The following is a 72,089-nucleotide window of genomic DNA, read 5'->3' as shown; positions in this document are numbered from 1 at the left end:
GGATTCATTAGAAGAGAGTGTGCAAGATTATTGTATTTCACTCTGAAGCCATTAAGCCATTGTATAAGAGATTACTAACATGTTAGTTAAAGTTTGAGCCTTGTGTGCTCAAATATATATATTTGCTCAATTATATATATTTTTATATACATGTAAAATTTCCCCCATGGATTTGGTGGTCTTCCACTTTAAACCCCGTCAAATGTGGTGTGCTACTCTTGGTATATCAATGGTGTAGAGTAAGAGATGTCAAGTGGCTACAGATTCATTCATGGGTGAGACTTGTCCAAGCCAATGGAGAGTGGCCGTGAGCATGGTGGCAAGTGAGTTCTGGAGTTTTTCAGCTCCTGGGGCTCTGTTGGGGTAGGGAGGGGAACTCATCCACCTCCTTTTGAGTTGTTCTGGATGAGACAGCCTGGCGTGCATCTATGTGGCATGTCATTCTATGTTGCTCTTCCGAGAGCTTTATTTCTGAGTCTCTGGATCATGACTGCTCATGAGATTACATGTCAAACTTTCTTAACCCTGGCCCCCACCTGGTCTCTCTCTCTGGTGTTCAAAGCTTCTGTGCCCATCCTGCAGGCTGGAAGCACTGACGCAGATTAGCAAGAAACCAAGTGGATGCTCAGAGTTGGGAGAACTCAGACTTATTACCCCAGTGGGCCCAGCATAACTTGTGCTCAAAGTGATGGACTCCCAAGGAGAGTATAGATCCCATTGTACAAAGTCCCAGGAAGGGGAAGTGTCAGGCAAGGGTTGTACACAGGGTTGTGAGTTCTAAGTACGGTGGTGGGTGAGCACTATGATGGAAGTTTCCAGGTTGTTCTCAACACCTCAGCACATTGGCCTGCAAGTTCCTTCTGAGGTTCCTTTTCTTGGAATTATGTGCCCTACTGGCCAGCTAGGCCGTTTCCTGGAGGATTGGAGGGCATAGGGTGTGACTTGGGTCCACTTATTCTTAGTGTGGCAAGGAAAACAAAATCAAAATAAATGACTGGACTAAATGTGAAAGTTTTCATAGTGAGAGAAACAAGCACATAAACTGAAAGATAGCCGACTAATTTGGAGAAGGTATTTTCACATCATATCCTGATAAGGAGTTAATAGTTCACATATGTGGAACAAGTCACATAAATCAACAAGAAAAGGGGAAATAACCCAATTCCCAAAATGTGATTGAAGACCAGAACAGATAGATACTTCTCCAAAGATGATATGCAGATGGCTCACAGGAAATTTAAAAATTGCTCAATGTAACTTATTAGGGAAGTGTAACTCAAAACACAATGAGACATCCACTTCACACCTGTAAGAATGGTCTGTCGCAAAAAAAAAAAAAGAGAGAGACCGAAAAACCAAAAACAAGACATTTGGCTAAGTTGTGGAGAAAAGAGACTTGTACAGGGCTAGGGTGATGTTAATTATTGAAGAATCAGTGGAAACAAGAGGGAGAGTCCTTTATAAAACTAAAAATGAGGGCCAGAGAGATAGTACGGAGGCCCAAACATTTGGTCTGCATAGAATCAACCCTGGCTCCATCTCCATCTCCACCAAACACCATCAGGAGAGCAGTGTATACCCTGAGCACCAATGGATGTGGCTCCCAAACAAAAAAATCTGAAAATGGAAATACCCTGTGAATTAGCAATAACACTCCTAGGTATTTATGTGAAGGATCTGAAAAAAATAATTCAGAATATTTATTTGCTAGCACAGCAGGTAGGGTGTTTGCCTTGCACACGGCTGACCCCGGTTTGATTTCTCCACCCCTCTCGGAGAGCCCAGCAAGCTACTGAGAGTATCTCACCCACACAGCAAAGCATGGCAAGCTACCCATGATGTATTGGATATGCCAAAAATAATAACAACAAGTCTCACAATTTGTGTGAGAAGTTACTGGTGTCCGCTCCAGTAAATCGATGAACAACAGGAGGACAGTGCTACAGTGCTACTATTTGCATCCCTATATATACAAAGTAACATTTTCCTTAGCCAAAACATTGGAATTATTTTTTTTAGCAATCAAACTTTTATTGATGTTTCCTTTTTTTTAATTAGTGAAACACCATGAGGTACAGTTGTAGACTTACAAACATTCATGCTTGGGTTTCAGTTATTCAATGATCGAGTACCCATTCCTCTACCAGTGCCCATTCCTTCACCACCACTGATCCCAGTAGCCATCCCACCCCCAGCATTGGAATACTTTAAGTGAAACTGGTGGCATAAGGAAATTTTAGTATTCATTTGCAGTGAAAATGTACCCTATAATTTAAAAAAAGATCAAAATATGCCTTTAGAGACAAAATGGGTATAATTTAGATATTTTACTACATGTACTAAGGATGGAAATAAAAGACAATTCCAGATGGTTTCACATTTATGTGAAATAAATAACCAAAGCAATAAGGGTGAAGCACAACAAAAATAGCTCCTTGATTGTGGTAGACACAGATGTTACCAGAGGAAAGATCAGAAGAAGATGGCAGAAAGATAGAGGGGGATCTTTGTGAATGTGGATCAAATGGTGGTTGTATGTATAGAGACATAATGCCAAATTTTTTTAATTTAGATACTATATAAAACCAATGGTAAATCACTGCAAAAAAATTAAGTTAAAATAAACCCATGCAAGGACCAGAGCGACAGCAGAGTGTGTAGGGCATGCATTTTTGCCTTGTACACGACTTAACCAGGTTTGATCCCCAGGATCTTTCAGAGCACAGCCAGGAGGAATTTCTGAGTGCAGAGCCAGGAGTAACCCTGAGCATCTCTGGGTGTGACCCAAAAAGCCAAATAAATAAATAAATAAATGCATATATGGATTAATTAATTTAATGGATCACAAAAGTTTTACATGTTTAAGAGAAACTGTGATAATCAAAGATGTTTATAGATTTTTGTCAGATTTCTGCAGTCACTTTCTTTCTTTTTTTAAATCAAGTTACTGTGATATACAGTTACAAAGCTTTCATGTTTGAACTTCAGCCATATAATGATCAAACACCCATCCCTCCACCAGTGCACATTTTCCACCACCAATGTCCCCAATATTCCGCCTCCCCCAGACTCTATCCCTCTTCTCACCCTGCCTCTATGGCGGACAACTTACCCAATATACTCTCTCTACATTTGGGCATTATAATTTGCTTGAATTTTCCCACCACCCTTAAAGCCTGCCTGTCAGGGGCAAACACCAGATAATTTATTTTCTATTGCTCACTTTGAATATGATGAGAGGTTGCTTGGCCACAGAAGCAGCCACACACTTCTGGAATTCTAAGATTGTAAATGATTTGGGTCCAGAGACATCTCTGAAGGGCAATAATCCATTTTGGGATCCTACTGGGAAACCCTGGGCCAGGGCTGTTGGTGCGCTGTGATGGCACCCAGGGGCAGATTGTGGGTGTGACAGCCAGGATCAAGAGCAAGTGAGGAGCCAGGGAGGACAGCCTGACCCTCTGCTGTCACTGTGTGGCCTGGAGTCTTAGTCCTGGAACCTGCATACCTGGGCCTTGCTTCTGGAAGCTCGTGGTTGCCGGGGCTTCATCCAGAGCCGGCAGAGAGAGCGCACCTGCTCCACCTGAGGTCTGCAGTCACTTTCAACAGAGAATTCTGCATCTGTTGTGTTACCAAGAGTCTTGAGAAGATTTTATCTAGATTATAACTAGAACATGTTAAGTTCATGAGGCCACAGACAACATGGTGAGTTCACTGCTACATAGTTAGCGTGTGTTAGAAATTTGATAAATATTTGTTGAAGAATAATATCATGAAGCAACAGTGGATAATATAAATTTATACCAGAAACATTATGTTTTTAATTTGGAGATGTCTGAATGCCTGGATTTTGATTAAAATGCCTGGTGCAGATAAAAGCGGTGAGATTTATGTTTATTTTATTTAGAATTCCAAACTATCTTAGTGGGCCTGGTTAGTTTCTTTATTTGTGGCCTCCAAGTTTGATAAGCTTGACCCAACTGTTTATTGGGATTTTGAGAGTTTTGTAAAAACAGATCGTTGGACCCCCAGGGAGGCCTAGTGCATGAGTATGAAAGGGTCAGTTGTGAGTACGTTTTGGGGGGAACTTTGATCCTTGTGTGTACTCACTGTTCTTGTAGAACTGCTTCCTTTGCATTCCAATACTTTTAATATTTTGTCGAGTTGAGTAAACTCAAATATCCAAGCTGGTGCAAGCAATAGAGTCTCATTTGGACAATAAGTTTGAAAATAGAAGAGAAATAATATTTACAAGGTAAAGGTAAAGATAAAGGCCCTCCCGTTGTTCATCGATTTGCTCGAGCGGGCCCAGTAACATCTCCATTGGAGACTTTGTTGTTACTGTGTTTGGCATATCGAATACGTCATGGGTAGCTTGCCAGGCTCTGCCGTGCGGGCGAGATACTCTCGGTAGCTTGCCGGGCTCTCCGAGAGGGCCGGAGGAATCGAACTCAGGTGGGCCATGTTGGCTGCGTGCAAGGCAAACTCCCTATCGCTGTGCTATCGCTCCAGCCCTTTGAAATACTTTTTTGGGGGGATTAGATATCTTCCAAATAGGAAAATAATATCCACAGTATGAACCCTCCATTAATTGTCAGTTAAAACATATTTATCAAAAAAATGACCATTCAGTTTAAAGGCTAATATTTGGATTTTAAGAACATAATAGGTTTATAAGCAAATTTGTATTATTCGCAAACACATTTCTAGTTCAAAATCAATTAAACCACATTGCTATTTAATTCATTTGACCAAGTGCCAATGACTAAACTTTATAATCCAGACAAAATTTTGCTTAGTGAATATATTATTCATAAGGGAAAAAAACTATCATCTTATACTCAGAGCTAGTCAGGGCTTCATAACTGTGTATAAATGGTATGAATGACATGTATGTACATGTATTTTCAAGTGTGTGTGTGTGTGTGTGTGTGTGTGTGTGTGTGATGAGATGCCAGGGTTTTAGATCACAAGGTAAAATAAGAAACTTTTTCATTACTTCCAACATTTTATATAAAAATTAAAAGGGAAGAAATAAAATTATATAAGCACTGTAGCACTGTCCTCCCATTGTTCATCGATTTGCTTGAGCGGGCCCAGTAACGTCTTCATTGTAAGACTTGTTGTTACTGTGTTTGGCATATCAAATACATCAGGGAAATCTTCCCAGGCTTTGCCGTGCAGGCGAGTTACTCTCGGTAGCTTGCCAGGCTCTCTGAGAGGAGCGGAGGACTCGAGCCCGGCTCGGCGGGGCCGGCTGCGCGCCAGGCAAACGCCATACCACTGTATTATCACATAAAGAAAATACTTCATTTTGATCACTTGATCACTTGACATCCGTTACTCATCCATTTGCTTGAGTGGGTGCCAGTATGTCTCCATTCGTCCCTGTGGCGTGCAAATGTAGCCCAATGGCTTCTGCTCGCTCCAGGAACACGAAGAGCCTCAAATCATTTTTTCAGGGCCTTGACGAAGAAATCTGACCATCTCATAGGTGGGCGGCCAAGAGTTCTTTTGACATCCCATGGAATCCAGTCAGTAATGGCTCTAGTCCAGAAGTCATCTTCAAATCACATTACATGTCCAGCCCACCTAATTTTTGATGCCTTGGCAAAGGAGACAGCGTCCCTGATTCTTGATCATCGACAGAGGTCAGAACTCCGCATTCTTTCTCTGACTTGAGTGAAGCGTAATACTCCAAGCATAGCTCTTTTGATTCCTCTTTGGGGGATCCAAATAGCGTTCTCATCCTGTTTTTGTAGGGCCCAGACCTCCGAGGCATATGTTAGTGCAGGGAGAACAGTGGAGTCGAAGAGATGTGCCTGGAGCTATGGGTTCTTCATCCTCTTAGCTATTACTTTGATGCTCTTGAAGGTGTCCCATGCCGCTCTCTTCCTCCTGCACAGTTCAGGTGCCAGGTCATTTGTCATAAAGAAAATATTTCATTTTAGAGGTCACAATATGGGTGAGGAGCACTGCTGTTGGAAGCAGGTGAAGGAACCAACCCCCAGGTGACCCTGAGCAATAAGGACATTGACCAAGCCACTCTCTTCCTCTAGGCCATCAAACTCAACTCAAGGTGAAAGCTTAGGAGACTGAGAATGGTGAAGCTCTATTTGATATCAAATAAAAACAAGTTGTCCTGATATTTTCACTGGATAAAAATTGCTATGTTTATCCAGTGAAAAACTATTACTATTGCTGAAGTTGACCAAAAAATCGTCCAGCAAGGATCTCAGGGGACTTAAAGAGCTTATACTTCTATCTGGGCTGGAGCAATAGCACAGCAGTAGGGCATTTGCCTTGCACGCAGCCAACATGGCCCACCTGAGTTCAATTCCTCCACCTCTCTCGGAGAGCCTGGCAAGCTACCGAGAGTATCTCGCCCGCATGGCAGAGCCTGGCAAGCTACCTGTGATGTATTCGATATGCCAAAACACAGTAACAACAAAGTCTCCAATGGAGACATTACTGGGCCCGCTTGAGCAAATCTATGAACAACAGGAGGACAGTGACAGTGACAGTGATTCTTCCATCTTCATACACACACACATTGATTCCTCCTCCCCTCTCGGAGAGCCCGGCAAGCTACCGAGAGTATTCTATATGCCAGACACAGTAACAACAAAGTCTCCAATGGAGACGTTACTGGGCCCGCTCGAGCAAATCGACATTGGACATAAAAAATAAAAAATCCAATTTATCAGATATACATGATGCATCAAATTTGTGAAGTTCTGGGAACTCACATGAGCTGTAGCAATCTCAACAAGTCTGTCTGTGAAAAAGATTGCTGACCTAGAAGATTTTCAGAAAGGAAGCCCAATGCATTGTCAGCTTTGTTGAAACCATGCCTCAGATTGAAGAGCGGTAATTTTTTTTTCACATGCAACCCAAATAATTTGACTTATATCACCCTTCTATGTTATCACACATGAATGAATGCAATCAATATTTGAATTAATTTAAAATATACATATTTTTACCATGATTTTGTGACTCAAATATTGCATTATGTGAAAAAATTCTTCAAAGGACAGGAATCATTTTCTTATTAAAGCATTGTGATTTATATCATTTTTCATAGTTGAGTTTTTCAAGTGGAGTCTGAGTTACAATGTTCCAACACCAATACCATCACCAGTGTCAGCTTCCCTCCACCAATGCCCACAGTTTCAATTGGCCCAATCGCATTGGTCACGTCCATTGTCATCGGTTGGCTTCACTGGGCATGAACTGATTAACTCAGTTATCTCCGAAGATACCTTCCAGCTCCAGAGATCTTGTGATTGGTCCTAATACCTGCCATTGATGTAATTTCATGATATGTGACGAGGATGCTCAATACCTGCTATGGAGCCTTCCAGGTTCTGGTTCTGGTTGCTTCTATATCAGAAGTCAGTGGCTACTCTGCCAGTGGGAGTCAGGACAAGTGATGTCTCCTGGTCACTTGTCTTTGAGATTTCCAAGCCTCTACTCTCTGCAATAAGGTCCATTTTCCAAACATTAGAAGAGGACAACAACAAGTTTCTGGTGTCCCATCCAGAACCTGATTTGTTCAGAACAATAGGGAAAATTGTTAAGTCTCCACTTCTAACCTTCAATCCACCCTGGTATGCCTGAACTTTCTACTTTCCAGTTTGTGAAACAGACAAAGGAGAAGAGGAGGAAGCTAAAGCAGAAATTCGAAATGCCACGTAGAAATGATAAATTTCAGACTTACCCAACAAGCAAAGAATGGGACAGCAATGGACAATACCAGAAAGCACTCTTTAGAATGGAAGCATCTTTGTTAATAGCCATTATCCTGAGAATCAGCTCTGTCCTAAGATTTTTATACTGAAATTCAACGGTCCTTACAAACGCCTTTCTAAGTATAATATTTCCATTTAGTAAATAAAGAAAGTGAGGTACAAATTAATCAGTTAACCTCCAGGAACTGTGAGATAGAAATGGGATCGAACTCAGATCTAATGCATGAAACCAGAGCTTCCGGTGTGCTTTTTATTTTATTGATTTACTTTTTTAGATACTTTTCTTCTTTTTAAAAAAATTTTCAAATGAGATACAATTACAGACTTACACGCTTTCGTGATTATGTTTCCGTCACACAATGGTTGAGTACCCATCCCTCCACCAGTGTCCATTCTCCACAAATGTTTCCCACTATCCTACCTGCCACTCCCACTCCATCCCACCTCTCCACCCCGGGGCAGGAACATTCCCTTTTACTGTCTCTCTCCTTCTGGGTGTTATGGTTTGCAATAAAGATAATAAGTGGCCTTCCAATCCCATCAGAAAATGGGGCGATGAAATGAACAAAAACTTTCTCAAAGAAATCCGAATGGCCAAAAGGCACATGAAAAAATGCTTTTCATCACTAGTCATCAGGGAGATGCAGGCCAAAACAACAATGAGATATCATCTCACAGCACAGAGACTGGCACATATTCAAAAGAACAGGTGTGTTTTTTAGAAGAGCTTCCCAAGGAGGGATCAGAGAGACAGTGGGTAAGGCACTTGCCTAGTACATGACTGACCAGCAACCCATATGGTCCCCGAAGCTACCAGGAGTATTACCTGAGTGCAGAATATGCCCTGAGCACCACTAGATGTGGCCCTAAAACAAAGTAAACAACAAGAAAAGTTTCCCAGAAAAGTAGTCATTGGAATTAGATGGCCATCCAGAATTAATTTTCTTGCCCATTCACTCCCTCTTGTGGCTCAATTAAATATATCACTTCTACAGCAAGGGAATGAAGCTTATTTAGGAAAGTGCAGTGTGTTCTATTGCTTCTTTTTTCTTTTCTTTTCTTTCTTTTCTCTTTGCTCCTAGACTATGAGTATTCTGGGGACTATGATCACAAGTAACTGATTCTTCGATGCTACTTTAGGAGTAAGCAGAGGGTCTATTACTTATTGGTGCTAAATATTTATTTGCTGAATATTTATTGACAAAAAACAAAATACTATTGACACTTTTTTCTTCAGTAAGAACTCCTGATGCTGATGTGGAACTCCATCAGGAAACACTGATAAGATAAAAGTAAGTAAAAAAAAAGTAAAGGCCCTCCCGTTGATCATCGATTTGCTCGAGCGGGCCCAGTAATGTCCCCATTGGAGATTTTGTTGTTACTGTGTTTGGCATATCGAGTAGGCCACGGGGAGCTTGCCAGGCTCTGCCGTACGGGCGAGATACTCTCGGTAGCTTGCCGGGCTCTCCGAGAGGGGCGGAGGAATCGAACTCGGGTCTTTCATGTTGGCTGCGTGCAAGGCAAACGCCCTACCGCTGTGCTATTGCTCCAGCCCGATAAGATAAAATTTTTACAAAAAATAGTTTTTCGATCAATTTTTTAACTCTTGTAGCCCATGATTTAAACTAAACCATTATTCTTTGAATATTTTTTTTATGTAGCACAATGATTTTCAGCTGCATTTGAGCGATAGCACAGTGGTAGGGCGTTTGCCTTACACGCTGGTCAGCTCATTCGACCCAGGCTCGAATCCTCCACCCCTCTTGGAGAGCCCAGCAAGCTAAGGCAAAGCCTGGCAAGCTATCCGTGACGTATTCGATATGCCAAACACAATAACGATAAGTCTCACAATGAGGATGTTACTGGGTCCACTCGAGCAAATTTATGAACAATGGGAGGACAGTGCTACAGTGCTACAATGACTTCAACTCACAAGATTTTCTAGGTCAGATGTTCTAATAATCCACCGTGGAAACAAAACAGATGTGTACATTTGGACAAACCAGTATAAGAAATCCTTTGAACCATCACTTGATCACTTGACTTCCCATTACTCATCGATTTGCTTGAGTGGGCACCAGTAACGTCTCCATTTGTCCCTGTCGTGTGCTAGTGTAGCCCAATGGCGTCTGTTCCTTCTAGGAACATGAAGAGACTCAAACCAATTGTTCAGGGTCTTGATGAAGAAGTCTGACCATCTGGTAGGTGGGCACCACGCGGTCTTTTGATGTCCCGTGGAATCCAGTCAGTAACAGCTCTAGTCCAGCAGTTGTCTCTAAATCTCATTACATGTTCAGCCCATCTGATTTTCAACACCTTGGTAAATGAGATAGTGTTCCTGATTCTTGACCGTCGACAGAGGTTGGAACTCAGGATTCTTTCTCTCATTTAAGTGAAACATGATACTCCAAGCATAGCTCTTTCAATTCCTCTTTGGAAGACCCAAATAGTGTTCTCATCCTGTTTTTGTAGGGCCCAGGTCTCTGAGGCATATGTTAATGCAGGAAGAACAGTGGAATTGAAGAGTTGTGCCCAGAGCCAGAGTTTCTTCGTCCTCTTAGCTATTTCTTAGACGCTCGTAAGGCATTCCAAGCTGCTCTCTTCCTCCTGCGCAACTCAGGTGCCAGGTCATTTGTCATGTTGACCTCTCAACCTAGGTACACATAACTGTTGCATTCAGAGATGGTCATTCCATTGAGAGCGAATGGAGCATCAGGAACGAGGCTGTTTCTCATAAACATTGTCTTCGTGAGATTCAGCTGTAGTCCGACCTTTCTACACTCACGGTCGAAGTCGGCCAGCATTTGTGTCGCTTGGCTAATGTTTAGTGTTATTAGAACAATGTCATCAGCAAAGCAGAGGTGATGTAGTTGCCGACTATCTATCTTCACTCCCATTCCTTCCCATTCCAATTGTTGCATGATGTTCTTGAGAGTGGCACTGAAGAGTTTCAGTGAAATGGTATCACCTTGCCGAACTCCTCTCTTGACATAGATGATCACTTCTTTGTAGAATGGTGAGATCCTGGTAGTGAATCCGTAATACAGCTCACAGAGGATCCTGATGTATTGAGTTTGAATGCTCTGATTGGCTAGGGCTTTGATGACTGCTTCCATCTCAACAGAATCAAAGGCCTTCTTTAAATCAGTGAATGTTAGACAGAGCAGCATCTTGAACTGCTGAGAAACCTCAATGAGCTTGGTTGTCGTGTGGATATGGTCGATGGTGCCGAATCCTTTTTGGAACCAGCTTGCTCGCATGGTTGTTCTTCATCTAGTGTTCTGCCAATCCTACTCAGGATGACTCGAGTGAACAGCTTGTAGATGACAGATAATAGGCAGATCGGGCAATAGTTGCCAATGTCGTGGATGTCTTCCTTCTTGTACAGCAGTACAGTCCTGCTGGTTTTCCACTGGGACAGAACCTTGCATTCAGACAGGTAGCGTGTGAAGAGCCGAGACAGCATATTGATAAGTACTGACAGCAGGTTCTTCAGGTGTTCGGGTCTGACCTTGTCTGGGCCGGGTGCTGTTCATTTCTTTACCATCAATTTGAAGCATCAATTTTTATGAAACATGAGAAAAACCTTCCTTGAGTTAGTTTCTGCAGTACTCTTTCGAAAGCTTTCAATCAGTTCTCTAGATGGCCAAAGCACGTGGCTAGCAGCGTTTCAATAAACCCAGGAGAGAGAAGGGGTTCCACATGGCCCTTAGGGGGAAGAATGAGGTCTGCACTCTGGAATAGGTAGCAGAGGGAGTGATAATGAAGTAACAGCTGTGGTAGCCACCGTGGTAGTGGGAGAAGCGAGAATTCCAGGCCAGCTACAGGATATCTTATTTTGGACAGAAATGCATCAGAAACCCGCAGGAAGGAACTGACCAGCTGGGGGCGCTGTGGGAGTATAGCCAGTGGGGGAGAGTAGGTGGCAGCTGGGGTAGAGCCAAGGTAGCAAAGGTCATTAGTAAAGAAAACTTGGAAAGTGAGATAGGCACAAGGAGAGGGGAGGGTGAGAGAGAGAAGGGAGTGCAAGAGAGAGAGAAAGACAGAACATATTTTCCCCCAGTGGTCCACGCAACTGGCAGTAATTTGGAGGACAATTAAAGTTGAATAGTTAAAGGTCCCATTTTTAGGCCACATAAGACCATCAACCAGGGAATATTGAGGCCAAACAACATCAGAGAAACGTATCAGACGCTTGGGACAGATCAAGTATCTTCAGGGAACATAAAAGGCAGCCCAGAGGGATGTCAGGCTTAGGTTTCAATTTTTAGTTCTCCATCTGAATCGGACCAAATCACGGAAAGTTACAGTAAACAATGAGGGAAGTTCAACTGAATGCTGACGTCTCAAGACATTCCCGGAAAACAGCGATTATTAGAGAGGGAGAGAACATCTTCTCTCTCATATCCCACGGAGAAAAAGCAGAAGGGAACAGAAGGGAAAGCAAGCATCCCCTGGGGGGGTCACTCCAATTTCCCAGATTGAGGCGTACCCTGATGAGCGCTTGTGGGTTTTGGGTTTACGGAGCCGTTCTGGATTCACAGAATAGGGCAGCCAAGTGAAGAGGTCATGGGACAAAAACATATGGGGGAGGGGGGTTGTATGTAGACTTACTAAGGCCAGGTGCAGAATTCAGGAAGCAGTGGCCATGCATGGACTAGAGTGAGAAAAGAAAAGAATATCTGCAACTGGAGTAAGGTCTGGGTTTGGGGTACTATCATGGTAGGTTGACTTTAGGTTGACCTTGCAACCTCTCACTAGGGTTGGAGTGATAGCACAGAGGGTAGGGCGTTTGCCTTGCACACAGCCGACTTGGCTGACCCAGGTTTGATTCCTCTGCCCCTCTCGGAGAGCCCAGTAAGCTACGAAGACACAAAGAGTATCTCGCCCGCACGGCAAAGCCTGGTCAGTTACCCGTGACGTATTGGATATGCCAAACCCAGTAACAAGTGTCACAATGGAGACGTTACTGGGCCCGCTGGAGCAAATCGAGCAAATCGATGAACAATGGGAGGACAGTGACATGGTAGGTTAGAGACCTCACTCAGCACAGACAGAGGGACACAAACAAGTAAAAGTGAAGAAATAGTTGGTTTATTGGGATTTGCTACTCAGTGGAACCCGATGAATTTCTGCCCTGGGAAAGACTAAGGGCTTTTAAGTTGGTTTGAGTGAGAAAAAGGAACAAAGACTAGTGGAATCCAGTGTGTTTGATCTGTCCTTCTGTTCTCTGAAGGGGGTCAATATGAGGAAAGCATGAAATGCAGTCTGGTGGTTTCCTGGTGCCAGGTGGGCTAAGAGTATATGCTGGGGGTGGGGTGATCTTTGATTCTGGGAATGTCACTATTTCATTAGCCTATTGCCATTTGATCTCAAGAGGTGCCATTGGGTCTGAGCAAACCTTATATTTTCTTTCTTTTTCTTCCCTCACTTTCTCCCATTTATTTCAAGAATGTAAAGAAAAGGCTTATAACGACCTACTGAATTGTAATCTTGATAGGAGAAATTTTTGCAACAGTGAGCAAATCAGTGTGTGTGTGTGTGTGTGTGTGTGTGTGTGTGTGTGTGTTTATAAAAGCAAAGTGGTCTCTACTACCACTACCAGGAGGATAGCCCCACGGTTTGGAAACTGATCTCATGTGCTGGAGGAAAAGGCAGGTGGGATGGAGAAGAGACCACTAAGTAAATGATGGTTGGAAAGATTGCTCAGATGGTAGATGCATGCTGAAAGTAGACTATGGACCAAACATGATGGCTGCTTAGTGCCTTTATTGCAAACCATAACATCCAAAAGGAGACAGAGAGTAAGAGGGAATGTGTCTGCCACAGAGGCAGGAGGTGGGAAGGGGTGGGGGTGGTGGGAGGGACACTGGGAACATTGGTGGTGGAGAATGGGCACTGGGGGAGGGATGGGTACTCGAACATTGTTTGGTTGAAATGTAATCACAAAAATGTGTAAGTCTGTCACTGTATCTCATGGTGATTCGTTAAAATAAAAAACAATAATTTAAAAAAAGGCTGGAGCGATAGCACAGCGGTAGGGCGTTTGCCTTGCATGCAGCCAACATGGTCGACCCGAGTTCGATTCCTCCGCCCCTCTCGGAGAGCCCGGCAAGCTACCAAGAGTATCTCGCCTGCACGGCAGAGCCTGGCAAGCTCCCCGTGATGTATTCGATATGCCAAACACAGTAACAACAAAGTCTCCAATGGAGACATTACTGGGCCTGCTCGAGCAAATCGATGATCAATGGGAGGGCCTTTTACCTTACCTTTTACCTTACCTTAAAAAAAAATAAAGGCAAAGTGGTGACCGTCTGTTCCTCCCTCTTGGACAGAAGCTGGTTCTTGTGCAGGACCAGCCGCATTCTTGGGGCATAATGGTCAAGGTTCAAGTGAACGGATTTGGTTATATCAGCCACCTAGTGACCAGGGCTGCCTTTAGCTCTGTCAAAGTGGAAATTGTGATGATCCATGACTCTTTCATTGACCTCAACTCCATGGTCTACATCTTCCAGTATGAGCCTATCAAGGCAAGTTCAATGGCAAAGTCTTGGTGGAGAATGGGAAGCCCATCTCCATCTTTCAGGAGCGAGATCCCACCAATATTCAACAGGGTAAAGCTGGTTCTGAAGACGCTGTGGAGTCCACTGGGGTCTTCACTACCATGGAGAAGACTGGGGCCCCTTGTTGGGGGGGGGCAGGCTAAAGGATCATCATCTCTGCCCCCTCTGCCATTGCTCCCATGTTAGTGATGGATGTGAATCTTCAGGAGAGTAACAACTTCCTCAAGATGATCGTCAACACATTTTGCACCACCAACTGCCTGGCCCCCCCTGGCCAAGGTCATCAATGACAATTTCAGCATGGTGGAGGGCCTCTTGACCAACATCCATGCCATGACTGCCACCCAGAAGACCGTGGACGTCCCCTCTGGGAAACTCTGGTATGAAGGCTGAGGGGCAGCACAGAAAATCATCCCCAATGTCACGGCCTTGAGCAAGGTCTTCCCAGAGCTGAAGGAGAAGCTGATTAGTGTGACCTTCCGTGTCCCCACCCCCAGCGTGTCATTTGTGGATCTGACCTTCCACCTGGAGAAAGCTGCCAAATAATGACAACATCAAAAAAGTCATGAAAGAGGCCACGCAGGGGTCCCTCCAGGGCATCCTGGGCTATACCGAGGCCCAGGTTGTCTCCTGCAACTTGAATAGTGACCCCCACTTTTCCACCTTCGATGCTGGGGCTGGCATTGCCCACAATGACTGTATATTCATACAACGAATAAGAAATCTGTGACGCTCTCTCACCACCTTCATTCGGTGGTCTCAGGCCACTTACCCACCCAGGACAGTTGATTCCATGGGCAGACAAAGGAGGAAACTAGGGCCAGGCTGGTTGGTGATCAGTTGCCTTTTACTCAATTCTCCCTGCGCGCCTGTTCCAGTCTCACTAAGCTCCCTATTCTAGTCTCACCCTGCCCCTCATTCCAGTCTCCTCCTGTCCCCCCTGATACTCTCCAATCAACATATGAAAGCTCCTCCTGATCTCCTGCAGTCAGGAGATCCACTTAAGGGAGAAATACCACCAAGGGTGTGTTCCTACTCTCCCTAGTCCAATAGCCATTTAAACATTCATCTTAATTCTACTTCTTCATATTAGTCATTTTGTATGAACACAGGAAGAGATACATTAAGCTTGTAGGGTGGCTCACCTGGGGACATCTCACTATAGACCAGACTACAGTGCTCAGGACAAATTAGTCATTCCTAATCCTAGCAGGGTCCTAATCTAGATGTTACCTTTTGGATTATAACAGAATTTGTCCATGACCATGCTACTAATTTATAGTTAAGTATCATGGCGCTTTGACTTGGCCCATTTTTGATGCCAGGGTAGCTCACAGCTCGCCCTGGGTCCATCCAGTCCCTCATTGGGACCCTGCTTTTAGGGTGCTAGGAACTAAGGGCAACTGAGGCTTAAATTGAGAGAACAAATGCGCAGGAGTGAATATCATTCAAAGTCAATTAACTCCCAAATTACAAAAGCATAGTGTTAACTGCCTTCCTTTGTCAATACAAAAAGGACATTACTCTGAATTAACTATGCCAAGGACCTAAGGAGAAGAGAAAGGCAATATTTACAAGTTAACATTCTTCTCTGATTAGGAGATAAAGGTGATTGAATAGTTGGGGGGAAGCAGAGCACAAAGAGATTACAGATAAACACAGAGGAATGGGAGTGCCTCAGGAGCACTGTGATGGGAGTAACACAATCAACCTAAGCTTCCTGTGGCAAGGCACAAAGGACAAACCAATCTTACCATATAAATGACCACTTCATCAAACTCATTTCCTGGTTTGACAATGAGTTTGGCTGCAGCAATAGGGTGGTGAACCTCATGGTCCACATGTCCTCCAAGGAATGAGTGTGCCCCTCCATCCCCCCAGAACAACAGCCCCAGTGGGAGCACTAAGAGGAAGAGAGAGAGAGAGGTCCTCAGATGCTGGGGAGTCCTTCCCCTACTCATTCAACACACTGGGAATTACCTGACCTTAGTCTCCATCCCAGTATCCCTGACGAAGAGGAGGGGTTTAGGGAGGGGCTTAGGTTGTTATGTACTATCAATAAAGTACACAGCACCCCACAAAATAAATAATTGCATAAATAAAAGCAAAGTGGCAGAAGGCACATTATTTACCATATAAAGAAAATTGGATAATATTAGCTAAAATAAATCACATAGGCCTCTCAGAAAAAGAACTTCAATTTTTCTAAAGTTTCCGAGCTTCGCAGAGGAAGCAGTTTAACAATGTATTTAGTGGCTTCTTCCCCATCCAAGACAGACCACAGTTTTTGTAACATTTTAACAAGATAGAGAAGTTTACAATTGATAGAGAAGTTTACAATTGATGTACATTCTAAAAAGGCAATCTATTTGTCTTTCGGTTCCTGTTAATTCCTAACATCTCAGCTGTATATAAAAAAAACAAAACAAACCCAAACACCCTGCATTTACAATTTAAAGAAAAAGCAATGGATAGTTGAAAATTTGAGTCTTAATTCTTTGTCTCCGATAATACTAAATGGTATGTCTTCCTTTTGAAAGCTTCAGATACATGTGCGCATACATACATGTGCACATACTTAGACATGTACATACGTGGTCCATCAGAGTGGTCTGGTGGAAAGCAACACAAGCTCATAAAGGCCAATCGTGGATTTGTGGACTTCTAAAAGATTAACCAGCAGATGCCAGCAAAGGGTCCTGAGAAAGGGCAGTTTCTCTAACTGCACATTGTGAAAACTGACATGCTAAACTCTCCTGTTATTTGTGTTTGCAAATTCTGTTTACTTTCATCTAAGGTTCAAACACAATAGATAATCCAGTGCTATACTGTGTTTCCAAGCAACTAGGAAAATCCCAGTGGCTCCACTCGCCACCTGCATTCGGTGGTCTCAGGCTGCTCTCCCACCCGGGATGGCCCATGCCATGGGCGGATGAAGGAGGAAAGGAGGGCCAGACTGGTTGTTGATCAGTTGCCATTTATTCCATTCTCCCCACATGCCTGTTCCAGTCTCACTAAGCTCCCCATTCCAGTCTCACGCTGCCCCTCGGTCCTGTCTCCTCCTGTCTCACTTGCTAGTCTCTCTGTGCTCCCTTCACTGCCTTGGTCTCTCCCTAGTCTCTCCCCAACACCCCTGCATTGGGGGTAACACAATCAACATATTCAAGCCCTTACTGATTGCTGATCAGGCTCAGGGGCAAAATCTCACTTAGGGTTTTTATCTCCTTTCCTTAGTCCAATAATTTAATTAATATCTTAATTAACATCTTAATTCTACTTCTTCATATTAGTCATTTTGTAAGGACACAGTTAAGAGATACATTAAGCTTGTAGGGTGACTCGCCTGGGAACATCTCACTATAGACTAGACTACAGTGCTCAGGACAGATTAGTCTTTCCTAAACCTAGCAGGGCCCTAATCTAGTTGTTACTTTCTGGATCATGACAAGAATTTGTCCATGACCATGATCTTAAATTATAGTTATGTATTATGGCAGTTTGGCCTGGCCCATTTTGATGCCAGGGTAGCTCACAGCTTGTCCTGGGTCCATCCAGTCCCTCGTTGGGACCCTGCTTTAAGGGTGCTAGGAACTAAGGGCAACTGAGGCTTAAGTTGAGAGAACAGATGCCCAGGAGTGAATATCATTCAAAGTCAATTAACTCCCAAGTTACAAAAGCATAGACTTAACTGCCTTTCTTTGTCAATACAAAAAGGACATTACTCTGAATTAACTATGCAAAGGACCTAAGGAGAAGAGAAAGGCAATATATTTATATATATATATATATATATATTTTATTAGTGAAACACCATGAGGTACAGTTGTAGATTTACAATTTTTTGTGCTTGGGTTTTGATTATACAATGATCAGATACCCATCCCTCCACCAGTGCCCATTTTCCACCACCATGGATAATGTCCCCCCCACCCCCATCTCCCCATCCCCCCCTGCCTCCGTGGCAGGGCAATCCCCTGTGTTCTCTCTCTCCGTTTGGGTGTTGTGGTCTGCAAAAGAGACATTGAGTGGCAAACATGTTCAGTCCATAGTCTACTTTCGACATGCATCTCCCCTCCTGGGAGGATCCTCCAAATACCCTTTATTTGGTGTTCCCTTCTCTATCTGAGCTGCCCTTTCCCCTAGAATGCCCAGCTGGCCTCTAAGCTATGGAGTAATCCTCCTGGTGCTGATCTCAGCTATTCTTGGGTATTAATCTCATATTTTGTTACTTTATATCCCCCAGATGAATGCAATCTTTCTATGTCTATCCCTCTCTTTCTGACTCATTTCGCTTAGCATGATACTTTCCATGTTGTACCACTTGTATGTAAATTTCATGACTTCATCTTTTCTAACAGCTACATAGTACTCCACTGTGTAGATGTACCAAAGTTTCTTTAACCAGTCATCTGTTCTTGGGCATTCAGGTTTCTTCCAGTTTCTGGCTATTGTAAAGAGTGCTGCAATGAACAAACAAGTGCAGATGTCACTTCGACAATACATTTTTGCCTCTCTGGGATATATTCCCAGGAGTGGTATTGCTGGGTCAAATGGGAGCTCAATTTCTAATTTTTTGAGAATCGTCCATACTGTTTTCCAGAAGGGCTGAACCAGTGGACATTCCCACCAACAGTGAAGGAGTGTCCCTTTCTCGCCGCATCCGCGCCAGCATCGGTTGCTTTTGTTCTTTTGAATGTGGGCCAGTCTCTGAGGTGTGAGATGGTATCTCATTGTGGTTTTGATCTGCATCTCCCTGATGATTAATGATGTAGAGCATTTTCTCATGTGCTTTTTTGCCATTCAGATTTCTTCTTTGAGAAAGTTTCTGTTCATTTCATTGCCCCATTTTTGGATGGGGTTGGATGTTTTCTTCTTGTGGAGTTTAACCAGTATTTTGTATATCCTGGATATCAACCCCTTGTCAGATGTGTATTCGGTGAATATCCTTTCCCATTCTGTAGACTGTCTTTGTATTTTGGTCACTGTTTCTTTGGAGGTGCAGAAGCTTCTTAGTTTAATATAGTCCCATTTATCTATCTCTGTTTTCACTTGCTCGGCCAGTGGCATGGCATCTTTGAAGATACCATTAGCTTCAATGTCATGGAGGGTTTTGCCAACTTTGTCTTCAATGTACCTTATGGTTTCTGGTCTGATGTTGAGGTCTTTAATCCATTTTGATCTTACTTTTGTACATGGTGTTAGGCAGAGTTCTGAGCCCATTTTTTTGCATGTAGCCGTCCAGTTGATGCCAGCACAATTTGTTAAAGAGGCTTTCCTTACTCCACTTCACATTACTTGCACCTTTATCAAAGATTAGATGATCATATGATTGAGGGGAGATGTCAGTGTATTCAACCCTGTTGCATAAGTCTGCAGTTCTGCCTTTGTTCCAGTACCATGCTGTTTTGATTATTACTGCTTTGTAGTAAAGTTTGAAGTTAGGGAGGTTGATTCCTCCCATTTTCTTTTTCCCAAGAATTGCTTTAGCTATTCGTGGGGGCTTATTGTTGCATATAAATTTCAGGAGTGTTTGCTCCATTTCTTTGAAGAATGTCATGGGTATCTTTATAGGGATTGCATTGAATTTATACAATGCTTTCGGTAGTATTGCCATTTTGACAATGTTAAGTCTCCCAACCCATGAGCAGGGGATATCTTTCCATTTCCTCATGTCCTCTTTTATTTCCTGAAGTAGCGTTTTGTAGTTTTCTTTGTACAGGTCCTTTACTTCCTTAGTTAAGCTGATTCCTAGGTACTTGATTTTCTGGGGCACAATTGTGAACGGGATTGTTTTTTTCATGTTGCTTTCTTCTCTCTCACTGTTTGCGTATAGGAAAGCCATGGACTTTTGGGTATTGATTTTATAGCCTGCAACTTTACTATACGAGTCTATTGTTTCTAGGAGTTTTTTGGTGGAGGTTATTGGGTTCTCTAAGTAGAGTATCATATCATCTGCGAATAGTGAGAACTTAATTTCTTCCTTTCCTACCTGAATGCCCTTAATATCTTTTTCTTGCCTAATCGCTATTGCAAGTACTTCCAGTACTATATTGAACAGCAGTGGAGATAGTGGGCATCCTTGTCTCATCCCTGATCTTAGAGGGAAGGCTCTCAGTTTTTCCCCATTGAGCATGATGCTTGCTGTAGGCTTGTGGTAGATGGCTTTAATTATGTTGAGGAAGGTCCCCTCTATACCCATTTTGGCTAGGGTTTTCAACATAAAGGGGTGCTGGATCTTGTCAAATGCTTTCTCTGCATCTATTGATATGATCATATGCTTTCTATCTTTTCTTTTGTTGACATGATGGATTATGTTGATTGATTTTCAAATGTTAAACCATCCTTGCATCCCTGGGATGAATCCTACTTGGTCATGGTGTATGATCTTTTTGATGAGTAGTTGGATTCTATTTGCTAGTAGTTTGTTGAGGATCTTTGCATCTGTGTTCATCAGGGATATCGATCTGTAATTCTCTTTCTTTGTGGTATCTCTGTCTGCTTTTGGTATCAGTGTGATATTTGCTTCATAGAAACTGTTCGGAAGTGTTTTTGATATTTCAATTTCGTGGAAAAGCTTAAAGAGGATTGGGAGTAAGTCCTCTTTAAAGATTTGGAAGAATTCACTAGTGAATCCATCCGGGCCGGACTTTTGTGCTTGGGGAGATTTTTTATTACCATTTCAATTTCCTTGATGGTGATAGGTCTGTTCATGTATTCCAGGTCTTCTTGGTTCAGCCTTGGGAGTCTGTAGGAGTCTTGGAATTTATCCATTTCCTCGAGGTTTTGATGTTCCGTGGCATAAAGCTTCTCAAAGTACTCCCTGAGGATCCTTTGAATTTCTGTAGTTTCTGTTGTAATGACCCCCTTTTCATTTCTGATTCGGTTTATTAGGGTTTTCTCTCTCTCTTTCTTTGTGAGTTTTGCTAGAGGCTTATCGATCTTGTTAATTTTCTCGAAGAACCAGCTCTTGGTTTCATTGATCTTTCGGATTATTTTTTGGGTTTCCATCTTGTTAATCTCTGCTCTGAGTTTTATTATTTCGAGAAATATATTTACAAGTTACAAGTTAACATTCTTCTCTGATTAGGAGACAAAGGTGATTGACTGGTTGGGGAAGCAGAGCACAAAGAGAGTTTACAAATAAACACAGAAGAATGGGAGCACTGTGGTGGGAGTAGCACAATCAACATAAGCTTTCTGTGGCAAGGCAGAAAGGACAAACCAATGTTATCCTACACTATGCCAAGGGCATGGCAGTGGAGGGGTCGGCCTCAGAAAATGGCCATCTTGAAATCAGAGAAATAATACAATGGGTAGGGTGTTTGCCTTGCATGCAGTGAACGGGTTTTCGATCCTCAGCATCCCATATGTTCCTCCCTGAGCACTCCCAGGAGTAATCCCTGAGTACAGAGTCAGGAAGAATCCCTGAGCATTGCCAGGCATAGCCCCAAAACTAAACAAACAAGCAAACCCCAAAATGACCTTCTAAAAACCAGAGTACACACCAGGAAATGGAGTCTGTTCCATCCAACAAGAGTTTAATTTGTGTTATCATTGCATAGAATTGTTCACACATGGATGACAAAAGACAAATGGCAGTTTGTTATTACTCCAACCATTTCTGTATACATTGCTTCCCCTGAATGCTCACATCTGAAGCGACCACTCCCATCACCCCATTTGCCACAGAAAAGAAAATCACTTCCAATGTACGAATAAATACATTCACCCAAGAAGACATTATGAAGAAAAAAACAAAAAGTGACTCAACCAGTCTATAAAAGAAGTTTAAAGAATGGAAGGGAACTAAGAGAATTTCGCTGGAAATTGGGTAGCACTGTAGCACTGTACTCCCATTGTTCATTGATTTGCTCGAGCGGGTACCAGTAACATCTCCACTGTGAGACTTGTTACTGTTTTTGGCATATCGAATATGCCATAGGGAGCTTGCCAGGCTCTGCCATGCAGGCAGGATACTCTCGATAGCTTGCTGGGCTCTTTGAGAGGGACAGAGGAACTGAACCCGGGTCAGCCATGTGCAAAGCAAATGCCCTACCTGCTGTGCTAAAGCTCCAGTTCCACGCACCGCCCCCCCCTTGCCTGAAATTGGGTATCACTTGAAATCCTTACTGGAGACTTGTAGAAAGATTATAGAAATTTCCAATTATAGAACAACAAAGAAAACTGCCGAAGTTTGATGGGTTTTCCCCTTCTCCATTCTTCCCCCAATGAGAGAAAAAAGTCAGAACTTCCTCTTCAGGTCTAGACTCAGAGAGACTGTGGTGGGATCATGTAAAGTGCTTAGTGAGGTTTCTTATGAAGTGTTTGAGTAAGATGTTAACTTCACTCTAACACAGTCTGAGGAACCAAATGAGGCCACTGCTCAGGCTTCAGACCCTGGTGTTCCTTGTGTTTTCTATTACAGTACAATAAATTACTCTAACTTTACAGGTTTAAGACAAGACACTTTATTTTCTAGAACTCTGGGTTTTAGGTAACTGTGTTCTTTGCTTCAGAATCTCACCAGACTGAAATGAAGACCAAGCTTTTGTCTTAACTGAATCGTGACCGTGGAAAGATCCACTTTCAGACTTCTACTATTGACTGAATTAAGTCCCTTGTAGTTGAAAAAGGGTTCTTTTCAGACTATCCTTGGCTGGGGGGTCAATGTAAGTTGTTCACTAGATGTTGTTCTCAATTTCAAAGGCTGCCCAAAGTCCTTGCCTCAGGATGCCACTCAACAAGACTGAATGATTCCTTAAAGCCCCAGCAAATGAGAAAGACCCCTCCTAGGTCAAGTGCTACAGTCCTCTATCACTTAATCACTTAACTTCCCGTTAGTCGTCGATTTGCTCGAGCGGGAGCCAGTAACGTCTCCATTTGTCCCTGTCGCGTGCTAGTGTAGCCCAATGGCATCTCTTCGCTCCGGGAACATGGAGGGCCTCAAACCGATCGTTCATGATCTTGACGAAGAAGTCTGACCATCTGGTAGGTGGGCGGCCACGCGGTCTCTTGACATCCCGTGGAATCCAATCAGTAACAGCTCTAGTCCAACGGTCGTCTTTAAATCTCATTACGTGACCAGCCCATCTGATTTTCGACACCTTGGCATATGAGACAGCATCCCTGATCCTTGATCGTCGACGGATGTCAGAACTCCGGATTCGTTCTCTTATTTGAGTGAAACGTGATATTCCAAGCATAGCTCTTTCTATTCTTCTTTGGGAGACCTGAATGGCGTTCTCATCTTGTTTGCGTAGGGCCCAGGTCTCTGAGGCATATGTTAATGCAGGAAGAACAGTGGAATCAAAGAGATGTGCCCGGAGCCGGAGGTTCTTCGTCCTCTTAGCTATTTCTTTGACGTTCTTGAAGGCGTTCCAAGCCGCTCTCTTCCTCCTGCGCAGCTCGGGTGCCAGGTCATTTCTTATGTTGACCTCTCGACCTAGGTACACATAGCTGTTGCATTCGGAGATGGTCGTTCCATTGAGAGCGAATGGGGCATCAGGAACAAGGCTGTTTCTCATAAACATTGTCTTCGTAAGATTCAGCTGTAGTCCTACCTTTCCACACTCACGGTCAAAGTCGGCCAGCATTTGTGCCGCTTGGCTGATGTTTGGTGTTTTAATAACAGTCCTCTATAATTTAATCATATAATTCCACATACTTTTGTCTTATCCTCTTTATTTAAAGGAAGATACAAGTCTTGTTTATATTCAGTTCCAAAGAGGACTGTTTTAATAACAGTCCTCTATAATTTAATCATATAATTCCACATACTTTTGTCTTATCCTCTTTATTTAAAGGAAGATACAAGTCTTGTTTATATTCAGTTCCAAAGGGTATGAACACCAGGAGTCAGGAATCATGCTACGGAATCTGTCTGCACATCTGAACAAGAGTAGGTCATCTGGGGATGGTCTGTACCTCTGCATAGAGAGTTCACGTGAAAGATAACAAAGATGGTCTTAGAAGTTCTTCCAATGGAGGAAGCAGGAAGACATGAAGGTAAGTAACATGGGAGATTTCCTGCAGGACATTCAAGATGGGACCAAGAACAGATAAGACCAGTGGAGTTCAAACATTAGAACCTCAAAGAAGGAAAACTAATGGATTCCAGAAATAGTCACAATCTCTCCTATTCCACTTTCTGATACCTGCTATCAGATGGGAAGGGTATTTTTCCCCTGGTTTTTTTTTTGTCCCCAGGTTCCCTCCAATCACCTCCCACCCCCTACCCCTGCCTGCCTCTATGGCAGGTGCTTTTCTTCTCTCTTCTCTCTCTCTCTCTCTCTCTCTCTCTCTCTCTCTCTCTCTCTCTCTCTCTCTCCTTTGGGACACTGTGATTTGAAATATTGATACTGAAAGGTATCCAGAATATACTTTACCTACCTTTAATCTTCAGCTCTTGTCCAGAGATCATTCCCAGCTATTATTGTCATAGTGGCTTCTTCTCTATCTTACCTACCCTCAGCCCCCCACACACTTGTGGTTAGTTCCAACCATTGACCAATCCTCTTAACACCTGTTTTCCCTGGCCATGGTTATTATTCTTCTACTATATTTATTTTTATATAGCACACATGAATGCAGTCATTCTATATCTGTCGATTTCCTTCTGACTCATTTCACTCAGCATGATACTCTCCATGTTCATCCATTTAAAATGTCAAAAAGTGACTTCATTTTTCCTGATTGCTGCATAGTATTCCATTGGGTAGATGTGCCATAGTTTCTTTATCCATTCGTCTGTTCTTGGAAACTGTGGTTGTTTCCAGATTCTGGCTATGGTGAAGAGTGCTGCAATGAACATAGGAGTACAGATGATGTTTCAACTGTGTGTCTGTGGGCCCCTGGAGTATATTCCCAGAAGTGGTATTGCTGTGTCAAATGGGAGCTCAAATAGGAAAGGTATTAACCAAGAAAAACATTTGCCATTCCTAAGCTCCCAACTCAGTCCTTGAGAGCCCGGCAAGCTACCGAGAGTATTCGATATGCCAGACACAGTAACAACAAAGTCTCCAATGGAGACGTTACTGGGCCCGCTCGAGCAAATCGACGATCAACGGGAGGGCCTTTACTTTACTTTACTTTAGGGGCCACATATAGTTGTGCTCAGGGATTACTTCTGACTTTGTGCTCAGGGATCATTGCTGGCAGGGCTTGGAAGAATGTATGTGGTGCCAGAGATTGAATTTAGGTCAGCTGTGTCTGGTAATAGTCTTGGCAACTTTGATGGAAACTGAAACGTAGAATATATGTTCTGCTTAAAAGTTATATATTCCGGGGGCTGGAGCAATAGCACAACGAGTAGCGTGTTTGCCTTGCAAACGTTTGCCTTGCACACAGCATCTATCCCCTATGGTCCCCAAACACTGCCAGGAGTAATTCCTGAGTGCATGAGCCAGGAGTAACCCCTGTGCATAGCTGGGTGCGACCCAAAAAATGCAAAACACAAAAACAAAAACAAAAGTTATATATTCCAGCATGTCCTAAAATCTCCTGTTTTTCTGAGGAAAGCAGAAATTTGTCACAACGTCCTTTCAGCCTACTCCCCTCCTCTTCCCCCCAGTATCTACCAGAACACAGGCTTTCTTAAAACTCCATTGGCTGTGCTCTAACTCCAATCCATGGCATCTTTCCTGAGAAGGGGTTACAATTCCCTGAGAGACAGCCAGAGCAAGGGAGTGAAGAGGTGGCAGGAAGGATAACCATTGGTCAATGAGTCCTAACACTGCACTCCCCTTTGTCAGAACAAGGAACATGACAAAATCAATCAGTCCTTTCCAGTTCCATCAAAATTAACTTCATTGGTATGAATAGCTATCAAGTATCTACTTTTTAAATAAACTCTTCTCATCTTTTCTCTTTGATTCTAGCAACTTTGTGGGGGAATTATGATTATACATCCCTTTTTTAGTAGAATGAGAAAACTGAGGCCAAAAGGAACTTGACGTATTTGCAGGAATGGGGAAATAAAGTTTTAGGTCACCGAGTGCATTAGTCTTCACCAATTCTTTCTCTGATCATGTGTTACTCCTATTTCGTGTCTTTTCCCAGATCTTGAAATTCAGAAAGAGGAAGCAGCCATACTTTCAATATATCGACTTTAACTACAGCCAAAACACATATCCTGTGTAATCACAAATACTCTCCTAAGAGTGGGATAGGAAGTCTCAGAGGAGAAGAAGCGACAAGATTGTTTTCAGCGGGAAGAGCCAGTGGGAAGTTCTGGCTGGCAGCTCTGCAGAGGCTGGGTAGCCCACCAAGCATAGCACACAGAACCCGGCTTCAACAACAGGTAAGCACCTTAGTTTCCACCTTCAGAGAAAGTTCACTGTGTCCTGAACAGGTAACTAGGGATTTTGACTCTCCTCTTGTTGATCGTCTGCATGAATCTGTGTGTCGATTTTGTTGACTGGGTTTCAGTTTGCTTATTCACCAAATAAGAAAATTAGGTGAATGATTCTTAAGTTTCCTTTAAGATTGGAAGTTTATGCTTTTCTGTATGTCTCTGCATTGTGTGTGTGCGTGTGTGTGTGCGCGCGTGTGCATGAGTGGGTCTTACAATAGCAAACATTCAGACTGTAATTGTTAATTGATTGATTCCTACATAGAAAGTAGTCTTCATGGTATTTCCTAATTCTATAAGAGAGAAAATTGTGTGCAGGGCAGTTATGTTCCTATTTTCCATGAATTTAGAACTGTTTGTAAAAGTTATGGGTCACACCAAAGTTTGGCTTCACTCACTGCATATAAAGGATGAAGCATCTCTTTCAGACTGTGGAGTTTGGACATGATAGCATTAGTTTTTTAAGTCTTAAAGGAAATTCCATGTACAAAATTCCTCCTCCGAAGTAGCACTTATGTGTCTACATTAAAGTATCACATCCTTAAACCTAGCAAATTTGTCCCTAAATGTTACTCTAAGAAAAGAATTGAAACACCACCAAAGATCAAAGATGGTCATTAAAGCTTTATTCAACATCATAGGAAATAAAAATGCTCTAATAATTATAAACATATGATTGCTTAACTTAGTCCTGAAACATCCATTCATTTAGTTACATGACTTGACTTCTCTTTATTACAATAAATTATACATAACATGATGGTACCATAGTAATAGTACAGCAAGTAGGGTGCTTATCTTGCATGCAGCTGACATGGGTTCAATCCCAGCACCCTATATAGTCCTCAAGTCCAAGCCCACCAAGAATGATCTCTGAACAGAGAGCCAGGAGTAAGCCCTGAGCACTGCCAGGTGTGACCCCAAAACACATACACACACACACACACACACACACACACCACTCAGAAACCCAGCATTTTAATGAGTCATTAAAATTTAGAAATTTAGCATTTTAAATTCCATTAAACATATTCACTTTCATGTACAGCCATCAGCAGCACCAAATAGCATGTTTTTTTTGTCTTCCCAAGGCAAACTGTCCATCAAACAATTCCAAATTCTTCATCCCCACAGCTCTGACGCATGCCACTTCTATTTTAAGTTTCTATAAAGTTGACATCTCTGGATGAACCATAGTACACTCAGACAATGTTTACTCTTTTGTCATTCCTTTGTTTTACTTAGTATATCAGCTTCAAGATTTGTTCCTTTTCAGAATTAACCATTTCATTACTAGACTATATTCTCTAGTGCCAGAGATGCCTGCAGGATAATATTAAGTGTGCGCGCGCACACACACACACACACACACACACACACAAAACCTCTATATGGCATGAAAAAAATGACTGTTTATGTAAAATTTTGAATGTGCCTAAACATAGAGAGAATATGAGAGATGGGGGAAGATTATCTCTGACCTGCATAAGGAAATATTTAATATTCAGTAGCTGAAATTCAAACAACATTTGTGTTTGCTTCTTTATAACGTGTCTCATTATTAAAAATTGCATTTTCTCTTACACAAAACAGTTAGCAACTGATAAAAGAAAAAATAAGTACATGGTATCAGAGTGTATGGCTAGCTAAAGGATATCAACCAGACTTCCAGGCGCTAGCATATCCTGTATGTGAGATATGGAAAATTCTGGAAGAAATTAAAAACAATAGAATTTTCTTATCCTTAAGTTGACCTCGGTCATTTTCCCCCTTAGAATCCTTATACTGTCCATAAAACAGGATTTGTTTCCACTGGGTATTGCCTAATTTCTTGCTTGGTTTCTTTATATTCCGCATATGGGTGCGATCATCTGATACTTGCCTTTCTCTTTCTGACTTCATTTAGAATGACAACATCCACTGCCAACCAAGTTACAGTCAGCTGCAAGGTTTCAACTTTTCTTACACCCTGGTGTGTTCTATTATATATATAGATATATATATGCCATTATTTCTTTATCTACTCATCTGTTGTTGGGCAGCTGGACTGTTTCCAGATATTGGCTATTGTAAATAATGATGATTTTACAGGGATTTGTTTTGTGTCCTAGTAGTCTACCCTACTGAATGATCTATGAGCCCTGGAGAAGAATGTATACTCAGATTTCGGGGGATAAAGAAGTCTATAAATGTCTATAAAGACTCTATTATATTTATTATTTTATAGGTGCTGTTCTCTTACAGAGTCTTAGTCTAGTTGATTTATCCAATGGCAAGAGTGTGCTATGAAAATTTCTTTCTGCTACTATGTTGCTGTTAATATTTTAATTCAGGCTGGCTTGTAGTTGTTTTACATAGTTTGATAATCCCGTGGCTGAGTATTAAATTTTGATGAATAGATCCTTTGATCATTATATGATCTCTCTCTGTGTAGCAAGTTGCTCGGGTCCGAGGTTTGTTTGTGTGTTTTGGGCATTCCAGTTTTTAATATAGGTTATCATGTTTGTCCCTTTATCTCCTTTCAGCACTCAATATTTGTCTAGAGTGATCATTTCAGAATTTCTCTCTCTCTCTCTCTCTCTCTCTCTCTCTCTCTCTCTCTCTCTCTGTCTTTTCTTTACCATTTTAGATTGAAGACAGTCCTATTTCATATATGGGCATTTACTCTCTCAGTTATAGAGTGAGCTGGGATCCTGTAGACAGTACCCTGTGCAGCGTGCTGGTGCTTACATCTATTCATGTTTCACCATGACTTCAGCATCTTAGCACCCATCCTAAAGTTTGAGTTCAGCTGGTCACTGTTGCATGAGAGTGCTCAGATTCACTGCACCTCCAAATAGACCCTGTATCCACCAGAGTGTCTACTTTTGATCATTCCTGGCTATCAGTAGCTAATCTAGGTGTAGTCCATTACTCAGTGCTCCTAAGCCTGAGTAATTTCTGGCCAAACGTTTGCCTTTTCCAACGGGTTCAGAATTTGTGGGGGGCAATTACGTATAAAGAGGAGGAGGTGTCCTTGTTACCAGTAAGCTGCAACAGGCCTATTGATGATTCTTGGCAAAATAGGTCAATGGTTCAATGCCCAGGCCCAAAGATGCAAGGCCACCCCACCAGACATCCACTCTGACTGCTGCACTCTCTTTAGCCTCCAGGCTAATATTTTTCATAGAACTATTCTGTTAAATTTTAAAAAGTTGAACTTATTGGTTTCAAGTTTCTAATGTAAAGTAAAGTAAAGTAAAGTAAAGGCCCTCCCGTTGATCATCGATTTGCTCGAGTGGGCCCAGTAACGTCTCCATTGGAGACTTTGTTGTTACTGTGTCTGGCATATCGATATATTCGATAAGTTTCTAATGTATAAAACAAATTTAATAAAATCTAAACTGCAGAGTTCTTAGGACTAGAATGACTATGGTCTGCTACCTAAATTTTGACAGGAGTTCAGTAAAAATTCATAAAAGCAAATATTGAGCCATTATAGGTAAGGGAGTTAATCTGAGTGTAGCAATAAAGAAATGTCAGAGGGGCTGAAATGAAATGGAATAGGATTAATCATCATCTTATTGGAAAGAATGCAAGACCATGATGAGAGCCTGGGAAGTGGACAAAGAGCATAAAATTTCAGTCCTGGACCATGTGATGTGGGGATATTGGGCATGTGATGAATTGGGGCAGGAAGGAAGCTAGAACAACAGGTTGATGGAGTGAAAAAATGAAGTGGATGCACTCCGGGCAGAAAAACAAGTGTTGTGTGGATGGTTCATCCCTCACCCATAGAATTCCTCCAAATGTTTCTCATTTCTCCCAGTGGCATCATTCCTGCTCACAGAGAATGGGCCATTCAGACACCACAGCTTCTCACACTTTGCCACCAGTCCCCATTCTCAGGTTTGTTCCTAAAGAACTCGTCACCCTTGGAGAGTGCAGGTAAAAAGGTAAAGGTAAAGGCCCTCCCGTTGTTTGTCGATTTGCTCGAGCGGGCCCAGTAACGTCTCCATTGGAGACTTTGTTGTTACTGTGTCTGGCATATCGAATACGTCACGGGGAGCTTGCCAGGCTCTGCCTTGCGGGCGAGATACTCTCGGTAGCTTGCCGGGCTCTCCGGGAGGGGCGGAGGAATCGAACTCGGGTCGGCCATGTTGGCTGCGTGCAAGGCAAATGCCCTACCGCTGTGCTATCGTTCCAGCCCCAGAGAGTGCAGAAACACCTTAATTTCTCCAAAGTCTGGTCTCTGAGATCTTCAGATCTCAAAGTTAATCTTGGGTCCTAACCGAGTCCTACCACTTCTTTCAGAACCATCACTCTCATGCTCACAGAGCCCAAGACCAAGACCACCACTGACACCTTCACTCCAAAAACCATCATGAGCGGCCCAGAAGAGAAATATAGCTTCACAAAAGAAGATAACCTGAAGGATGTTGTGCAAAAAGAACTCACTGTTCTTGGGGTAAGGATATCTCCATTTTTGGGGGAACACTGAGGAAAGCATTATAGACATACCCAGACTATTGATCTACAAAAGATCAGAGAGAATCTTTATTCAATTTTCTTGTCGGGCTTCGGGCTAATGGGGACATGAAAGGGGACTTAAAGAAAGCCATAGTCAGATCTTTCAATAAGCTGAAACTAGTAGGTCTTTTCTTCCTGATATCCAGTATAGCCTCGCTAATTCATCTTTAACACAGAGAGATGTAAGTGGAAACACACTTCACTCAATATTATCACAGTAGATTTTATTCTGTTAAGAAATGTAATTCCTTAAACATTTCAAGATGAGATCATGTGGATGAATCTCATATCTTCTCCCTTTTTGTATGTAACCTTGAGTCTCAAATGTCCTAGGTCATCAGATTTCATATCTAATAAATAAAGATTAAAATAATCTATTTTTTAATTGTCAGGTTAATGCACTATTTGGGGACTGGCCCAGAGCTTTCTAGTTCCCAGGAATGCTGTTCCTTGTCCTGGCTTCTGTCTCTCACCGACTTCCTGGACCAGCAGCGAGCACTGTACTTTCTGAGTTACCACCGAGACCCCTAAATCACAGACATACACTGTCAGCACTCAGCAATAGGAAAGAATTCAGGTTCAGAAAGAATTCAGAATTCAGGTTCTTGGGTCCTGAATTCTTCCTGCAATGGGAAAGTGTAAGACTAAGAGCCATCTTCTGAAATTTTCAAACAGAAAGAGAAGCTATGTTAGAAAAGAGAAAATCACTCTTCTTCACAGGATCAGAAGCATTATTTGATTTACTGCAGCTTAATTGTTTACTAGGTGAAAAGAGCCCATTTCTGGGAACTTGAATTGAGGAATCAGGATTAGAATTTGTGACTGCTTTATCCTTAGCAATATTATTGAAGGACAAGATGTGTAGATTTGCTTTGAATGCTCTACTCCTTAGATCCAGGAGATGCAAGTGGCTAAGTTAGAGAAGTTTATCATTTGGGTGATATTTTGCTGTGCTCACAAGAGGTCTTTCTGCATATAGTCATTTTTGATAGTCAAGAACTTTTATTAATGAAGTAAAGAAAAAATATAGCTTAAGTTCTGGTCCAAACACTGGGAATGCCCAAAACATAATCTTAAAGGAATCAGGTCTTTCTTTTATTAAACCACCACTCCTAACCACCACTTCTCCCCTCTGCCACCACCCAACTCCCCCACCCTTCACTTGTGGCAGGCTTCCAACTATGGACCAGTCCTCTTGACCCTTTTGAGGAAGTTCATGGCTAAGGTCATGGGTGAGTTCTGCTCACCACATTGCTCAGCACCCAGCAATTGCACAGTCCCCTGTGTTGATTCTATCGCTTGGGTTGGTTAAGTTGAGATGTTTTCTCACCCTTGCTCAAGATAAGGCAAACTTCCACCCACATGACTAGCTCAAACTGTATACCCTGGTGATAGACGTGTCCTTGTTGGTCTGTGTTGCTGAGAACAAAAGGAAAAGCTGTCACCTGATGACAAGCAGTGAAGACCATCCACAGAAAATGTGGCCCAGACTCACTTGGGCATATTATTCTTCAGACCAAAGAGAGTATAGTTGTAAAAACTAATAATCAGTGTTATAGAGAATGATATGTAGACAAATTTGAATAATGATTGTCCTTAGGAGAAAACATTTGAGGAGCTAGAGAGACAGTACAGCTGGAAGGGTGTTGCCTTACATGTGGCCAACTCTGATTTGATCCCCAGTACCCCATATGGTCCTCCAAGCACTATCAGGAGTGATCCTGGAGCACAGATCTAGGAGTGAGCCCTGAGCACTGCTGAATGTGACCCAAAAAGAAAACCATTTGATGCATATGTTGCTTAAAAAATAAAACCAATTACTGCTTGTCATTCCACTATAATTTATTGGAACTCATTTCAAAGGAGTAACTTAAGAGAGAGAGGCCACTGGGCCACTTCATATATCTACTTTCTCTTTTTAAAATAATAGACTTATGTGCAAACATGCTAAATAGTCTCATAGATACATTTCATTATTTGATTCAGTATCAATGAGATATTATAAATATAATTTTGCACCCATACATTTATCTACCATTTACTGAGCACCTTTTATCGACTTAGGATAATCAGTGAATCAAACAGTTGAAAGAACAGAGAGAGGGGTCTGTGAGGTGGCTTAGTGGCTAAACCATCTGCCTTACAAGCATCATGCTGTGAGCTCGTTCCCCAGTACCAACACATGCACCAAACACAATCCTGACAACTCTACTGTTTATGATATCAGGCACCACTGTCCGTTTCTTTCGCCACACAACAACCAGGTATGTGAAAGCACTACAGCTAAAGGATATAACCCTCCCTCTCAAGCACCTTAATTAAAATGATTCATGAGCTCTGTGGCCAGAAGTAAAACCCCCTAGTGAGCATGTGTATGAGCACTTCAGAAACTCCTGGTGAGCAGAATGTGAACAAGCACCACAACTAAATTGTGTGACCCCACCCACCCCACCCCCTGCGAAAGTATCTCAATATAGTGTGCAAGCTTCGTGATCCGAGGTTCCTGAGAACCGCAGAACACCACAGTGTGAGCACATTGAGAAAGCATGTGTGCAACCACAGTAACTGCAAAACTGGTCATCATCAGAGGAAAGGGGAGGAGGAATAAAGATAAAGAAAGGAGAAATGAAGGAAGAAAAAGGGCCCCATGCTCACAATTCCTACGGCACATAGGGAGACATGAGGCTACATTCCTGAGTCCTTCTGCTTTTCTACTCTTCCAGGTCAGTTCCTTCTTCCTTCAAGTTATCCACTGTCAAAAGCTCCAGGAGAGCTTCTCCATAAGCCTTAGCTATTTCATATCTATCATGTTCCCTCAGGTCCCTGATCTCTTCTCCCCAGTATCCTATTCATCTTCCTTTAATAAAATCCCTTCAATTTCACTCAGTTCCTTATCAATTCTAACACCAGCAAAGCCGACCACTGTCTATATTTCAAGCGTCCTCCCTATCCATACAGACTTTCCAGATCTCTCCCTCTGACTTCACCACTTCACTAATGGAACAAACCATAGATCCTGAAGTTTCTGGACCATGTAGCCACATACATGACCTTGCCACACCTCCTAATTCCTCAATATTGACATTCAAGTAGAAGCACATCAAATTAGATGGGAACATAACAAAAAAGCTGTCTAAACTCAACAAAAAAACAATAACACAGAAGGCTCAACCAGCAACAAACAGCTTAGTAAATTCTTAGAAAAGGACTGAACAATTCCATAATGAGATATAAAAATTTTCACAAAAAAATTTAAATTTTTAGCTATCAATGTTTAATATTGGAGATTTGCTATCTAATTAATTTCAACCCTGGAATTGTATCAACAGTTGTAGCTTTACATTAAAATAAAATAAATTTTTAAAAAACAAAAAAAATAATAGTCCTTCCTTTGCTAATAGATCTCATTCCTTATCACTGCTCCAGAAATTGTAGGATTGATTAATTACTATTCTAATTACTCACTTCCTCCCCCCAAATACTCTTGAATGATATTCTTTCTTGAATTATACCCAATGGTACTTGTTCCTTCTGCTACACATTACTCACCCGGTTTTCCCAATCTCTGTTACCTTTCTTGAACTAAAAGATATTCTTTGAATTGACTATTCTCTTCAACATTTTTATTCACTTGACTTATTGAATATTTTGTTGGACTAACTTCTGATTTTCCTCCTTCTAATATGCTATTTTACACTCCTTTACTATTCCTGCTTATTTCTATGATCCTAAATTTAGCATTATCCATAGTTAAAGCATTAATTCTATTCGCTTTTCTCTGTTAATCCTAATGATAACTTTATCTGATGATATGGCCTTAAATATCATTTTCATCTATCATTTTTGTATTTTGAAAAATCCTGTATTTCTTATTTTCACTTATTTTGGGTTTTCTTTGGGGGGTGGTGTCACAACCTGCTGTACCTTATAAGGGTTTAGTTCTGATTCTGTGCTAGGAATTACTCCTAACAGGGTTCAGGGGATTATTTGGAGTGCCAGAGATCAAATCTGAGTTGGCTGTTTGCAAGGCAAATGCCATACCTGCTATACTATCACTACAATGCCCTTTTTACATATTTTTCAAACTGAGACTCATCTATCCCATAGTCTGTGCTATATATGTGTGTGTGTGTGCGTATACATATATATGGATATGTGCTATGTCTCCCATATTATCAAGACAGAAATCCTGATTGTTCCCTAAAATACTCACCAATCTTCCCATCTCAGGCTAATGTCAGTTCATAATTCTGGTTGCTCAAGCCAAAATACTCTTTAAGTATTTTTTCCTTTAAGGAAAAAATGTATTTCCTTTAAAGAAATATAAAATAATAAAATAATAATGAAAATAGCACTATAGCACTGTCCTCCCATTGTTCATCGATTTGCTTGAGCAGGAACCAGTAACGTCTCCATTGTGGGACTTGTTGTTACTATTTTTGGCATACCGAATACTCCACGAGGAACTTGCCAGGCTCTGCCATGGGGGTGCGATACTCTCGGTAACTTTCCGGGCTCTCCAAGAGGGGTGGAGGAATCAAACACAGGTCGACCGCATGCAAGGCAAACACCCTACCTGCTGTGCTATCGCTCCAGTCCTAAAACTCAAAAAAAATAAAATAAAATCAGAACTTAGTCCTAAGTTTCTCCCTGCCTTGGGGATTTAGTTTTCTTCTCTTTTCTACATTCTGATAAACTTTTCTTCTTTCTTCATTATGATTTTATTATTTATAATGAAAATAATAAAAATAAAATAATAAAAATAATTTAAAAAATTATTTCCTTTAGGAAAAACTTTGATACTCTTTTTCATAAGCGACATTCAAATTGTCAGCAATTCTATGGTTTTAATCTCCACAGCACATAGAATCCAGTTACTTTTTACTACCTCTATTATCACCATCTTCTTCCAAGTCAACATCATATCACATATGCATTGATTGCAATATTCTCTCTTTAAATTTTTTATATTCATCCTATTAATCTCATTTTATTTCCTTATTATCTATGCTAATGAAAATAAGGTAGAAAGACTTTAAGTGATCATAACATTTCTTGGCTCAAAATTATCCAGTGGCCTTCCCTTTTTTTTTTTTAACAAAATTTTCATTTACTGAGCTATTTTTTGGATGATTCCAGTTACCATTTTGTTGTTAACATGCAATATAAAATAAATGATTTTGTGCCTGCCAAGGGGACAGGCTTGGGGGATGCGTGAGAATGTGGAGATAATGGTGGAGGAAATGTCACACTGGTGGTAGAGTTTGCTTCTAGCCTTCCCTTTTTTATTCAAAATGAAGTGCAAGTTCATAGGAGAGAAAATAATGCTTTAGGTAGTTTACTCTAGGGCTGGAGCGATAGTACAGCGGTAGGGCATTTGCCTTGCATGCAGCCAACATGGCCGACCTGAGTTCGATTCCTCCGCTCCTCTCTGAGAGCCCGGCAAGCTACCGAGAGTATCTCACCCGCACGGCAGAGCCTGGCAAGCCATCCATGATGTATTTGATATGCCAAACACAGTAACAACAAAGTCTCCAATGGAGACGTTACTGGGCCCGCTCGAGCAAATCGATGAACAACGGGAGGACAGTGACAGTGATAGGTAGTTTACTTTATGTTCCCAGTATTTCTCAGGACTCATTTCCTACTACTTTATCTTTATTCTACTTCTGTGGAACTTATCTTTGAAGGGAGATAATGCACATACCATATGGTTGGCACTGTAGCACTGTCCTCCTGTTGTTCATCGATTTGCTTGAGTGTGAACTCTTAGATCCAACTAACAAGGCTAAAGTTCCTATTTTTTTTTTTTTAGTGAATCACTATGAGGTTCAATTACAAGCTTACAAAATTTCGTGCTTGCATTTCAATCATACAATAATCAAGTACCCATCCCTCCACCAATGCCAAATTTCCACCACCAATGCTCCCAACATTCTTCCCACCACTCCCCACACTGTTCCTTCCACCTTTCCCTGCCTCTGTGAAGGGCATTTCCTTTTGTGCTCTCTCTCTTTCTCTCTCTCTCTCTCTCTCTCTCTCTGTTGTGAAAGTCCTTATTTCTTTACTTAGTCATTTGTTCAGATTTGTACAAGTTACGTTAATTCTTAGTACTTTACTTTTCTCCTCTGTGATCAAGATAAGATGAACAGCACAATACATAAGATGTTCAACAAATGTAGATTGATCTCTATTACCATTTGTGCATTAAAAATATAAAAACTATTAAAGCCCTCAGGGGGAAAAGAGATAGTAAAGATTTTAGATACATGTATTGCATACAGCTGACTCATGTTTGATTTCTGGCACCATAGGAATTCCCAAGCTTCACTGAGTGCATCCCAGAGATTCCTGGTTACTACTACTGTGGTTTGGGTGACTCCCCATACTGAAGAGCTCAAGAAACACTACATCCTTGAGACTTTGGATTAAACAGACACTTAGGTTGACCAAATATCACCCAGTTGGGTACCTCCAGCTGAATAAGCATCTTGGGAGGTCCTTCAAAATGTAAAATAAAATAAAATCCACTGATAAATTAATATAAATGATGGCACTAAAGATGGTCTATTTATTTTATTTCAATTTAAATTGAACCCTCTATCAATATTCCCTTGACAAGGTCACTTTCTATAATCCATCTAACTGGCCTTCCCGTTGATCCTCGATTTGCTCGAGCGGGTCCAGTAACATCTCCATTGGAGACTTTGTTGTTACTGTGTTTGGCATATCGAATACTCTTGGTAGCTTGCCGGGCTCTCCGAGAGGGGCAGAGGAATCGAACTCGGGTCGGCCATGTTGGCCGCTTGTAAGGCGAACGCCCTACCGCTGTGCTATTATACATAATCCCTTATGGGGTCATGTAATGGATGTAGGAGTCATTTTCCCCCCTTTTTTTGGGGGGTCATACCCGGCGATTCACAGGAGTTACTCCTGGCTCATTCACTCAGGAATTACTCCTGGTGGTACTTGGGGAACCATATGGGACACTGGGAATTGAATCGGGGTTGGTCACGTGCAAGGCAAATGCCCTATCCACTGTACTGTCTCTCCACTCCGCAGAGGAGTCATTTTTAATGAAACATACTATGACTCTAAATTGCCTAAGACCAGTAAATATTTGATTTGTATACTATTTTATGTACTTATATACTCAGAGTTGTGTGAAAATGTCTTGGGCTGCAGAGAGATTGGAAGTGAAAAAAATAAGTTTAAGACAATTTATTCTAGAATATTCTCTCTTTATCTGTTGCAGACTATCCAGATACTATGTTGCCTGATGATTTCCAGTTTGGGGGCAATTATGGTTTCTGCTCCCTACTCTCCCTACTTCAACACAGCAGTTTCCATCATTTTGATGCCTGGGTACCCATTTGCTGGAGCTCTGTGTGTAAGTAAAGAGAGGTCTCCAAGACCTTGAGTGTATTAAGAATGCAAAATGCATGTTAAGTCATTGATTACTGTAAATGAATAACTGAGTTCCAAAGTCTGGAAGACAGGAAAAGAAAGTTAAGCCCTGAGTTTTCCTCTGTTATCTCATTAAGTCTTTCTCTAATTCAAGGGGCGGGGGGGGGGGGGGTGATGAAGTCATTGTAATCCCTCCAATTTTAAGAACTATCCCTTTTTCAAGTAAACAGTGAAAAAGTTTTTTTTTAAAAATTTAATTAGTGACCAGAGAAATAGTACAGTGGGTAGGGTACTTGCCCAGCACACAACTGACCAAGGTTGCATTCTCAACATCCTATATGGTTCCCCAAGACTGCTAGGAGTGATCCCTGAGTACAGAGCTAGGTGTAAGCTCTGAGGACTGCCAGGTGTGGCCCCAAAACAGACAACAAAAATTAAATTATTAACACTTGTAGATGCACCAGGTTTTCAAGGAATTAAATTGCAATGATAAAACTTCTGGGAAGCAGATGCACTTCTGTTGTGTGTTCAGATGCAATCCTAAACCCTCGAGAACTATTTTTTTTTCTGAATTTCACCAAGTAGTTTAAACAGACCCCAGTGGATCTTTTTTCTGTGGGGAGAATAGCAAGACCGGACTCACACTTCCCTCAAGAGATCACATATCTTCCATAAAGAAATGAGAAAAAAAATCATACAGCCTGTGCATATGAACAATACCAACACACCCCCTCTCTATGGATACAGTGCTTGTATGAACTTGCCGAAGCAGTCACATAAGAGAGTGCGACTATTCTATTCCTGGTTCAAAGTGCAATTTCTCTATACTCTCACATTCTCTTATGAAAGCCTCCTTGTCTGTGATTACTCAGCCCTAAAGCCACAAACTTTACCAGTCTTTCAGCTTCTCTTAACATCCCCTTTCCACCAGCTGTATCCTTGATGTCACTGGTTTCTGTGAATTATGATGACTCTTTACAGCTGCCTTGTACTTCCCACTTTCCTCAACTCTCAGTCTTGTTCAGCCCACCTACACCTCTGTCTTGAATCCCACTGTGTTTCTGTGTCTTGTACCATCAGTGCATTTTTACCGAGTGCTTCTATGAACTATTCACATTTTTCACTCTTTCATATCATTAGTTTGCTTCTATCAGCAGTAATTAGTCTTTTAATTTAGCAACTTTCCTCCCTCCATGTTCAACTTCTCTCCAGACCTCCTCAGCTCTGAATGATGTTCAGCCCCTTTGTGCATCTGCATATTCTTTAATGCTTCTTGAAGATGGGAACTGAGCCTACTGATATGGGCTCGTATCAGTCCTACAATGTTTTTTCCCTAAAATTTTAACCTTCTTTTAAAAACTTTTATTTATTTATTTAAATAGAATCACAGTAAGATACTCAGTTACAAAGCTGTTCATGATTGGGTTTCAGTCATGTAATGTTCCAACACCTACTCCACTTCACCAGTATACATTTCCAACCACCAATACCGTCAGTTTCTCTCCTGCCCTGTCCCCACCTCCATGGCAGTCCTCCTCTTCCTCCTTCTCCTCCTCTTCTTCCTCCTCCTCCTCTCTCTCTCTCTCTCTCTCTCTCTCTGTCTCTGTATCTCTTTTCTTTGGGGCATTATGGTTTTCAATACAGATACTAAAAAGTTATCATGTATTACCTACATTTACTTACTTCAAACACTCAGTTCTGATTGAGTTATTGAAAAAACATGTTTCTTTCCCTTCCATAATCTATCTAATCTGACCATTTTTTTCTTCTCTGAGCAGTTTGGCATTACTGGAATCCTCTCAATTATCTCTGGAAAAAATTCAACCAAGATCTTTGTAAGTATCACCACATGTCAGCTGATTGGAATAAAATCAAGTCCAGAGTTGATTCCTCGAGTTCAAAAGTACCATTTGACACTACAGAGAAGCATGGATTAAAGCAGAGAAGAGACTCCAAAGTTCTTCCCACTGGTGAAGTTTCTCCCCTCTGCTTCATCAGCAAAGCAAGCAGTAGAGTTCAAATTATTTGCCTTGTAGAACACAAACCCACCCCCCAGACCCCAAGGGTGCTCTTGCATCCTATTGTAAGTTAGCAGAAAGTTTACCTCTATAGCTTAATGGTGGAAATTTAAAAGCATACCATAAACTCCCTAAAACTTACGATCTTGGTTATAAATGGGGCGGACCCTCCACATTAAGGGTCAGGCACCCTTTTTTCCTGGAAAATGTTGCCTTGTAAGAAAATTGTAAGAGCCAATTTTCCCAAATAGCAGGGTCAGAGGTATATAAACTTAGGTACTGTGATTTGCTCCTACTACCTCAAAACAAGAGACTATAAGATAATTGTGACATATCTAACAAAGGTCAGGATAGTATGAAGGGAGGAGAGAAAGAATCTATGTACTTTGCTGATCTCATCATCTATGCTTACTAGCCACACATCCATAATATGACCGGGAAATATCTATTTTGAGCCAGGTGGAATGCCAGTAAATCCATGTTTGATTAGCCAGGGATAAGAACTACAACAATTGTTCTATGAAACAGAACTATATTCCTGATGCTGGGAATTAAAGTCTACACCCGAGAACTAGTAAACTGGATTTTAAAAGAGTTTTAAAGACTTGGATGGGCTCAAAGTGCTGAACTTGGAATCAGGAACATATTCTCTTCTCCCACGTCTTCCATTGACTGATTCTGTCTGTATGCTTGAAAAAGCTCCTTCCTACTTGATGCTTCAATTTTCTCATTTATACAATGTGAAAGGTAAACCAACATCTCTTAGAGGTAGTTTCCTAAGTGCTCAGAATACACAGAAAAGGGAAGAGACCATCTTTGGAAAGAGCTGACGTGACACTCTGGGTGGACTTCACATGTGGAACACAGACCCATCAATTCTACTTTACCTTCAGAGCCTTAATATTCAAAGACAGAACAACAGAACTAGGGGAGAAGAAGGCAGATCCACCACCTTTGTGTATCCCACAAAATCTATACCCAAAGAGAAGGAACATAGTACAGCCTTACCCATCATTGCTTCGGAGAGGAAGGTCTTCTGTGAGAGTTCTTACTCAGTAGGGTATGTGTGGATTGCTCTAGTTCTCATACTCCAAATGGACTGCTAAGTGACCATTTCAACTCCTCTAGTGAGTCACTGCCTTTTTTTTTTTTGCTGGTCTAAATTTGCAGCTTTCTGGAAAGAGAAGCTATAGATGGATTTTCCCAGGAGAGCAAAGCCCTTCAAGTAGTTCAATGATTCAAAACAGGTTGAGGAAGTCAAAAGAGATCATGCTGTGATCTGAAGATCCCACCTCTATGTTCAGAGAGTATTAAAACCAAAACTTCTCTCTCTGACGGGGGAGGTTACTCATAATTATTTAAATTCAGCAGTCATGGGTTGCATGGATCTGATTAACATCAGGTTCCTCTGGATGGTAAGACTACCTTGCCAATCACCAGATGTTTTCCATGTTGCAGCTCGCCATTTCCAGTGCACACAGACAGGTTCATTCCTGCAGACTGGCTCTTCCATGAAATCTTCGGTTGCACTGCTAATAGGAGTTCAAGAACAGCAAGCTCTGGGTTGGGAGGCCCGCCACCACTGACTTCTCTCTACAGATACCTGAACTGATGCATCTATCTTGTATCCCAACCCTTAGCTATTTCCACTGATTGGTCACACCCTATGTAAATGAGGAGTAGGGAGAACGACCAATCAGATTTTGCATACCCAGTGCAAATGAGTTTATAGACTGATCAACAGGATCCTGTGGACAAATGAGGACCAGTCAGCGGTGTTAATGATCTAACTTCCCGCTTTCCACTGTGAAACTTGGTTTAGTTATAGCAATTGAAAAACTAAATAATGCTGGAGTATACAGATGAGTGGTAGAGAAACCCAGTAGTATTGTCACGGAAGTAGTATTGTCACGGAAGTGGGGGGATGACACCACATTCTGTGCGAGACTCTAAGGCAGGATTTCTCTTCCAGGTCTTGATCTTAAATCTTTTTAGCACTGTTGTAGCTGGGACAGGGCTCATCCTCCTTGCCGCTACCCTGAAAGCCCTGAAGACGGCCTCTGAGCAATGTGACTCTGGGAAGGACTCTCTAGCATTGCCGAATATTTCGAACATTCAATACCATTATCCAGCCCACAAAGCCAAGGACTGCCTCCTGACTGGATCTAGCCTCACTGTAAGTAGGTTGGGGTTGAATATTGAATCATGTGGAAGATGACTGCTCCTGCCCCGCCCCCCTCCACATCACCTCTGCTTTTTCAGCTTTCTTCAATTGAATTGGTTTAAATGCCTGCAGCTAGACAGGGGTGGGGTGAGAAGTACACGTTGAAAAGGATTTTCAGAAGACATATAAGAATGCATTATATTCAATCATGATCCCCTGAGCACTGCTGGAAAAAAAACCCCGAGCACTGAGCCAGAAATATCTAATATATTCAAACAGTGCCGGGTATAACCTACCCACCCACCCCCCTCATTTGTTTTTAAATCGAATCACTATGAGATATAGAATTAGAAAACCGTTCGTGGTCGGGTTTCAGTCATAAAGTGTTCCAACACTCATCCCTCCACCACTGTAAATTTCCCACCACCAATGCCCCCAGTTTCCCTCCCTCCACCCCACTTCCAAAATTGTTAAAGAGAAGAGAATATAAAAAAAAAACATTGGGCGTCAAAAAAATGAAACAAACATGAAAGTTACCTACCTAAGAATCAGGAATAATACATTAATTTGAAATGACAATAATGGAAAATTATTTTAAATGCTTATAGACATAATGTCAAGCCCAAAAGAAAGAACTGGACAGTAAAATAGAAAAGAGCAAATGGATCCCCCCAGAACAAAATATGATTAGAAATAAATATATTAATCCTTGATATTAAGAACTGAACATCAAACTCAGTGTATCCAAAGATAAATGAAATTCCAATCTTAGTCAATTACACAGAAGACTAAGGTAAACATTTGGAAAATATAATAACTATAGCACTGCACTGCACTGTCCTTCTGTTATTCATTGATTTGCTTGAGTGGGCACCAGTAACATTTCCATTGTGAGACTTGTTGTTACTATTTTTGACATATCTAATATGCCACGGGGAGCTTGCCAGGCTCTTCCGCATGGGCAGGATACACTCAGTAGCTTGCCAGGCTCTCTGAGAGGAATGGAGGAATCGAACTCAGGTCGGCTGCATGCAAGGCAAACACCCTACACACTGTGCTGTCGCTCCAGCCCATAATTATAATAAAAAAAAAGATGTGACAAGAAATGTTCAACCCATATCTAATATGAGTTTCAGGAGAGAAACATGGACTATAGGAAACATAAACACAACCTGAGAATTTTTCAGAATTAAGAAAATGATATTTTATACTAGAGGGCTGGAGCGATAGCACAGCGGGCAGGGCGTTCGCCTTACAAGCGGCCAACATGGCCGACCCGAGTTCGATTCCTCCGCCCCTCTCGGAGAGCCCGGCAAGCTACCGAGTATTCGATATGCCAGACACAGTAACAACAAAGTCTCCAATGGAGACGTTACTGGGCCCGCTCGAGCAAATCGACGATCAACGGGAGGGCCTTTACCTTTTACCTTACTAGAGGAATGCACTGAGATCAATGCAAAAACTAAACAAACACACACCTTGGGCAGTCTGGTGGTGGAGAGGTGCAGTAATATCCTACCATAAAATTTGACACTATTATATACAGATCGCCTAAATGACAATGGATATTAAAAAAATGTTTACTCTCATAGTAGGAAACATCATTATGGAAATAAAAACATCAAAGACAAAACCAAAATAATTATTCCAGATAAATGTGGATTATTTAGAAGGTAGGATATCAAGTTTGTGAAATGCAGCTTGAGAGTTTCATCCTTCTGTTAAGAGAAACAAAAGAGAAAATGGAACTAAATCATTTTCTGCATTGCTAGCACTTCCATCTCTCAGTGTCCCCTCAGGCAGGCCTATGGACTAGACTCTGACACCAACCATCTGTGCCCTCATATATAGACTGTGCTGGTGGTGATGTTCCTCTTCACTGTCCTGGAGCTCCTCCTTGCTGCATATGCCTCTGTAGTTTGGTGGAAACAGAACTGCTCCAAGAACCTGGAGGTAAGTATCTGGCAAGTCACATGATACTTGTTACCTCCTCTGATTTGGGCTATGATGACCCAGGTCTAGAAAGAGAAGTCAAGAATTGGTCGTGACAAGCAGTACAAAACAAATTATTTTGTACTTGCCTTGGGACAGGCTTGGGTGGTGGTGAGAGGATTTGAAATAATGGTGGTAAGAAGGTGTAGTGGTGGTGGTGGGAATGGTATTGAAGTATTGAATGTGGTAGATTGTTGTGAACAACTTTATAACGATAAAATTTAAAAAAAAACTAAGAATTGTTTATGAGCAGGTGAGCAAACTTTTCAATCAATGGATTTCTCAAAATTTATACTGATCATCAGGGATGCATTTGTGCTGAATGGTAAACCAGTTGGATAACTGCATAATGTAAAGTGAGGTGGTTTTATAAATCACTTTTCCTAAAATCTTATTAAATAGTCAAGTCTTGGATAAAATGATAAAATAATATGGCTAATGACTGATACAGACTTAAGGGTAAAAGTATATTTTCTGCTTGCTGAAAGTAGACTAAGGGCCAAACATGATGGCCTCTCAGTAACTGTAATGTAAACTGTATTGTCCCAAAGTAGAAAGGGAATAAAAAGGAAGGTGCCTGTCACAGAGGCAGGGGGATGGGATGGTGGGGGATTGTGACAGGAGGGATACTAGGAACATTGGTGGTGGAAAATGCGCACTGGTGGAGGGATGGGTGCTCTATCATTGTGTGACTGAAACTCAATCATAAAAGATTTTTTTTTGTTTTGGTTTGGTTTGGTTTTTTGCATGTATGCATTTATTTCTTGCTTACAGAGAAATAATGAAAAATGTCACGTAAAACACAAGATTTATGAAAAATAAACATATTAGGGTATACGTTATAATACATAAAATTTAAGAACTAATTTCTCAGCAAGAGATTATTGTACTTTTTGTGTCTTATATTTACTTAAGCAAATCCTACTCTACATTAAGAAAAATATTATAGATAAATACTTTGCAACTTAGAAATTATTCATAGTATGTTAAGTAGAAAAACATGACATCCCATAAAATATAGAGGTTAATTACATATCTGGAAAAGTATAAATATAAAAAATGTATGAAAATTATATACCAAAAATATTAGAAATATGTATTTAATGTTGATAGTGATTCGAAAATTTTCCTTCAGTTATATGCTCCTTTTTTAAATATTTTATTGAATCACTGAGATAGTTACAAGCTTTCATGTTTGGGTTACAATCACACAATGATCAAACACGCATCCCTCCACCAGTGCACATTCCTCACCACCAATATCCCCAGTATATGTCCCCTTTCCCACCCTCCCCCTGCCTCTATGGCAGACAATATTCCCCATATTCTCTCTCTACTTTTGGGCATTATGGTTTGTAATGCAGTTACTGAGAGGTTATCATGTTTGGTCCAATCATGAAGGTTTTTAACTATATCTCAAGGTGATTCAAAACAAAACTGTATCTCCTAGTACAAAGCTTTCCTAGGAAGTCTCCAGAGGCAAGTTACCTTGTAATATCATGTGATTCTACTAGTTTGCTTCTGTTCTTTTTATGCTTCCCTATGTTCTTCCTTACTTCCCTTTTTTTCTTTTCTTTTTGCTTTTTGGGTCACACCCAGCGATGCACAGGGATTACTCCTGGCTCATGCACTCAGGAATTACTCCTGGCAGTGCTCGGGGTATCATGTGGGATGCTGAGAATCGAACCCGGTTCAGCCGCATGCAAGGCAAAGGCCTACCCGCTGTGCTATCCCTCCAGCCCCAGTTCCTTATTTCCTTTTGTGTCTTTAAAATACTTTCATCTCCTTTAAAAGCTCTAGTGAAACTAAAGTAAATTTGCAAAGGGACTGAATTTAAGACACAGCTATAATCTTATGGTTAACTATGATCTTATAAAAAAAATAGCTCCATGATTAGCATTTTGGAGAGTGACACTTCTTTAAATGAATATTGATGCCCTTCCATGTGCAATTATGTGTTATATAATAGTAGCGTAGCCATCCTCTATAGAATTTAGAGAGAAAGCATTACAAATGTGTTTTAGAAACCTCAAAAATGAAGATAATGAAAATAAAAGCCAATTAAAATGAACATGTTTTATTTTTTCTAGAGTGAATTTTCCTTGCCCCAATCACAAGATCTTATCCAGCATGTCAAAAAGAATTCTTCAAGCCCATAGATCTGGTTGGAGTAGCCCTTTGTCTTTCATGAGAAAGGTGGGATCGAAGCTCTGCTTGGAAAACATAAACTTTTCTGCTGTTTCAACCACTTGAGTATTTTCTGTTTTATACTTACTCAGTATACCTTTGAAAATAATTTCCCAAAATCCCCGATGAGTACAATTTAAAATGCTCAGGAACTTGCCAGGCTTCACCAGATAAACTGAACTGAAAGTGACTCACCTGCATCTAAAGATGAAGAGAAAATGAGCACTGTTGTGTGAGTGTGATATATTACGTGTATATGTCATCACTAGTTTTGTAGACTTATGCTTATGTAGCTTAAATACTAGTTATTAGGAACTTTAAGACATTTTAAAATTAGTATGACTTATTTCTGTCAATCGAATGAGTTGAAAACTGTCAGTTTAATATGGCTCACTATTCTATCTCATGTAATGACTTTATTCTTGTAGAAAATAAAAGATTATAACTAATGAAAACCATTTGTTTAATGCAAATTCTATACTAAGTAAGAAATTTTACATAGAAAAATAATATCAATTTTATTACTGTATTAACTTAAACAACAAGACCTTTTGAATAAATAGGTTCCTGGTATTATCCCCCAATTTAGGCATTGAGACCTATCCCAAAGGGAAATGTTTAATATAAATGCAGATATTCATATGTTTTCCAAGTTGCATCATACAAAAGTGATCATGAAAATAATCCACAAAATACTACTTAAATAAAAACTATTGAACGGTTAAAATAGACAAAATTTGTGATCTATTCAGACAACGGTGCATTGCTATACAGCAATACAAGTGGGAAAAATCTAACTGTGGCCAAGCATCACTTAAAGAATTTCTGGACACCAACAAACCAAAAACATAGGTTGATGGTTCTGATACGCTGAACCTTATGGACTTGTTGCATAATAAGCCATATTTAGTTTTGTATAATTACATTTTGTGACATTTTTATAATTGTTGGATAACATTGGGTTGTTCTTGATGCTCCTGCAGGGAGCTTAAGGTTTATTGAGACACTCCCACAACAGTGCAGCTGAGGCACACCCAAATCCATCAGTCACTAAAAATCCCATATTGTTCCTCTCTTTCTCTTTGTTGCCTGTTTCTACTCTGGAGAAACCTGCGTTCTCTCTCAAACACATACATCTTTCTCTCCCCATACATCTTTCAAAATAAGTTTTAATAAAAACTGTCTTGCTTAAAAATAGAGCGGGCCCAGTAACGTCTCCATTTTGAGAAGTGATAGCACAGTGGTAGGGCGTTTGCCTTGTGCACAGCCAGCCTGGCCGAGCAGGGTTCTATCCCTCTGCCCCTCTCAGAGAGCCGCAAGGTACTGAGAGTATTTCGCCCACACGGCAAAGCCTGGCAAGATTCCCATGATGTATTCCATATGTCAAACACAGCAACAAGTCTCAAAATGGAGACGTCACTTGGCCTGCTCTAGTAAGTCGACAAACAACGGGAGGACAGTGTTTGTAATTTTTTTATTTGCTTAAAAATAAAAGACTAAAAAGTCATTTTCCATCTCTGAGAAATAGAAGCAAACTGTTTGTTTTGTTTTTGGTCATACCCAGTTGTGCTCAGGGCTTGCTCCTGGTATGCACTCAGGGATCACTCCTAGTGGGACCGGGATTATATGGAGTAGTGGGAACTGAACCTGGGTCAGACACGTGCAAGGTAAGTGTTCTACCAGTGGTATTTTCATTCGGCCCTAGAAGAAAACTATCTGGAGGCCCCTTGGAAGAGAGATGTAGGAGGAACAGCCTGAGTCCTTCATTGCTAAGCAAATTGGTCCAAAATACCAACAAAGGCATCTCTCCTAGATAATTCCAACACTTTGGACTTGTTTTAGAAGGGATTCTTCTGGCCCAGGGACCATCTTCTTTTTCGATCTGTTTGCAAGTGCATGCTTCTGGCCAGCCAGAGGATCTCCTCCCCCCATTTGCTGTTGTAAGTTTCAATATAATAAAAAGAGGGTGTGATGGGCTAGTGCACAGTACACGTAGGACTAGAGCTTTCGGTGGCCGAGAGCTGCCCCTCCAGACCAGATGATGGGAGAAGGACAACCCAGACCCACGCTGGTCCACAGTCGGTTTTTCTCTCTCCTCCCCCGTGTCGTCCAATCTCTCCCTTTCAGCAGTCATAGTAGTCATTTTGGCTGTAATCCCAGTCATCAGAGTTCCATCATCCTAGTCTCCTCATAGCCCTCAAAGTCCTCTGCTTCCAGTCATTGTCATCTTCCAGTCCTCCTTCTAGACCCAAAGTTTCCAAAGTCTAAGTTCTCCTCTTCTTCTTCAACGTCTCATCATTTATCTTCCCATCCTCAGCGTCTAGTGCTCAGTGTCTAGTGCTCAGCATCTAGTCCTCAGCATCCAGTCCTCAACATCTAGTCTTCAGCATCTAGTCCTGACTTTCTCGTTCCCAACATCTAGTCTTCAATATCTTCAACATCTTCTCAGCATCTCTTGGTCTATTCCTCAATGGCATGTCATTTCCTTCTCAGCATCTCTTGTCCAGAATCCCATCCAGAGTCCAGTTCTCTCTTACCCCTTAGAGCATAGTTGTACAGAAATCATGAAGAGTGGGGATACACAAAGGTGAGGTTGAACATTATCATAACAACAAAGAGATGTAAAGCTTTCTTTCAGATGAACTCAAGGACAAAATCTCATCTGATGATTCAGCACTCCAGATTACTAGGAGATTCGTTCAAGGGCAGGATTCCATCCAGGCTGTATTGCTTTCTCCTTTCCTCATCTAGTAATCAGTTTAAACAGTCATAGTATATTTACTTCTTCTAATATTTCTAGCAATGTCATTTTGTATGAACACAGAGATGTAAGAGATATATTAAGCTTAAAGTTTGGCTCTTCCTGGGGACATCTCACTATACATTCCAGACCACAGTCTTCAGGCCAGATTAGTCTTTCTTAACCCCAGAAGAGTCTTCATTCAGTTACTTCTTTTTGGGTCATGACCGTGCTCTTAACTTAAAGTTGAGTATTATGGCAATTGGCGTGGCTCATTTTGATGCCAGGGTAGCTCACAGATTGCCCTGGGTCCATCTAGTCCCCCAGGAGGACCCTGATCTTGGAGTGCTAAAAACTAAGGGAAACTGAGGCTTAAGTCAAGTAAATATGGATACCCAGGAGTCAATATTATTTTGGAGTCAATTAACTCCCATGTTATATAGCACAGCATCAACTGTCTTCCTGTGCCTTTACAAAAAGGACATTGCTAAACAAACCATACAAATGACATAAAGGAAGGAGAAAATCAATTATTATTAATGCCTGAGGGAACTGGGTGTGCCTCAGTTGCACTTGTTGTGGGAGTGGCTCAATAAACCTTAAGCTTCCTGTGGGAGTAGCAAGAATAACCCAGTGTAATCCTACACATAATAACAAGCATTACACACAGATTTCCCAGAAAGTACCCTGTCACTGGGTAATATTTAACTATATATGAAACCATTAAGATAAAAGTTCATGAAGAACAAAGTTCAGAGGTAAAGAATAATTCATAAAGGCATATATTCTTTGTGAACTTATGTACAAAAAGTAAAATCTTTGTTTGTTTTTAATTTTTTTTTTATTCACTGTGATCACAACACTATTGACAAAGAGTTTCAGGTATTTGATATTCCTACCCCAACCCACACTACTGTCAAAGTCCCTCCCACAATGACTCAAAGTTCCCTCCCTCTTCCCACTGTCTCCATAGCAAACACAGTTTTTAAAACTAACTTTCTAATTTTCACACGTATGTTGACTCATCTGGTTTCTATTCACATAGTACAAACCTCAATAACACTGAAATACCAAGGTAAGCAAAGATCTGTCAGGATCAGGAGATTAGTTTCTACTTTTGCAGAGAGTAGTAGATTAGTAGTAGTAGTAGTAGTAGTAGTAGTAGTGGTTGGAAATCCAAAGGGCCTAACAGTTCTCACTCCCTGCAGTGTTCAGTACGGTACCAGAGCTCCTGCATGCAAAATAAGCACTTTAACCCACATATCTCCAGCCCAACAACAGACTGGCTTTTTGTTTTTAAGTCTAAAATCTGACCACAACGAAAGCAGGGATAGGGTGAGTAAGAGGGAACAAATAAGGAAGCAGACCCTTCTAAAGTCCCAAACCTCAAGGATCTGGGGAATTTTGCACTCTGCCAGGAGTTCCCTGCAGAGGAGAGGCTGTGTGGCATAGCCGCCCATCAAAGGGCACACCAGCATAGCCACAGTCATTGGTTAGTTTTTGTACGCTGAGCCAATCCCTGTCCTCCCCAGAGAGTCCCAAAACTGTCTATAAAAATCCTTACCTGGCACCCAAGTAAAGTCTATTGCCGCCTTCTCTATTTGCATGAGGTGGCATCTACTACCTCTCCTTTAATAAACGTACTTTGTCTCTGTCCTCTTTCTCAGTTGTTGAGTAAGAGATCAACTGTGAATCCTGGAAGCACTCTTACAGTAGGTAAAATAGCATTTATTCCTCCACTCCACCCCCTTCTATGTCATCCCAAATTAGACTCAGCAGCCTTCACTCTCCCTAACGGATGTGGACTCTTATTTTCTCTCATGACTTCTTTTCTCTTTTCTCTCTATTCTAGTTATTTTGACCTTACGCTGTCACTGATCATTGTCATAGTTTACACTTGAAGACCTTTCTATCTGGAATGCTTTCTCATAATTATTTCCATTGCCCTCTTCCTTATTTGTTTCATATCTGCAAATCTCAACTCAAACACAATTTCTCACCACCAGCTTACGTAAAACTACAACTTAATTTTCCCTCCACCTCCTCATTGCTTTCTCCATGACAACTACTACTATTTTATTACTACACACATATATATAAATTTGCATATATATAAATATAAATATATATACTATATACATGGGCTGGAGCGATAGCACAGCGGTAGGGCATTTGCCTTGCATGCAGCCAACATGGCCGTCCCGAGTTCGATTCCTCCGCCCCTCTCGGAGAGCCCGGCAAGCTACCGAGAGTATCTCACCCACACGGCAGAGCCTGGCAAGCTCCCCGTGATGTATTCGATATGCCAGACACAGTAACAACAAAGTCTCCAATGGAGACGTTACTGGGCCCGCTCGAGCAAATCGACGAACAACGGGAGGGCCTTTACCTTTACCTTTACCTTACTATATACATATATAAATTTGTATATATGTAAAAATATATACACATATATTTAATTTGCTTATTACGTGTACATATCCTTCACAAGTCTGTTAGAAAGGTTTTAGGGCAGTCTGACGATTGCTTGATGAGGTTTTCAGCTCCTAATTGTGAGTTTTTAAATATAGTAAAGGAGGTGGGGAAGAGGGCTTTTGATATTCTCCTTCATTCTATAATAAGAAATCAATAGAATTGTAGTTTGTCTTGACGTTGACAAGCAAAGTTCAAATTTTCACTTTTCCTCCAGAAGTTGCTATGGCCCCCAGTTAACCACATCTCTCTCTCTCTCTTTTTAATTTCTAAAAGTTATTTTTAAAAAAAAATTTTATTAGTGAAATACCATGAGGTACAGTTGTAGACTTACAAATTTTTGTGCTTTGGTTTCAGTTATAAAATGATCAAATACCCATCCCTCCACCAGTGACCATTCTCTACCACCACTGATATCAGTATCCCTCCCACCCCCCCATGCCCCCCATCCCATCCTGCCTCTGTGGCAGGGCACTCCCTTTTGTTCTCTCTCTCCTTTTGGGTGCTTTGTTTTTCAAAAGAGGCATTGAGTGGCAATCATGTTCCGTCTGTAGTCTACTTTCAGGTAGATGCATCTCCCATGCATCTCCCATCCTGGGAGGATCCTCCCAACACCCTTTATTTGGTTTTCAATTATAATTGACACTAGTAATTCATTCCCATGAACCAAGTTATCCACAGAGACAACTCTTTCCCATAATTCCATTTTTTATTGGGGGATATGGACAATACCTAGCTGGTCCCAGGTGGTTCTCCTGGGTCTATGTTCAGGAATGACATGGTGATGCTTGGGTAGTTGTGTGATGCCAGGAATAGAACCAGGATCAGCTTTATTCAAGACAAGTACCTGAACCACTGTACTATTCTGGCTTCTTTCTATCATTTTATTTATTTATTTTTTTATTGAATCACCATAATATACAGTTACAAAGGTTTCATATTTGATTTTCAGTCATACAATGATTGAACACCCATCCCTCCACCAGTGTGCATTTTACACCACCAATGTCCACAGTGAACCCCCTCATCCTAGCCCTTTTCATAAAATATTATAATGTTATTTGTCACAATGGCAATAGTCTAAACCCACTTTTTTCATATAATAATTTTATCTAAAAAAAAAGGATCTCTGTAAACTGTGAATGTACCATATTATCAAGGCAAAGGCAGTTACGGGATAATATCAGATAATCTTGTATGGATGGGTCAAATGGATTTAAGAAGTCTTCTAAGAGGAATAGGAAGCAGAAAAGAGACAGAGAAAAAGCTACAGTGTCAGAGAAAAGGTCAGAGAGATGTAACAGGATTGATTCATAATTTGAAACGTGGCTATGAATCAAGGAATATCACCAGAGCCTCTATGCTAGAAAAGGCATGAAAATAGATGGTTTCTAGAGCTTGCAAAAGGAAACCAATATGATACCTTATTTTTCAGTCCAATAAGACTCTACTTGGCTCTGCCTAGGTAATAATAGATCGCTAATCTATTATTTAAAAATAAATCAAATGCTCTTAAAACAACTAAAATTCCCATCCAATTTTATTAATATCAATACAACAAATTAGTAAATTGACATGATCGGTTTAAAATGTTATAATTCTCAGACGCCTGGAGAAAAGCAGCTCTGAGCATCTGCCTTCCTCTCTTCACTCCTCATGCTGCACTGATCTCCCAAGCCCAGGTTCCCGTGGGGGCGTGACCTCTTCACCAGTGGGCATGGCTTCTGTAGAAGTGGGCGTGGCCTTTTCAGCCGGCCAATGCTAACGCGGCCGCAGGTAGTTTAGTCATACTAAGGAGCCTAGTCCCCAAGGAATCTAGTCCCCAACCTACACAGCAATATGAAAAAACAATGCAAATCCACACCACATGGGGAGAACAATGAAAAGTACCCAGAATTCTCTTTTGATACTGCTCACCTATGGGACCTCTCTGACATAGAATTCAGATACAAAGTCATGAAGATGTTCAATCAACTCAAAGAAACAGTCAGACAGATATCCAGTAACATGACAGAAAAAATTGACAAATTACTCAAAGAAATGAGAGCAGATATGTCACGATTAAAAGATTTCATAGATGAAATGAAAAACTCAGTCTCTTCTCTCAACAATAGAATGACCACAGCTGAAGAGAGAATCAGTGAGCTGGAAGATCAGCTGCACCAAGCCAACAAGCAACAACAAACAGTGGCAAGGGACCTCAAAATAGCACAAGAGCGAATCAGAGTCCTAGGAGATGATTCTAAGAGGAACAACATTAGAATCATTGGACTACTGGAAGCTCAGGGAGACAATCCCAAAGGAAAAAACACAGTCAAACAAATCATTGCTGAAAAATTCCCAGAGCTCCACAATGTAGCCATTCAGTTTCAAGGAACCCAAAGGGTGCCGGCTAAAAGAGACCCTAACAAAAACACTACAAGACATATAGTTAGAATGATTGATGCTGCCGATAGAGATACAATACTGCAAGCAGCAAGGGCAAAGAAGGAAATCACATACAAAGGAGCACCCCTTAGATTCACAGCAGATCTATCAGAGGAAACCCTCCAAGCCCGAAGGCAGTGGCGAGATATAGTGAAAAAACTCACTGAAATGAATGCTTCACCAAGAATACTCTATCCGGCTAAACTCTCACTCAAAATTGAAGGAACGGTACACTATTTTCTAGACAAACAGCAGCTCAAGTACTTCATTGATTCAAAACCAAACCTAAAACAAGGGCTAAAGGGGCTACTGTAAGACAAGACAAACCCTACAACCACAACAGACCCTCAAAGAAAGATGACACAAAACCCCATAACAATAATCTCTCTCAATGTCAATGGTCTAAATTCACCAATTAAGAGACACAGAGTGGCAAAATGGATTCAGAGACAGAACCAAACATTCTGCTGCCTACAAGAAACTCATCTCAACAGCCAGAGCAAACACAGACTCAAAGTCAAAGGATGGAAAACAATCCTGCAAGCAAACAGCTCCCTCAAAAAAGCTGGGGTGGCCATACTAGTATCCGACAGCATTAATTTCGCATTGAAAAAGATTAGAAGGGACAACAAAGGCTATTTTCTCTTCATTGAGGGATAATTACAACAGGAAGAAATCACACTCTTAAATGTATGCGCACCTAATGAGGAAACAGCTAAATATTTAAAACAACTGCTAACAGATTTTAAGGAGGACATTGCTAGCAACACAATAGTAGCTGGAGATTTCAACATCGCCTCATCTCCTCTGGATAGATCAATAAGAACAAAACTCAGCAAGGAAACATTGGCTTTGAAAGAAGAAATAGAAGAGAGAGGGCTTATAGACCTATACAGGGCTTTACACCCCCAAAAGAAAGAATACATATTCTTCTCCAGTGTGCACGGAACATTTTCCAAAATAGACCATGTCCTAGGCCACAAAACATACCTCAATAGAATCAAGAAGATAGAAATAGTATCAACAATCTTCAGACCATGATGCACTGAGAATAGAAGTGAACCACACACAGACACGAAGAACCAAATCAAACACCTGGAAATTAAACAACTCAATGCTGAACAACGAGTGGAACAGGAAGGAAATCAAGGACGAAATCAAGAAATACTTGGAAACAAATGAGAATGAAGACTTATATAGTAAAGTTGCAGGCTATAAAATCAATACCCAAATGTACATGGCTTTCCTATACGCAAATAGTGAGAAAGAAGAAAATGACATGAAGAAAACAATCCCATCCACAACTGTACGTCAGAAAATCAACTACCTAGGAATTAGTTTAATTAAGGAAATAAAGGACCTGTACAAAGAAAACTACAAAACTCTGCTTCTTGAAATAAAAGAGGACAAGAGGAAATGGAAAAATATCCCCTGTTCATGGATCGGGAGAATTAATATTGCCAAAATGGCAATACTTCCCAAAGCACTGTACAAATTCAATGTGATTCCTATTAGGATACCCATGACATTCTTCAAAGAAATGGAGCAAACACTCCTGAAATTTATATGGACCAATAAGCCCCCACGAATAGCTAAAACAATTCTTGGGAAAAAGAAAATGGGAGGAATCAACCGCCCTAACTTCAAGCTCTACTACAAAGCGGTAATAATTAAAACAGCATGGTACTGGAACATAGGCAGAACTGTACACCAAGGGAACAGAGTTGAATATACTGACATCTCCTCCCAAGCATATGATCATCTAATCTTCGATAAGGGGGCAAGAAAAGTGAAATGGAGCAGGGAAATCCTCTTTAATAAATTGTGCTGGCAAAACTGGACAGGTACATGCAAAAAAAGTGGGCTCAGATCTCTGCCTAATGCCATGCACAAAAGTAAGATCAAAATGGATTAAAGACCTCAACATCAGACCAGATTCCATAAAGTTCATTGAAGACAAAGTTGGCAAGACCCTCCATTATATTGAAGCTAATGGTATCTTCAAAGATGTCACGCCACTGGCCAAGCAAGTGAAAACAGAAATAGACAAATGGGACTATTTTAAACCAAGAAGCTTATGCACCTCCAAAGAAACAGTGACCAAAATACAAAGACAGCCTACAGAATGGGAAAGAATATTCGCCAAATACACATCTGACAAGGGGTTGATATCAAGGATATACAAAGTACTGGTTGAACTCCACAAGAAGAAAACATCCAACCCCATCAAAAAATGGGGCGAGGAAATGAACAGAAACTTTCTCAAAGAAGAAATCTGAATGGCAAAAAAGCACATGAGAAAATGCTCTACACCACTAATCATCAAGGAGATGCAGATCAAAACCACAATGAGATACCATCTCACACCTCAGAGACTGGCCCACATTCAAAAGAACAAAAGCAACCGATGCTGGCGCAGATGTGGCGAGAAAGGGACCCTCCTTCACTGCTGCTGGGAATGATGACTGGTCCTACCCTTTTGGAAAACAGTATGGACTATTCTCAAAAAATTAGAATTTGATCTTCCATTTGACCCAGTAATACCACTCCTAGGAATATATCCCAGAGAGCCAAAAAAGTACAGTCGAAGTGATATCTGCACTTGTTTGTTCATTGCAGCACTCTTTACAATAGCCAGAATCTGGAAAAAACCTGAGTGCCCAAGAACATATGATTGGTTAAAGAAACTCTGGTACATTTACACAATGGAGTACTATGTAGCTGTTAGAAAAGATGAAATCATGAAATTTACATACAAGTGGTACTACATAGAAAGTATCATGTTAAGTGAAATGAGTCAGAAAGAACAGGATAGACACAGAAAGATTGCATTCATCTGGGGAACATAAAGTAACAAAATGGGAAACTAACACCCAGGAGTGGCCAAGATTAGTACCAGGAATTGTGCTCCATGACTTGGAGGCCAGCAACATGAGCTAGGGGAAAAGGAAGCTCAGATAGAGAAGGGTGCACCAAATAAAGGGTGTTGGGAGGATCCTCCCAGGGTGGGAGAAGCATGCTGAAAGTAGACTATAGATCAAACATGATTGCCACTCAATGCCTCTCTTGCAAACCACAGGATCCAAAAGGAGAGAGAGAGAACAAAAGGGATTGCCCTGCCACAGAGGCAGGGTGGGATGGGGAGACGGGGGTGGGAGGGATGCTAGGACCCACGGTGGTGAAGGATGGGCGCTGGTGGAGGGATGGGTACTTGATCATTGTATAACTGAAACCCAAGCACAAAAATTTGTAAGTCTATAACTATATCTCATGGTGTTTCACTAATAAAAAAAAAAGGGAAAAAAAATTAAGTCGTGATAGCCTAACATGTAAAATAGTCTGAAACATATTTCCAAGCAATAGATTCTATGTCTTAAGACTATTTGCTTATTCAACTAATTGATTTTATTGGGTAATAGCAGCATATTACTGTTATTTTAGTAAATAATAGCTTAGTGTCCAATAAAATATTAACAAACATAGTGCTTTTTAATTATCATGGTAATAAAATTTCATCCAAAGCAAAAAAAAATCATAAAATGTTATAATTAAAATGATCATTGAATCGTCAAAACTGTTGGAACCATCAGCTTGGAGAGTGCAGGCCAGCCAGCCTCTCATGGGCATACCTTTCCTTAATTGGCACAGGAAACTTTTCAGAAACTTCTCTGTGTTATTCTGATGCTTAGTTAATTATGCTTCAAATTGGAAGACAGAGTTGGACAGCTAGTAGAGCACTCCATGTGACTGCCTTTTATATTGCCCACCCCAGTTCTATACTATTGGGCATCATCTCCTGGACACAGAATCAAGAGTAAGCCTTCAGCACCATCAGCTCTGCCCTCCACCCCCACCAAAATTAGAAAATAGAACTGGAAACTATTTTATTTTAAATGTTGCTCTCAGTAGTATTAGTGTTTATGATCTTGTTGTGGGCTGGAGCGATAGCACAGCGGTAGGGCATTTGCCTTGCACATAGCCCACATGGCCGACCTGAGTTCGATTCCTCTGCCCCTCTCAGAGAGCCTGGCAAGCTACCGAGAGTATCTCGCCCGCACGGCAGAGCCTGGCAAGCTACCCGTGATGTATTTGATATGCCAAACACAGTAACAACAAAAGTCTCCAATGGAGACGTTACTGGGCCCACTCGAGCAAATCGATGAACAACAGGAGGACAGTGACAGTGACAGATCTTGTTGTACATGGAATTACCATACCTTATCACTACCAAATTGTCTCAAACCTCCACCATTCCCTAATATCATTTCATGTCTACCTCATCATCACCATCCACCCCCAACCCTGCTTCGGTAATTCCAGTTTTGTAACCCAAGGCTAAGGGTGTTTTTTTTTTTTTAAATCATTGATACTGTCCTTTTTCATATTTTGTTTCTCTGCATGACACAGAGAGTGAGATAATCTATCATTTGTTCTTCTCCCTCTAAAATTTTTGCTTAAAGATTTGGTACCCATGAGTCCCATTCAAGTTACAGAAAATTAGAAGAGTTCATCTTTTCTTATGACCACGTAGTATTTTATTGTGTATGTAAACTATGATAATGCAAATAATTTTAAAAATGAAGCTATGTAAAGCCAATAAATTAAAATTAAAAAAATAAAAGAGACATTCTGTGCTCCCCTAAAGGCTCTGGACAACTGATCTCCAAATGAAACACAGTAGTCAACACTATCCTTTCATTATCAACTAAGCCATTTATTAACTATTTTTATAATATGCCCACACACATAATCTCAGTGCACATGTGAATACATGGCACTGTTGAACTGGTGTACCTGGGTTTTCGGGTCATGGCGTGAATAGACACAAAGTCAGAGAGACAGTAATGCAAATGCGATCACAATCACGATCATCCTGTTGTTCGTCTATTGCCTCGAGCAGGCGTCAGTAATGTCTCCTGTGTCCTAGCACTGAGATTTTAAAAGTGCCATATTCAAGAATCTTTCAGGGTTAGGAGAATGAGACTCATCATTGTTACTGGTATTTGGCACATTGGGTACGCCACAGGGAATTTGCCAGACTCTGCCGTGTGGGCAGTTTACATTCAGTAGCCTGCCCATGCAAGTGCAAAGGAGTTTTATTCTGGTTAACTGGGGTCAGCTATCTCACCCAGCAAAGTGGTCTCTTGATAGTGACTCAGATCTTCAAGTGCAAGCAGTTTATATAGGGTTTGGTTACATAAACTTTATAGCTAGCTTCTATTTTTAGTACAACCAAAGCTGCAAGGGGATTGGTTAGGCTTATCAGCTAGGCCCAGAGACTTTCCAGATCATGCCCAGTTGGTCTGCAGAAGATTGCTTCATTTCTAGAGAACTGAAACTATGCTATTATCAGAATTGAAACTGAGGCCTAGCGTGCTGGGGAGGTCAGAAAGCCTGTCACGGCTTCAGTCTGGCTTTCAGATACCTGAGGGAACCAAATTTAACATTACAATGGGATTGCCAAGATTTCATTAAGAATGTCACCCTTGACCTCAATGTTCAGAGAGGAAATGGACAGAGAAGGAAAGGAATCAAATGGGGAGAAGAGAACATGAAGTAATGCGTTAACAGGCATCAGGGCTTCAGTCATACCAGCGATAGGAGTGTGGGGTATAGTCATATACCCAAAACACAGACTCAACAGAACTGAAAACATGAGACCTAAGTGGCAAGCACTGAAATTTTGTAATGTTCCTGTCATGTTGACAGGTAGAGGTGGAGTGAGGGATGAGCTGGAGAGGGAATCTGGGAACACTGGTGGAGGGAAGTTGAGGTTGGTGGAGGGACAGATGTTGAATTATTAGATGCCTAAAACTCAAGTCTTAGTAAACCATGGCTCTTTAATAATGTTTAAAATAATGTCAAAATTATTTGAAATGGGCTGGAGCAATAGCACAGCGGGTAGGGCGTTCGCCTTACAAGCGGCCAACATGGCCGACCCGAGTTCGATTCCTCCGCCCCTCTCGGAGAGCCCGGCAAGCTACCAAGAGTACTCGATATGCCAGACACAGTAACAACAAAGTCTCCAATGGAGACGTTACTGGGCCCGCTCGAGCAAATCGACGATCAACGGGAGGGCCTTTACCTTTACCTTTACCTATTTGAAATGCTAAGTGATATGATTTTTTAAGAAATAAATGAATTAATAAAATATAGCTCTTGTTCACTCTCACAACTAGTGGTGTGTCCCCTGGGAGGGCTGCAGTGAAGGAGAACCCAGTCATCAGCAAAGACAAGAGTGGGGATCAGTTTCTCCACCCCTGTCCAGGACATCCAGGTCACTGTGTGTACCTCTGCTTACTATCTGATGACCTACTTACTGAGACAGTCATGGTAGCAGAAAAGAAACAACACCCAGAGATTACTCAGACAGAATATACTGCAGAGAGAGTGGAAAGCTTTCAGCTTCTTACAGATAAATATTGTCAAAGAAGACTGAATGTCTGAGAGTGCTTAAGAGTAGAGGACGGACAGGGAGGAAGAAGAGGGGTACGATGACAAAAGAGCTGATGATGCAACATCCTAAAACAGAAAAGATGTGGTTGGAAACCAGGCAGGTGAGGACCCTGATTCAAGCCCATTGCTAGGAAGGAAGTATAAGACTGCAACCTCTTCATTTCACTTTTCATTTTGTGTAGTTTTTCCTGTTGACAAGAAACATCTCATGCACCTACCATCATAGATAGACAAAACGAAAGTAATCCGAGAGAGCAGTCTCTTTCTGTCAGGTCCCCTCATCAGTCAAAGACGAAAGGAAAGAGTCACCTGGAACCGCCAGTCAGTTCACCAGCTGCCACTCTAGGCTGTAGACATCATAAAGATTTAACGACTTCTTATATTTATGGATAGGTTTGAAAGAGCTTGTAAGTATCAATTGTATAAATTCATTTAGCATATTTTAAAATTAGCTCTTGTATAGAACTAAAGGTATAGTTCATTGGCATTATGTCTGTCACATTTGACATTTTGTTTTTCAAGGTTTGTTTTGCCTATACTTTGTCCAAAAACTGTGATTTTTTTCAACTGTAAAGAAGTAACTTCTATTTTCTGTTAGAATATTATGCATTTTTACAATAAAATGGTTTGTGGGACTGTTTGTTATCCTTTGTTATTCTTATGTCTTGCTTATTTATGAATTTAAAAAATGAACATCTCTAGCATTTTTGCCTTCTCTAATTAATTAATTTATTTTTGGTTTGAGGGTCATATCTGCCAGTGCTCAGGGATTACTCCTGGTAGTACTGGGGGACCATATGTGGTGCCAGGGATTAAATCAGGGTGGGCCGCCTGCAAAGCAAGCACTTAACCTACGTACAATCTCTCTGGCATAGAAGCGATCTATGATTTTACTGTCTTTTTACATTCATAATAACTTTTTATTTTCCTTAAGAGAAAAGTATATATATATTTTCCACCTGTGGTACATTTTGGCTTTTGGTTTCTTAGACTCCCTCATTTTATTAAAAAAAAAGTATTCCGGCATGATTTTTCACTACTATTATCATACTTTTTTTGTTCAATCTACGGCCTTTGTAACCAATCAATATACACAACATTCTGCCAACGCCATTATCTCACCCTTGGAATTGATCCTTTTCCTATCTCCAAGCAACCATTAATGTTTTCTATCAATCCTTCTTTTTTGGAAGAATTAGAAATTGGTGTTTGGGAGTTGGCACACTCAGCTGTGCTCAGGGCTTATTCTTGGCTTTATACTAAAAGATCCTCTTAGTGGTACTCGGGGACTAAACTGGGGTCAATCTGTAAAAGGAAAGTACCTTATTCACTGTACTATCTCTCTGGTCTACCCTCTTACTCTCTAAAGCTTATCTTTAAATCAAATATGTTAAAAACGCAAAATAAAAAATGCTGCACTGAATTTTTGGTTCTTGAGTTAGAATTTACTTGTTGTAATGAGAAATGTACTCCTTCTGTGCAGTTTGGATATGCAAAACAAGAAGAATTCTATTTTTAAAAAATTAACGGAAGTCAGAGGTTGCATTTATTTCTTTATTTTCATGGCTGTCAACCTGAAATTGTTCTGTTTCCAAGGAGATAATTGGCAACATCTAAAGACAACTTTGATTGTCAAAATTGGGAATTTTATATTACAATTTATTGAGTAGAGGCCAGAGATGGTGTCAAATATCCTAGGATGCACAAAAAAAAACTCTGCAAAATGAAGACTAATAAGGCCCAAACACTATCAACACTATAATTCAAAAATCTTGCTCTCCATGACTGGGAGAAACTAGAAGATACTCAAGATAATATGTGTACATTTTATTAGTTTCATAAAAACCATTTATCCTTATGATTTAGTATTTAAAATAGTAAAATATAGAATTATAAAGGTTAACTATGAAAAGCAAAATTTCACAAGTCGTTACTTTTGGTGTATTAGTATAGTTTAAACCAGGAAAACATTGAGAATAGTTCTTTCCTTATCTTTACAAAAGCTATAACATACTCTTTTTTTAAAAAAAAAGTCAATTACTCTGAGCCTATACATTCTTAATGATGATTTTTATACCATATAGTAGCACTGTCTGTAGCATTGTCTTCCTGTTGTTCATCAATTTGCTCATGCGGGCCCAGTAATGTCTCCATTGTGAGACTTGTTACTGTGTTTGGCATATCGGACACCTCATGGTGAGCTTACCAGGCTTTGCTGCGTGGGCAAGATACTCTCGGTAGCTTGCCGGGCTCTCTGAGAGGGGCAGAGGAATCAAACCAGGGTCGTCTGGGTGCAAGGCAAATGCCCTACCACTGTGCTATCACTCCAACCTACAGTACAGTAATACAGTTAAACAACTGAGACAATTCATTAGCTACAAGTGAAAACTCTTATCAAAAAAAGAACGTTAAAACATGGCTTAATGTCATGCTGAAAGTAGACTATAGACCAAACATGATTGCCACTCAATGTTTCTTTTGCAAACTACAACACCCAAAAGGAGAGAGAGAACAGAGGGGAATGCCCTGCCACAGAGACAGGGTAGGATGGGTGGGATGGGGGGTGGGAGGGATACTGGGATCCGTGGTGGTGGGAAATGGGCACTGGTGGAGGGATGGGTGTTTGATCATTGTATAATTGAAACCCAAGCACAAAAATGTGTAAGTCTGCAACTGTACCTCAAAAAATAAATAAATAAAAAATAAAAATTAAAAAAAAGAAAAGGTTAGAAAATTTTTTTAAAAATGGCTTAATGAAAACAACATATATTTTGGAGGCAGATAAAATCTTTTAATTTCTTTCCCTGTCCCTTAATATCTGACTATAGGTCACCTGACCATTCTGTACCTCAGTTTTAGTACTGTAGAACTGGATTAAAAATTTTGACACATGTACCTCATGGTGTCTCACTAATAAAAATTAAAAAAAGAAAGATTTTTAAAAATGAAAAAAAATGAATAAAAAAATAAATAAAAATTTTGAGACATGTTAAAACTTAAAGGTCCAGACTTATAAGTCTTCCGTTGTACAGATGAGACATAATCTCTCTCCAGCTTCTTCACTCTACCACAGCAAACTTCATAAACCTTTAGAGAATTGGGCTGATCCCAGTTAGTATTAGAAAATACTAATCTGGAAAATGTGTGGGTGTTGGGGTCCAGGGAGAATAAGGTATCACAGAAGGGACAAAAATGTCAAGGTGAATACTTGATGTATCTGTTCTTTCAAGAAGCATGCTGTGTAGAAGCTGCTTCTACATACTCAAATCTTTCTGACAGTAAATAAATAGCCAATAGCCAGGGGTACAAGAAAGCAGTGAAGAGTGGGAGCAAGGATTTCACGGGTGAATGACCCAGACTAGATCCATGAGGAAAAAGACACAACAGAATCAGAGAAAGTACAAAGGGGCTGGGTCACCTGTAATCTTATGTACCATTTCCTTCCAGACTTTGCTCGATCACTGTTGGCACTGGAACAATATTTGCATTTTATTACTTCCACAACTCTCAAAAAAATTCCCTTTATTTCCCCCCACAGGATATCTATTCCAGGAAGCACTTATTGTAAAAATTGTTAGAAATCTTTGAAAAACTATTATAAAGACTGGTCTGAACAGCCTCAATCTTGGGAAATCCCATGGATATTGTCTTCAATAAAATTAAAAAGCTAGTCTCTTCCTTAGGAATAAAAATGACTCTTTTGTCACCATCTGCATATTATAGCTGCTCTTAAAAATATGATGTTCAACTCGATGCTGAACAATGAGTGGGTCAGGAACGAAGTCAAGGATGAAATCAAAAGATACCTGGAAACAAATGAGAATGAAGACACAAACTACCAGAACTTATGGGATGCAGCGAAAGCTGTATTAAGGGGAAAATTTATAGCTCTGCAAGCCTATCTTAAGTCGATAGAAACGATGCACATAAACAATTTGACCTCACAGCTCAAGACCTTAGAAAAGGATCAACAGAAAGAGCCTAAATCAGGCAGAAGGAAAGAGATCATAAAACTTAGAGCAGAAATCAACGACATGGAAAACAAAGAAACAATCTGAAAGATCAATGAAACCAAGAGCTGGTTCTTCGAGAAAATAAATAAGATAGATAAACCACTAGCAACACTCACAAAGAAACAGAGAGAGAGAACCCTAATAAATCGAATCAGAAATAAGAATGGGGATATCACAACAGAAACTAAAGAAATTCAAGAGATCATCATAGACTACTTTGAAAGTCTCTATGCCACGAAACACGAGAACCTGGAAGAAATGGATAAATTCCTGGATTCCTACCATCTCCCAAAGCTGAATCAAGAAGATATAGAGTACCTGAATAGACCTATTCACATCAAGGAAATTGAAACTGTAATCAAAAGTCTTCCCAAAAACAAAAGCCCAGGCCCAGACGGATTTACTAGCGAATTTTTCCAAACATTTAAAGAGGACCTATTGCCAATTCTTCTCAAGCTTTTCCAGGAAATTGAAAAAACAGAAACTCTCCCAAACAGCTTCTATGAAGCCCATATCTCTCTAATACCAAAAGGAAACAGAGACACCACAAGAAAAGAAAACTACAGGCCAATATCCCTGATGAACACGGATGCGAAGTTTCTCAACAAAATACTAGCCAATAGAATACAACAACTCATCAAAAAGATCATACATCATGACCAAGTGGGATTCATCCCAGGGATGCAAGGATGGTTCAGCATTCGGAAATCAATCAACATAATCCATCATATCAACAAAAGAAAAGATAAAAATCATATGATCATATCAATAGACGCAGAGAAAGCTTTTGACAAGATCCAGCACCCATTCATGATGAAAACCCTTGCCAAAATGGGGATAGAGGGGACTTTCCTCAATATAGTTAAAGCCATCTACCACAAACCTACAGCAAACATCATCCTCAATGGGGAAAAACTGAGACCCTTCCCCCTAAGGTCAGGGATGAGACAAGGATGCCCACTCTCTCCACTACTGTTCAATATAGTACTGGAAGTACTTGCAATAGCGATTAGGCAAGAAAAAGATATTAAGGGCATCCAGATAGGGAAAGAAGAAATTAAGCTCTCACTATTCGCAGATGACATGATACTATACTTAGAGAACCCTAAAACCTCTACCAAGAAACTCCTAGAAACAATCGGCTTGTATAGTAAAGTGGCAGGCTATAAAATCAATACCCAAAAATCCATGGCATTCCTATACGCAAATAGTGAAAGAGAAGCAAGTGACATCAAGAAAACAATCCCATTCACAATTGTGCCCCAGAAAATCAAGTATCTAGGAATCAGCTTAACTAAGGAAGTAAAGGACCTGTACAAAGAAAACTACAAAACGCTACTTCAGGAAATAAAAGAGGACACGAGGAAATGGAAAAATATCCCCTGTTCATGGATGGGGAGAATCAACATCATCAAAATGGCAATACTTCCCAAAGCACTGTACAAATTCAATGCAATCCCTATAAGGATACCCATGACATTCTTCAAAGAAATGGAGCAAACACTCCTGAAATTTATATGCAACAATAAGCCCCCACGAATAGCTAAAGCAATTCTTGGGAAAAAGAAAATGGGAGGAATCAACCTCCCTAACTTCAAACTCTACTACAAGGCAGTAATAATTAAAACAGCATGGTACTGGAACAAAAGCAGAGCTGCAGACCAATGGAACAGAGTTGAATATACTGACATATCCTCCCAAACATATAATCATCTAATTTTTGATAAGGGGGCAAGAAAAGTGAAATGGAGCAGGGAAAGCCTCTTCAACAAACTCTGCTGGCAAAATTGGACGGCTACATGCAAAAAAGTGGGCTCAGATCTCTGCCTAACACCATGCACAAAAGTAAGATCAAAATGGATTTATGACCTCAACATCAGACCAGAATCCATAATGTTTATTGAAGACAAAGTCGGCAAAACTCTCCATGATATTGAAGCTAATGGTATCTTCAAAGATGTCATGCCACTGGCCGAGCAAGTGAAAACAGAGATAGACAAATGGGACTATCTTAAACTAAGAAGCTTCTGCACCTCAAAAGAAACATTGACCAAAATACAAAGACAGCCTACAGAATGGGAAAGGATATTCACCAAGTACACATCAGACAAGGGGTTGATATCAAGGATATACAAGGTACTGGTTAAACTCCACAAGAAGAAATCACCCAACCCCATCAAAAAATGGGGTGAGGAAATGAACAGAAACTTTCGCAAAGAAGAAATTCGAATGGCAAAAAGGCACATGAGAAAATGCTCTACATCACTAATCATCAGAGAGATGCAGATCAAAACCACAATGAGATATCATTTCACACCACAGAGACTGGCCCACATCCACAAGAACAAAAGCAACCGGTGCTGGCGCGGATGTGGTGAGAAAGGGACCCTCCTTCACTGCTGGTGGGAATGCCGGCTGGTCCAACCCTTTTGGAAAACAGTATGGACGACTCTCAAAAAATTAGAAGTTGATCTACCATTTGACCCAGCTATAGCACTCCTGGGAATATATCCCAGAGAGGCAAAAAGGTATAGTCGAAGTGACATCTGCAAGTGTTTGTTCATTGCAGCACTCTTTACAATAGCCAGAATCTGGAAAAAACCTGAGTGCCCAAGAACAGATGACTGGTTAAAGAAACTTTGGTACATTTACACAATGGAGTACTATGTAGCTGTTAGAAAAGATGAAGTTATGAAATTTACATACAAGTGGTACTACATGGAAAGTATCATGTTAAGCTAAATGAGTCAGAAAGAGCGGGATAGACACAGAAAGATTGCATTCATCTGGGGAACATAAAGCAACAAAAAGGGAGAGTAACACCCAGGAATGACTGAGATTAGTACCAGGAATTTTGCTCCATGAATGGAAGGCCAGCCACAGGCTCTAGGTGAAAAGGAAGCTCAGATAGAGAAGAGAGTACCAAATGAAGGGTGTTGTGAGGGTCCTCCCAGGGTGGGAGAAGCATGCTTAAAAGTAGTCGATAGACCAAACATGATTGCCACTCAAAGCCTCTCTTGCAAAACACAGTACCCAAAAGGAGAGAGAACAAGGGGGAATACCCTGCCACAGAGGCAGGATGGGACGGGGTGGGGGATGAGGGTGGGGGGGATACTGGGACCCATGGGGATGGATGACGGGCACTGGTGGAGGGATGGGCACTTGATCATTGTATAACTGAAACCCAAGCACAAAATTTGTAAGTCTATAACTGTACCTCATGGTTTTTCACTAATAAAAAAAGAAAAAAAAATATGATGTTCAGGGGACTAGAGCTATAGTACAGGAGGTAGAGCATTTACAATTGCACACAGCTGACCCGGGTTTGATCCCCAGCATCCCATATGGTCCCCTGAGCACTGCCAGGAGTAATTCCTGACTGCAGAGCCAGGAGTAACCCCTGAACATCACGGGGTGTGACCCAGAAAGGAATAAAAAAGAATATAATTCTTATATTTTTCAAAGGCCCATATCACTTGATCACTTGACATCCCATTATTCATCAGTTTTCTTGAGTGGGCACCAGGTGCCAGGTCATTTGTCATGTTGACTTCTTGACCTAGGTACACATAACTGTTGCATTTGGAGACGTTCGTTCCATTGAGAGTAAATGGAACGTCAGGAACGAGACTGTTTCTCATAATCATTGTCTTTGTGAGATTCAGCTGTAGTCCGACCTTTCCACACTCACAGTCGAAGTCGGCCAGCATTTGTGCCGCTTGGCTAATATTTGGTGTTACTAGAACGATGCCATCAGCAAAGCAGAGGTGGTGAAGTTGCCGACTATCTTCACTCCCATTCCTTCCCATTTCAGTTGTCACATGGCATTCTAGAGGGTGGCACTGAAGAGTTTCAGTGAAATAATATCACCCTGATGAACCCCTCTCTTGCCATGAATGATCACTTCCTTGTAGAATGGTGAGATCCTGGTAGTGAATCCGTAACACAGCCCACAGAAGATCTTGATGTATTGGGTTTGAACACCCTGTTTGGCTAGGGCTTCGATGACTGCTTCCATCTCAACAGAATCAAAGGCCTTCTTTAAATCAATGAACGTTAGACAGGGTGGCAGCTTGAACTCCTGAGAAACCTCATTGAGCTTCGTTACTGTGTGGATATGGCTGATTGTGCAAAATTCTTTTTGGAACACGACTTGCTCACATGGTTGTCCTTCATCTAGTGTTCTGCAAATCCTATTCAGGATGACTTGAGTGAACAGCTTGTAGAGGACAGAACAACAGGCAGATTGGACAATAGTTGCCAATGTCGTGGATGTCTCCCTTCTTGTACAGTAGTACAGTCCTGCTGGTTTTCCACTGGGATGGAACCTTGCATTCATTCAGGTAGCATGTGAAGAGCCATGCCAGTGTATTGATGAGTACTGGTGGCAGGTTCTTCAGGTGTTCGGGTCTGACCTTGTCTGGGCCAGGTGTTGTTTGCTTCTTTGCGGACAAAATGGCGTGTCAGATTTCGGAAGGGAGAATGTTGGGAACGACATATCCGTCCTGTGGAATTTGGTATCTGGGCAGGTGGACGTGGCTATCGAAGATACCTGAGTAGAAGTCATGGATAATCTTCTCCAATACCCTTCTGGAAGATGTGATAGATCCATCAGGATGTTGGAGGGCAGTCATCTTGGTCTTGTAATTGGCAAAGGATAGGCGGGCATTGGGAATGCTTTTCCTGGCTTCTGCCGCATCTGCCAGCACTGCTGCTCTTCTCTCTTTGAGGTTTTCCTTTATTGCTTCTCTGCACTGTTTTTTTAATATATATAGTTTATTTATATTAATTCACCATGATAGGCAAAGTTGCAAAGCTGTTCATGAGCAGGGTTTAGTCATACAATGTTCCACAGTCATCTCTCCACAAGTGTATATTTCCCCACCACCAATGTCCCCAGTTTTCTGCCCGCCACCCTGGAATCTGCACTATCCTCTATGGAAGGCACTTTCTCTTTCTTTCTTTCTCTTTCTTTCTCTTTCTCTCTCTCTCCTCTCTCTCCCCCCTCCCATTTCTTTCTCATTTTCTCTCTCTTTTTGCGCATTATGTCAATACAGCAGGACTGTACTACTATACAAGAAAGGAGACATCCACGACATTGGCAACTATCGCCCAATCTGCCTATTGTCTGTCATCTACAAACTATTCACTCGAGTCATCCTGAATAGGATTAGCAGAACACTAGATGAAGGACATCCATGTGAACAAGCTGGATTCCGAAAAGGATTCAGTACCATCGACCATATCCACACAATAACCAAGCTCATTGAGGTATCTCGGGAGTTTAAGATGCCGCTCTGTCTAACGTTCATTGATTTAAAGAAGGCCTTTGATTCTGTTGAGACAGAAGCGGTCATGGAAGCCCTAGCCAATCAGGGCGTACAAATTCAATACATCAGGATCCTTTGTGAGCTCTATTGCGGATTCACTACCAAGATCTCACCATTCTACAAAGAAGTAATCATTGATGTCAAGAGAGGGGTTCGGCAGGGTGATACCATTTCACCAAAACTCTTCAGTGCCACCCTCGAGAACATCATGCGACAACTGGAATGGGAAAACATGGGAGTGAAGATAGATGGTCGACAACTACACCACCTCCGCTTTGCTGATGACATCGTTCTAATAACACCAAACATCAGCCAAGCGGCACAAATGCTGAACGACTTTGACCGTGAATGTGGAAAGGTCGGACTACAGCTGAATCTTAGGAAGACAATGTTTATGAGAAACAGCCTTGTTCCTGACGCTCCATTCGCTCTCAACGGAACCACCATCTCCGAATGCAACAGTTATATATACCTAGGTCGAGAAATCAACATGATGAATGACCTGGCACCTGAGTTGCGCAGGAGGAAGAGAGCGGCTTGGAATGCCTTCAAGAGCATTGAAGAAATAACTAAAAGGACAAAGAACCTCCAGCTACGAGCACATCTCTTTAATTCCACTATTCTTCCTGCATTAACATATGCCTCAGAGACCTGGACCCTACGAAAACAGGATGAGAACGCTATTCGGGTCTCTCAAAGAGGAATCGAAAGAACTATGCTTGGAATATCACGATTCACTCAAATGAGAGATAGAATCCGGAGTTCTGATCTTCGTCAATGCTCAAGAATCAGGGACGCTGTCTCATTTGCCAAGACATCAAAAATCAGATGGGCTGGACACGTAATGAGGTTTACAGACAACCGCTGGACTAGAGCCATTACTGATTGGATTCCACGGAACATCAAAAGATCACGTGGACGCCCACCTATAAGATGGTCAGACTTCTTTGACAAGACCCTAAATGATCGGTTTGAGGCTCTGCATGTTCCTAGAACGAACAGATACCATTGGGCTACGCTAGCACGCAACCGGGATGAATGGAGACGTTACTGGCACCCGCTCGAATAAATTGATGAATAACGGGGATTAAGTGATAAGTGATAAGTGATGTCAATACAGATACCGAGAAATCATCATGTTTAATACCCAAAAGGAGAGAGAGAACAAAAGGAAATGCCCTGGCACAGAGGCGGAGGGGGGGAAGGGGGAGGCGGTGAGAGGGTAGGAAGGATGCTGAGATCATTGGTGGTGGAGAATGGGCACTGGTGGAGGGATGGGCAACCAATCACTGCACGACTGAAACACAAACACAAACGTTTGTAAATATGTAACAGTGCCTCAAGGTGATTCACCACTAAAAATTTATAAAAAAAAGAAATTAAAAAAAGACATCATCATGTTTAATAACTGCTAATTACTTCCTATTTAAGCTAAGTCAAATACCAACTTATTATGGCACAGATTTTCACCTATTGGTAACTGATGCTGCATTAATTTCTATGTGAGATATGTAACTGACTATCTCTTGTTCATACTGTTTAAAAAAGAAAAAATAACCAGGCTTTTTCTTTAAAGTCTCAGTTCAGAAAAAAAAAGAAGAATATTGTCTAAAAATAAGGACTTTTAACTACAGGGTTTCTATCAGATTTTTTTTTTAAAACGATTCCACTGAAGAGTAAAATCTCATTTTGATGTTTAGAAATAAAA

At 41.1% G+C, this 72,089-nt stretch overlaps 1 protein-coding gene and 1 pseudogene across 1 annotated transcript; both read left to right on the top strand.

Moving 5' to 3' along the window:
• The first annotated feature begins 14,131 nt into the window (after positions 1 to 14,131).
• LOC130046158 (glyceraldehyde-3-phosphate dehydrogenase-like) lies at positions 14,132 to 16,176 on the top strand (annotated as a pseudogene).
• Positions 16,177 to 26,460: 10,284 nt separating this feature from the next.
• Positions 26,461 to 47,375, top strand: MS4A7 (membrane spanning 4-domains A7). The gene is made up of 7 exons (XM_056138144.1): positions 26,461 to 26,615; positions 30,960 to 31,113; positions 38,431 to 38,565; positions 40,361 to 40,417; positions 42,573 to 42,776; positions 44,616 to 44,717; positions 46,847 to 47,375. Exons 2-7 carry the CDS (start codon positions 30,973 to 30,975, stop codon positions 46,913 to 46,915), a joined length of 708 nt encoding a protein of 235 aa, XP_055994119.1. The 5' UTR covers positions 26,461 to 26,615; positions 30,960 to 30,972; the 3' UTR covers positions 46,916 to 47,375.
• Positions 47,376 to 72,089: the final 24,714 nt, after the last annotated feature.

Source organism: Sorex fumeus, unplaced genomic scaffold (genome assembly GCF_029834395.1).
Source record: "Sorex fumeus unplaced genomic scaffold, SorFum_2.1 ptg000007l, whole genome shotgun sequence".
NCBI lineage: Eukaryota > Metazoa > Chordata > Mammalia > Eulipotyphla > Soricidae > Sorex > Sorex fumeus.
Note: the sequence above shows the minus strand (reverse complement) of the source record. Positions and strands in the feature narration are given on the sequence as shown.

Bases quoted from the DNA above. Each gene is read 5' to 3' on its own strand.
- MS4A7 (XM_056138144.1), top strand. From the start codon at position 30,973: ATGCTCACAGAGCCCAAGACCAAGACCACCACTGACACCTTCACTCCA. The intron at 38,566-40,360 runs GTAAGTAAAGAG...TTCTCTGAGCAG, and splicing joins CATTTGCTGGAGCTCTGTGT to TTTGGCATTACTGGAATCCT. The intron at 42,777-44,615 runs GTAAGTAGGTTG...CCTCATATATAG, and splicing joins TGACTGGATCTAGCCTCACT to ACTGTGCTGGTGGTGATGTT.